Raw genomic sequence first — 72,089 nt, 5'->3', positions numbered from 1 at the left:
TCTATCTACCCTAATATCCCTCCTCTCTCTTCATCGACGAGCCACCTCTACTATTGGCAAGGTCTCTCCGAACTTTTAATCTCCCTCGTTTGTCGAGTCCATCTTCCTTGGGATCTTGACCACTTCTTTCCCTTCGTCTTTATCCCTTAAACAACACTCAACCATCCACCTCATCTCCATTATCTTCCATAACCCTAGCATCCACTTCACCGTCACCACCACCATCTTCCGCATTATATTTTGATTTTGTCCCAGTTGTAGTTCAAATCTACAAAGGAAGTAAATATAAAACACTTAGATCAGGGAGTTACGGATCGATCCCATTTAGTTTCATAATTTTTTAAATATGGTAGAATATTTGGCGAATTTTTTTCTCGGTTGGATGGACTGCTTCCTATAATAAATTCAGATCTTGAAGGAATCGTTCCATAACCTATCATTGGTATCAGAGTCCAGTTAACCTCGGACCTCCATTAATGGTAGAAACAAGGAAAATGACATCAACAAGGAGATCAATGGAGAATACACTGACAAGAGAAGACTCAATCCACGATAAGCCTATCCGTGAGGCTGATTTCCTTAGGGCGGCCACGGTAGGACCAAGTCAACCAACGTCCATGGGTGTGAACATAGGCTTAGCAGATGAATTTACGGGCATATTCCAAACATTGCTGCATAGGGTTGACGCAATGTAGAATGATCATAATGTTTTAAATAAATATGTCATGAACCGATCGACTTTGTTATCTCCTCGACAAAGATCGGTGCCTCAAGAAGGACCCAGCAGTGGGACCACACCAATCAATACCCCAGAGGTGATACGATTCGGACTTCACCGATGTCGTCTCGAGCATGGATTCATTTTAGGGGTATCCTTGTTTCTTGTTTTAATATTTAATTCTTAAAAAATAAGTTTTCTGTATGTCGTGTTCGAACATGGGTGGAGTGCGTTCGAACGTGGTTGTGAACGCTAGCATCACGTTCGCACATCGAGAGAGTGCAAATTGTGCATTTGAACACCGCGTTCGAACGCACTGCAAATGCTTGCATCGCATTCACAAATCCAAAGAAGTGGGAAATAGGTGCGTCCGAACGTGCTGCGAATGCCTGCATCGCGTTCGCAAATCCATAGAAGAGGGAAATAGGTGCGTTCGAATGCAATCAGGCACGTTTGAACGCGGTTGGCGAAAATGTACTGTTTAGGGTTATTTTTGAATTGTTTGGTTAGCCTCTAAAGGATGTGGATGGCAACTATGGAGTCATTATTGATGCATTGAGTATTTTGCCTTGTCTCCCTCGTCTTCTTCTCTCCCGTTCTCTTGATCCCCGATGACGCATCTTCTATCCTCCCTCGACCGGCCAATCACCCTAGTACCTTAGGGGTGGCTCACTCCTCCCCCTTCTTCCAATCTTTGCCCTAACATAATCCTTCCACCACCACTTACTTATTCACTGATGCCACCCCATTAACACCGGTCCACCACCATCCACCATCATCTAGGATCTCGTGCCTCCATCCATAGATCATAAAACAGACCCCCTGATATTTGTCCACTAATCGGATGACATCTCGAGATCCCTACATCTGATTAGCCTGAAACTTGATTTGTTGGAAATCTCTTTTCCCGGGCTCCAACATATCAAAATCTTAGGTCTATCCGATGGCGGCATCTTTCGATATCTATTTCTAAAGTTACGTGGCAAATTCTATCTAGATCTGGAAATCGGGAGAGATCGAACCTTAATCTAAAGGGGAGATCGTATTAGGCTGGTATCAAGCGGGGACTTCCACTCGCGGAACCGCCTGGCCAAATCAGAATACGAAAGAACCTAGTGTTCAAGCCATGTTGGGGTCTCTTTCCGAACAAATGGCCATCAACAACTTGATGATGGAGATGATGCAGAAATTACGGGCGACAAGGGAAGCCATGGCGAACGGGAACGCACCATCGACCCCACAACACGAGTCCACTCCCATGAACCCGCCGTAACTGGATCAGAATTTGCAACCACAAGAGCTGCTGGCCACCACCCTATGGGCAAAGACAAGCAAGGATGGTTCCACCAAGCCCAGTTGCAGGTGAGCCTATCCAACGAGCTAACCACTATGGAGATCACCTCGGAGATCTAGATCAACGGGCGTGGCAATACGAACCTGAACCACGGCGAGTTAATCAAAATCGAAGGAGGGATCATCAATCATTCATGGTGCATCCTCCTCCGGTTAGACAAGGACTTGAACATGATCCAGATCGAGACAACGACATCCGTGTGCAAATTGTGCGTTTCGAATTTCCCAAGTTCAAAGGTGGCGATCCGATTGATTGGTTGTATAGGGCGGAGCAATTCTTCGCATACCAAGGTACGGTGGAAGAATACAAGGTGATGCTTGCGAGCTTCCACCTTGAAGATGCGGCACTCCATTAGTTTTGAGCAGCTAATGCCAATGAGGCTATTGAAACTTGGGCTGACATTTGCGCTGATATCACACGGCGATTTGGAGCTTGGGGTATAAAGACTTTGCTACTCTCCTCTCAAAGATGGTGTAAAAGACCACGGTTGGGGCATACCAAGAAGAATTTGAGAGGATAAGTAGTCGATGTCATCCCCCATGGATGGATCAGCAACTTCGCAGCACCTTCATCTCCGGGCAGCGGGGAGACATATAAGCCGATATGAGGGCTTTAAGGCCTAGAACTTTTAAGGAGGCCTTCGAAGATGCGGTGCTCATGGAAGACAAACATAGGGCCATGAAGTTACACCTAAAACAGAGTTGGACGAGCCAGGGAAGTCGCAATTCGGTTCAACTAACCATAGTGGCAGGAAATGTTACTGGAGTATCAAGAACCGTTGTTGCAATGCTGCCTCCTCGAGCACTCTTGAAGCCATCCCAAGATGTGAAGTATGCACCTAGAGGTTTGGGACGAGTGCTCACACCTGCTCAAGTGGAGGAACGAAGGGCCAAAGGTCTATGCTTTCATTATGATGAGAAGTATGTACCCGAGCATCGCTGCGTTAAACCGATGGGATCGGTGATGCTAATCGACGGATTGGAGGATGCTAAGGATGAGATTGTAGATGAAGATGAGGGTGTGGTTGGGCAACAAGGAGGGGTAGCTGAGGAGTGACCTATGGAAAACATCATGGCCAAGATCTCCCTCCATGCCTATTCTGGGATAGCTGCTCCAAGGACTTTGAGGGTGAACGGTGTAATCAAGACATCTATAGTGAGAATCTTGATCAACCCCGAGTCTACCCACAACTTCATTAACAAGAGGCTTCGTAGGAAGATTGGGCTTGAGTCGAAACCCACAGAAGGGTTCGACGTGACAATTGGAGACGGCATCACATTGCGGGAAGATTTTATTTTTGGAGGTGTGAAGTTGAAGGTGCAAGGCCAATTCTTTACATTGGATCTTTATCCGTTAGCCTTGCAAGGTGCCAACATTATTTAGGGACTCAATGGCTTCGAAGCTTGGGGCCCATGACATTTGATTTTACAAGCCTCACATTGACATTTTGGAGGAATGACCAGAGAGTGCTACTGGATGGAAGCCAACTGCTGCTTGCACTTCCAAACATAGGGGACGCAAGGGAGCTCGCTTCTTTCTTGGCACCCACCTTTCCTTTCTTCTCAGATTTGCGGAGAGCCAGCGCAGAAGATAGTGATCTGGTTCGACTCATGGAGAAGCTGAGAGAGAACCCCACAAGCCACCTCGAGCATGAGGAGCGCAATGGGTTAGTACTAGAGTGCGGGCGGATCAAGGTACCTGGGAACGAAGAGCTATGGAGACTATTGATAGCACACTACCATGATACTCCTATAGCAAGTCATGAAGGGGTATTACGTACCTACAAACGGCTAGCCCAAAACTATACATATACAGCGATGAAGACGGACATGAAGAAGTATGTACGTGAATGTCAAATCTGCAAACGAGTCAAATCAGAGATTAGAAGATAGATGAGACCTTGCCAATGGTAGAGGTGACTGGTTGGTGAAGAGGGAGGGAGATTAGGGTAGAGGTCTCTAGAGAGAGGATAGAGGAGGATAGAAACCAATATTCATTCATAATAATGATTTTGGCTACCATCCACACCTTTATAGAGGCTAGCCAACAAGCTAAAATAACAATTATTTACCCTAATTCTAGTGGACTCCCGCCGATCATGTTCAAATGGGATCGATCGCGTTCGAACGGGATTGATCGCGTTCAAATACACAAAAGACATTCTCTTTGGATGCGAACTGATGTAGGTGTTCACACGTGGGCATTCAAACACGCTTGATCGCGTTTGAACGCATATTTCTGATACGATTCGAACTTCACCGATGTTGTCCCGAGCATGGATACACTTTAGGGGTGTCTTTTATTCTTGTTTTAGTGTTTAATTCATAGAAAAATAAGTTTTATATATGTTGCATTCGAACAAGGGTAGAGTGCATTCAAACGCACTTGTGAACGCTTGCATCAGTTTCGCAAATACAGATACAGAGAGTGGAAAATGTGCGTTTGAGCGCTGCATTCGAACGCACTTACGAATGCCTACATCACGTTTGTACATACAAATAATGCAAAATATGCGTTTGAACGCGATCAGGCGTGTTCGAACGTGGTCGACAAAAATCTACTGTTTTAGGGTTAATAATTGCCATTTTTGAATTGATTGGTTAGCCTCTAATGGTGTGGATGTAACAACCCAATCCAAAAAACAAAAAAAAAATTTCATGGGCACGACGTGACCGACCACACTATGGCCGGCCTCGTGCCCATGCCAGCTGCTCATGCAGCTTGGTGGGGCGCCACGCGCTTGCGACCGCTGCCGCAGCCAACCGGCTGCGGCCAGCTGGCCATGGTGGGCCCCGGCGGCGCCACTACTTCTCCTCTACTGCCTTCCCTCTCTCTCTTTAAATCTCTCTCTCTCTCTCTCTCTCGATGCTCTCTCTCGATGCTCTCTCTCTATCTCTCTCTCTCTCGCCGAGGCCGGTCGTCGCCGTCGCCACCTCCACGAGCGCCGGTGAGCTCCTCTCTCTCTCTCTCTCTCTCTTTCTCTCTCTCTCTCTCTCTTGCCCGAGGGTGGGCTCGTCGGAGCCGAGCCACCAGCGAGAGGCCGACCGCTGGCTGGCCAGCAGTGGCCGGTGCCCTCCCCGCCGGCCCGGGTCCGCAACCGCCTCCCTCACCTCCTCTCTTTCTTCTCTTTCTCTTCTGTTCTTCTTCTTCTTCTTCTTCCTCTTCTTCTTCTTCTTCTTTCTTTCCTTCTTTCTTTCCTTCTTTCTTTTTCTCCTTCTTCCTCAGCTCCTTCTCTTTCTTTCTGCACAGTGTTGGGCTCGGCCCAGCACTGTAGCAGATAGTGCTGGACCGAGCCCAGCACTGATGGCAGATGTGATTAATTTATTAATTAATTAGTTTATTTATGTTATTTATTTAGGTATTTTTCTTCTTAATTAATGCAAATAGATTATTTAGACATGAACTATTTTAATAATATAATATATCCTTCAATATAATTTTATTAATGATAATTTTTATAATTAATGATTAATTAGGTATAAATATATGTAATACTTATATTTATTTATTTATTTACATATCTATTAGATTAATAGATAGATTTGTAAATTATAATTATTAGATTTATATTCTAATATTCTTATGATCTACATTTTAAGTAATTCTATTAATTTATTATACATTATTATTTTGTAACAAATAAGATAATGACTACATAGTCCCTAATTAATCAAGATATAATTTAATTATAATTAGGTTTTTATCTATATTTATATTTTATTTATAATTAAAATCTAGCCAATCATAAAAATAAGTAGAAATTCTAAAATCTAATAAATTATCATATTTTACTCGAACGGATTATAATGGGATAAACAACTAACTTTATGTTACTTGAACATTTTCAGATCTCGAACCCCTTATTTGAGACCCCGTTGTCCTTGCTAGCGAGAAGTGTCACACGGTTGATGGGCGGATGTAAGGGATACGTGGTTTGTATCTTCTGATCAGTGTGAGTAGTCTTATCCCCTAGATCCCTTTCTCAAATTAGGTTAAATTATATATTATGTACATGCATGTTTTGGCCTCCAGCATGATTATATGACTTTATCTAGAGATGATTATAATCGAGCATATTTTTATCATGCATATAATTAGGCTGATCTTGGATATGAGTATGATGATGATAAATAGAGATGATGAGATATGATTATATTGTGGTGAGGTTATGTCCAGTTGATCTGTAGCGTGGGTATGCATATAATAGATTAGCATGAATATGCAGGTGTTGACTATATAGTTGGAGACTACATTGCATCATTTTTCTCTTGATTCCTATTTCACCTAAATTCTTGTTATGCATTGACTTGTTATCGTACTGGATATATACATATGATCTGTCATTTAAAAAGGAAAGCATGAAATGTGATTAATAGGATAGTTGATAGAAAGCGTGAGGATACCCGAGTGGGCGCGAGGGTTAGGACGCGCTTGGTGGATGATTGATCGCTCGACATGGTCGCGATTCTGTTGGCCTTACGTCCGAGGTAGTTAGTCTGTGTGCGCAGCAGACATTCAGACACATGCCGTTCGCCAGGACATATGTGGCGAGTTATCCTCACGAGATTTCTATCAGCTAGAAGGGTGCCCGGTCTAGATGGATGTTGATACCCTAGCGGATGGCAGGGTATGGTTATATTTGAGATACTCCTTGCGAATGGCAGAGTATGCTCTGAGCCTTCGGGCATGATGTTGAGACCGGGTACCGAGTGTTGACTGTGCACAGTGGTCTAGTATGATGATATTATACCGAGAGGTCGGTGATGATTATGATATTGAGAAATGCATATGGTTTCATTATTATCTGACATACATGATTATCGAGTGGTCAATATGCATCATATATGGTTGCATTTGATATCATAGCATGGTCATGGTCGGCATGCATCATGTGTCATATTTGAGAGAGAGTTATGATGATAGTATGACATGGAGATTTGTTTACTCATGGTCGAGGATTATATACTTTTATCAGTTATGATATGTTATCTACTTTTCATTTATATATTATTGAGGATACCTTCATATACTCATTCATGACATGATACTCTTTCTGATTCATATTATCTAGTACATGATTTACTCTCTGTTTGGCATCACTGATTCGGGGTAAGGTCTATTCACTGAGCCTTTTGCTCATGACTCTCTTTATTTCTTTTCTAACCCCTCAGATTTGTGGTACGTGATAGCGACCTGAGATATCTTGGGAAGATATTTTAGAGTGATGATGAGGTGAGCTAGTGACGTGAGACGGTATAGAAGATAGTTTAACCAGACATTGAGTTGTATCGTTGTTTGTTATATTTGTACCTTATTGTATCAAACGATGATTTGTATAATATAGGTCGAATCATAGTGTACTCTTGTATTAGTTATTTTAGTTGTATCTTGATGGTTTGTTGTGGCCTGTGTGGGTCCTGCCAGATTATGTAGCGGTCTAGTGTATATTATTGTGGACTTTGATATTCATATGTTAACAGGTTTATTTGGTTAAGAGTATGATTTATTTGGTGATGGATTATATGATCATGGATAGGTTAGCAGGTTTTATTTGATGATGTCATGATTATATCTGCACCGGAGAGTATCCGTGCGTGACGGGCCTCGCCCGACTTGTCGCGTGCGTCGCGCGTGCCATGCGGCCGCGTGGGCGTGCACGTGCCGTGCCGGGCGGGGGCGTTACAGTGGATGATAACCATGGAATCATTATTGAATGAATTGAGTTTTGCCCTAGTCTCCTTCATCTTCTTCTCTCTCGTTCTCTCGCTCCCTAGCGTCGCTGCTTCTAACCTCTCTCAACCGGCCACACACCCTAGATCTATAGGGGCGGCCCGCTCCTCCCCTTTCTTCCTATCTATCTATCACCTTGCCCTGACCCCTTCCATCATCCATAATCCTTCCATCTCCATTTACTCACCGGTGCCACCCCATTAATACCGATCCACCACCACCCATCATCTCCTAGGATCTCATTCCTCCATCCACGGATCCTTAGACGAACTCCGTGATGTTCGTCTACTTCACGGACGATACCTTGATATCCCACCATTCGATTTCTCTAAAACTTGATTTGTTGGAAAGCTCATTTCCAGGGCTACAACATATCAAAATTTCACATTGATCTAACAAATATATCTTTCGGGATCTATATTCAAATTTCTGTGTCAAATCCTGTCTAGATCTAAAAATCAGGATAGATCGAGCCTTGGCCTAAGGGGAGATCGTATCAATCTGGTATTAGAGCCACCGTTTCTCAAACACATGCTTTCTATGATGACAACCAGAGCCATGGCTGCACGATGAGATGAGGAAGACGAGATTTCCCCAATAGAGGAGGGGGAAATGGCTGCGGGGACTTCCACCCACGGAACTGCTTGACCAAATCTGAATGCGGAAGAGCCAAGTGTTCAAGCCATGATTGGGTCTCTTTTTGAACAGATGACATCAATAACCAGATGATGATGGAGATGATGCAGAAATTACGGGCAACAAGGGAAGCCATGGCGAATGGAAATGCACCATTAACCCCACGATGCGAGTCCACCCCCATGAATCCGCCGCCATCGGTTCATAATTTGCACCTACAAGAGCCTCTGCTGCCACCACCCTTTGGGCAGAGACAAGCAAGGATGATTTCACCAGGCCCAGTTGTAGGTGAGCCCATCCGACGAGCAAACCACTATGGAGATCATCTTGGAGATCTAGATCGGTAGGCGGGGCAATATGAACTGGAACCGTGTCAAGTTAACCAAAACCGAAGGAGGGATCATCAACCATTCATGGTGCATCCTCCTCCAATTAGACAAGGATTTGGATATGATCCGGATCGAGACAACAGTATCCGAAGGCAAATAGTGTGTCTCAAATTTCCCAAGTTCAAAGGTGGGGATCTAATCGATTAGTTGTATAAGGCGGAACGAAGAGCTAAAGGCATGTCATTGTGATGAGAAGTTTGTACCCGGATATCACTACACTAAACCTATGGGTTCGGTGATGCTAACAGGTAGAATGGAGGAGATAGAGGATGAGATTGCAACTGAAGATGAAGGTGTGGCTGGATAGCAAGGAGGAGTAGCTGAGGAGCAACCCATGGAGGACATGATAGCCGAAATCTCCCTCCACGCCTATTCAGGGACAGTCGCGCCAAAGATTTTACGGGTGAACAATGTAGTCAAGAAAACCATAGTGAGAATCTTAATCGACACCGAACCACCCACAACTTTATTGATAAGAGGCTTCTTAGGAAGATTGGCCTCGAGTGAGAACCCACAGACGGATTCGATGTTACGATTGGAGATGGCACCACCTTGCGAGCAGATTTCATTTGTGAAGGTGTGGAGTTCAAGGTGCAAGGCCAAATTTTCACATTGGATCTTTATCTGTTGGCCTTGCGAGGTGCCGACATTGTCTTGGGGACTCAATGGCTTCGAAGCTTGAAGCCCATGACATTTGACTTTTCAAACCTCACACTCACATTTCGGAGGAATGGTCGAAGAGTGCTGCTGGATGGAAACCAACCATGGCAAGGGTCAACGTTACAACCACTATTGGGACTTCCATGTGTAGGGGACCGAGTTCTACTCTTGCAAATAGCTGTTGCTAAACCAGAACATCCACTATCAAGGGAAATACCCACTGACATGCAAGAACTGTTGCAGGAATTCAAGGATCTCTTTGAGGAGCACCGAGGACTACCGCCGACCCGTCGGCATGACCATCGCATTCAGATCATTCTAGGGGCTGAACCAGCAAATGTTCGGTCATATCAGTACCCACATGTCCAGAAGGAGGAGATCAGCAAATTGGTGATGGAAATGCTAGAGCAAGGGATTATTCAACCAAGTAGAAGTGCCTACTCATTGCCAGTACTGCTGGTTCGAAAGAAACGCGGGAGTTGGCGATTTTGCATCGACTACCAAGCCTTGAATGCGATCACTGTCAAAGACCGATACCCAATACCGGTGATTGAGGAGTTGCTGGATGAACTTATAAGGTTGGCTTACTTCAGCAAACTTGACTAAGAGCGGGGTACGATCAAATCGATGTCAACCCAGAAGATGTGCACAAAACGGTGTTTCAAACTCACGATTACCACAATGAGTTTTAAGTCATGCCGTTTGGGCTCACCAATGCACTGGCTACCTTCCAAGGGCAGATGAATGACCTTTTTCGCCCGCTCTTGCTTCGATATGTGCTCGTCTTCTTTGACGATATTCTAGTGTATAGCAGGATCTGGAGCAAGCACTTGCGGCATGTGCGTGAGGTGTTGAATATCTTGCGACAAAACCAGTTAAAAGTCAAAACGAGCAAGTGCCTACGGGGTGAGCCATGAGTGGAGTACTTGGGTCATATAATCTTAGCGAAAGGAGTGGAAGCCGATCCAAGAAAGATCAAAAATATGGTGGACTGGCCGATTCCCACTAATCAGCGAGAATTGAGGGGATTCCTTGGGTTGACGGGGTACTGTCGACAATTTGTTGCCGATTATGGCAAGATTATTGCCTCGCTGACCTCTTTACTCAGAAAAAGAGAGTTTCAATGGACAGGCAAGGCGACGGAGGCTTTCAAAGCATTGAAGACAACCATGTCTACCGCACCGATTTTGGCACTACCGGATTTCAACAAGCCCTTCGTGGTGGAATGCGATGCTTCGGGTGAGGGCATTAGAGCTGTTTTGATTCAAGAGGGCAGGCCCATGGCATATATGAGCAAGGCATTGTCGAACCAATCGAGATAGCTATCCACCTACGAGCGTGAAATGCTAGCTCACGGTCGAGCGAGTTCGAATGCCCGCATTCGAAAGCCTGCATCGCGTTTGCACATACAGAGAACGTCTTTTGTGTATTCGAACACAATCGGGCGTTTTCAAATGCGATCGGCGAGAATTATCTAGAATTAGGGTTACTTATTGTTTTAGGACTTGTTGCTAGTCTCTATAAATATGTGAATGCCAGCCAAATTTATTATGCTATTGGATTATTGATTTCTTACCTCATATCTTCTCTCTAGACTCTCTCCCTCCTCCTTTTTCACCATTCTTTCACCTCTACCGTTGGCAAGATTTCTCCTGACTTCTAATCCCCTTTGACTGTTGAGCCACCCCTCTTCTTTGGGATCTCGACCACTTCGTTCCTTTCGTCTATATCCCTTAATCATATCTACCATCCATCTTCATCTCCATACCCATCCATAACCCTAACATCCACACCACCCGTCACCACCACCATCACCCACGTTATTCCATGTTTTTGTCCTAGTTGTAGTTCAAATCTGCACAGGGCATAAATGCAAAAGTTGTATATCAGAAGTTATGAATCTAATCCACTTAGTTTCGTAATTTATTGACAACGAGAGAATATTTGATGAATATTTTTCTATAGTTGCGCGGACTGATTCGTATAATACATTCAAATCTTGAAGGAATCTTTGCGTAGCTTATCTTTGATACCGAGTACCCTTCACTACCATTCAGATGACACCCTTCGAGGCAGTATATGTGATAGGCTACGGAGTGATTCCTTCAAGATTTTGATTTATTGTAGGAAGCAGTCCGCGCAACCGAGGGAAAATATTCACCAAATATTCTCCTGTAGTTATAAAATTACGAAACTAAGTGGAATCGATCCATAACCCCCTGATCTACATTTTTAGTTTTTACGCCCTTAGCAGATTCGAACTACAACTAGATAGAAAACATGATATAGTGCGGATGATGGTGGTGGTGACTGGTGGAGTGGATGTTAGGGTTATGGATGATAATAGAGATGAAGGTGGATGGTAGATGTTGTTTAAGGGATAAAGATGAAGGGGAAGAAGTGGTCGAGATCCAAAGGAAGAGGGAGGACACGATAGACGAGGGAGATTAGAAGTTATGAGAGACATTGGCAACGGTAAATGTGGTAGGTTAGTGAAGAGAGAGGAGGGAGATTAGGGTAGAAAGAAGATAGAGAGGCAAGAAACTAATATTCTAATAGCATAATAATTTTGGCTGCCATCCACACTTTTATATAAGCTAGCCAACAAGCCAACACCTAACTATCGATGTTGAACTTCTGCTCTCGATAGCTGTGATCATAAATTTGCTTCATGTGGTTTTGAGTAAGTTTAAGATGGGCATGCAATCTCCTCAATGTTGTGTTTTTATCCATCAAAGCTAAGTCCACCTTCGTCTGATCTGCAGATGTCACAAGGTCATAAGCACGTAATGTCGGAGTCGTGCGCCAGTACATCACCTCGTTTGGGGTCATGTCAATGTTGCTGTGGTAGGCGGTGTTGTAAGACCACTATGCCCACGGTAAGAACTCCAACCATCGTCTTGGCATCTTTCCAACAAAGCACCTCAAATACTGTTCAATGCATCGATTGACCACCTCGGTTTGGTTGTCCATCTGTAGATGGTAGGCCGAATTGAAGCTCAATCAAATCCCCTACAATCTAAAAATCTCCATCCAAAAGTCACTCATAAATACATGATCACGATATGAGACAATCATGTGTGGCATGCCATGTAACCGAGCAACATCTTTAACAAAAATTTTTGCTACCAACTGGCTAAAAATGGATGCAACAATGTAGAAAAGTGCGCATACTTGCTTATCCTGTCAACCACCACAAAAATAATGGAATAACCACGTAATAATGGAAGATATTCTATGAAATCTATAGAAATGTCTTCCCAAACACGGTCCGCTATCAGTAGAGGCTGTAGCAATTCGATCGGTTTCAATGTGGTTGCCTTAGCCCTTTGACAGGCTTCGCAAGTACGGACAAAACTCCCCACATCTCGCCTTAATCCTGGCCACGTGCAACTCTGAGATGTCCTCTTATAAGTCCTCAAGACACCCTCATGACCAGCCTTTGGAGTTTGGTGGAAGTACTCCAACAATTTCTACCGTAATCCATCATTTACGGGCACCTGAATGCATCCATGATCCAGCAGCAAACTACCTCGATTCTTTAACTCTAGATGATGCTCCGGATCATCCATCACCTCCTGTAACAATCTCAAAACATCTAGGTCTAATGTACATGCATACCTCAACTCATCAAGAAAAGGAAAAGTGGAAAAGGAATAGGTTGCAAGCTCGGCGGTATCAGGTTAGCATGATAGTGCATTCGCCGCTCTATTTTCCGTTCCTTTCATAATTATACCCCAATAATTTTGTGACCCATCTTTGCTGTGTCAGAGTGTGAATATGCTGTCCCATAAAGTATGGAAGGCTCCTTTGATGAATATGCTGTCCCATAAAGTACTTGGACAAGGAATATGCTGTCCCATAAAGTAGGTAATGAATCGCCTACCGATCAAATAAGACCTCCATTTTGTCGCCGCATGCAAAATTGTCAATATCCTCTCTCTCTTATAGGTCGATAATTGCTAGGATTTTTATGATAAGGCCTTGATAAGAAAGGCTACGGGACGTCCTCCTTGCATTAATACAGCTTCTATGCCAACTCCTAACGCATCACATTCCACAATGAACTCTTTGGTGAAGTTTGGTAGCACTAGAACGGGAGCCATCATCATTGCTGTTTTTAGTTTTTCAAAGGTTGTACTGGCTTCATCCATCCATCTAAAAGAGTCATTCTTCAACAAAGAAGTGAGAGAAGCAGCGATCTTGCCATACCCGGCGATACAGCGACGATAATATCCGGTCAACCCCAAGAATCCTCGCAATCCTATGGTGGTAGTAGGGATCAACCAAGCGATCATGCATGCTACCTTTTGAGGCTACACCTTCTGCTGAGATGATGTGGCCTAAATACTTCACTTGTGGTACTCCCCATAGGCACTTGGATTTCTTAATCTTCAGTTGGTTTTGCTTTAACAAATTCAACACATCCTCCAAATGCCGCCAATGCTCTATTTCAATCCTGCTATACACCAAAATGTCGTCAAAGAATAACAAGACATAACTTCACAGTAGAGGCCAACAAATATCATTCATGAGGCATTAAAAAGTAGCTGGAGCATTGGTGAGACCAAAGGGCATCATCCGAAACTCGTAGTGCCCATCCGGAGTCTAAAATGCAGTTTTGTGCACTTCCGCTGGGTGAACTCTAATTTGATGATATCTGGTCCTCAAGTCAAGCTTGCTGAATATAGTCACCCTTGCAAGCTTGTCCAATAGCTTTTCTATGATCGGAATGGGGTACCAGTTCTTGACAGTGGTAGCATTTAATGCCCGGTAGTCGACACGAAAATGCCATGTCCCGTCCTTCATTCGCACCAATAGTATGGACGATGAGTAAGAGCTATGACTTTGTTGTATGAGACCTTGATTCAACATCTCGGCTACCATTTTGGAAATAACTTCCTTTTGCACATGCAGATACCAATATGGCCTCATGTTCGCTGGTGCAACCCCGAGTATAATCTCTATGTGATGGTTCATCGTTTACCCTAGTGGCAACTCCTTTAGTTCCTCAAACAGTCCAACAAATTTATCTAATAAATTAGACAACTCAATAGTAGTATTTAGACTCATTTGAGGCTCATCTCCTATTGGTCCTAACTGAAGAAGATATGCCAAATCACTCGCACAAGGAAACCCCACCATCGATTGCATCGCAGGAATCGGTAGAGACCGAATGGCATCAAGCTGCACATCTTTGTTTCTTTGCTTAAATTTCATCCACATGCTTCGAAAATCAAATGTGACAAATCCCAAGCTTTGTAACCATTGAGTGCCTACGAGAATGTTCACTTCTCGCAATGTCAACGGATACAAGTCCACAATGACGTCGTATCCTTGCACCCATATACCAACCCGGCGACACAAGCTCTCTGCCCTAAGCTTCACGCCATCTCCAATAGCAACGTCAAACCTCGTGGTCGGTTCAATATCCAAGCCCAAACTCCTCACTAACCTCTCATCTAGAAAGTTGTGTATATTCTCAGAATTGTCTAAAAAGTCTGATACCAATGATAAGCTAAGGAACGATTCCTTCAAGATTTGGATTTATTGTAGGAAGTAGTTCGCGCAACCTAGGGAAAATATTTACCAAATATTCTCTAGTAGTCAGAAAATTACAAAACCAAGTGGAATTGATTCCGTAACTCCCCGATCTATGTTTTTCATACTCCTTTTGCATATTCAAACTATAATTGAGACAAAAACATGATATAGTGCGGATGATGGTAGTGGTGATGGGTGGAGTGGATGTTAGGGTTATGGATGATAATGGAGATAAATGTGGATAATAGATGTTGTTTAAGGGATAAAGATAAATGGGAAGAAGTGGTCGAGGTTCTAAGGAAGAGGGAGGACTCGACAGATAAGGGAGATTAAAAGTTAGGAGAGACATTACCAATGGTAGAAGTGGTAGGTTGGTGAAGAGGGAGGAGGGAGATTAGGGTAGAGAGAAGATACAGAGGCAAAAAATTAATATTCCAATAGCATAATAATTTTGGCTGTCATCCACACCTTTATAGAGGCTAGCCAATAAGCCAAAATAATAATTATTAACCCTAAGTTTAGTAGACTCCCACCAATCGCGTTCGAACGCACGAAAGGCGTTCTCTGTCGATGTGAACGTGATATAGACGTTTGAACGTGGCATTCGAACACACCCGACCGCGTTCGAACACGTATTTTGTGTTATCTATTTTTGCAAACCTGATGCAGGCATTCACAAAAGCGTTCGAATGCGCCCCCCAACTGTGTTCAAATGCGACCTACAGAAAATTTATTTCAATAAAAATAAATAACTAATGCAATAAGAAAATGCTATAACTAAGTGTATCAGTATGGTAGGCCACCCCCGACCTTACGGACCTATGACCCCGTGGCCTTTGTAGCACGGACAAAGATGGACCTAGAGTTGACTGATAGAGATGCTACCTTGGAGGGCTGAGGACCCACATGGCAGAGGAGCAAAAACGCATCAAGTAGGTCTATGATCGTAAGCATCGTGAGTAGGAGTTTGCGATCAGCAACCTAGTATTTGTGAGTGTTCAGCCATATCTATAGGTGACTCTGAGATCGGTGCACAACCAAAAACTAGTACACCGATACTTTGGGTCATTTCGAGTGCTTGAGCGACTTGGCCCGGTAGCATATAGATAACATTGCCCGAGGGATCCCGCGTCCATCTGGTGCGCCATGTTTCACTCCTAAAGGCTCGAGTTGGGATGGACCAGATTATGGATGGAGACATACCCGACTCGGTGGAGGAGGCACACCTAGTGGAGCTAGTGAGGGTTTTGGCTAGGAGGCGACAACGTGAGATGGGAGGCTATAGACAGATATTCTGGTGGAGTGGTTGGGTCGACACTCCGATGACGCTACGTGGGAGCTTGAGTCCGAGATAATTGAGCGCTTCCTTGACTTCACACCTTGAGGACAAGGTGGTGGAATTTTAAACCAGCTCAGAGTTGGGTGGTCGAGTTAGTCTAGTCGAGTTAGGTCGAGTTAGGGTTGGTCCAATCATTTGAGTCTAGTTTAGGGTTGCTTGGAGAGCAAGTAACCTAGTGTGGAGTAGCCACTATAAATGAGGTGTGGTGAGCACCCCAAGGGTCTAGTTTAGGGTTCCCTAATTTTCTAGAATCTTCCTTTTTCTCTCTCTCTCTACCCCCTCTTTCACTCTCTTGCTCTCTCTATCTCTCTCTCTCCTAAGATTCTCCCTTCAGCTGACGGCACTCCCGAGACTACTAACTAAACCCACACGCCCCTCTCACCTACTCCCCCACTACTCATCCCCTCAGCTCACGTGATCGATACCTTCCCCTCACTCACCCACACCACAACCCACCATCATCTTCCTCCCCAACCTCAGCACCAACCCCGCTACCAACTCCTTTGCATCAACCACCCTCTTCATTCCATACCACCACTGAGTTCTACCCTCATCCGCTCTTGCCATTACTCATCTTCACCCCATTGACACATCCAATCTAGTTTGGCGACGCACCTCTGACATTGACGGCCTTAATAGATTAGGAAAGCAAAACCCTTCTAGGATTAGGAAAATTAGATACTACTCAAACTATGAAAAACTATAGTCAAGAAAGTGAAAACCAATTAATAGTAGGGAAAATTAAAGTAAGAAAAAAATAGGAAAAGTAAACACAGAAAACACGATCATGGTTTTTTTGATGTGGAAATCTCTAAGATTGTCGAGAGGAAAAAAAAATCTCAAATCTACTCAAATCAAATCAATCTATATCATATCATTCATATAAATAGAAAGTATTTACAACCCTTTAGATAGTTTGTCGTCTAAATATTGACGTTTGTGTCTTTTACTCAAAATCCATCTTGATCAGCTACTTGATAATAAGATTGTCTTTACATTTAATTCATAGTACACCACTACAGATCACTTATGAAACTCTTTGCATTGGTTGTGGACGTCATTGACGACTCCATTGATCGCCTTCGTTGCTCAATGATTAATCTTTGATGTAGTTTAGCATTTGGCCTCACACTTGATAGGAGATTTTCTTCATGAGGATGAACTTGATCTTTATTGAGTTCTCTTAGATAGATAAAGTCTCTTCACTTCTGGTTTAGTTCTATTGATGTGTTACAAGTTATAGCCATTGTTACATTAGCACGCAAACTCAAGTTGAAACATTCAACTAAGAGATCCTTGGATGAGATGAGACTTTAGTCTGTCTCTAGATCCTCTAAATATGTGAGGGAGAACAATTGCAATTCATACTAAGCCCTCACATACTTGTGAAATAAGAATAGCCTTCTTTTAGAATAAACCTTATTATTCTGGTATAGTAACTAAACAATATCTTAGCTTATTTTGATATAATAATTCATCATTTTTTCTCATCTTATTCCATACAACTTTTAAAAGATTATTTAATAATAACTATGTTGCTCCTAGATTAGATATCACTTAATTATATATCACCTCAGTTATAGTTGAATTCCTTCTCTCTTCTCTCTCTCTCTTTTTTAAAAAAAAAAAGTCATGTCACATAAATATTCGTACTGCTATGCACTAAAAGACATTGCCACTAGATAGTCATGCACTACAATGCATTACACACTGCATAATTATTGCATAGCCATGTATTGTCACAAACTACAGCGCACTACAACACACTACATAACTACTGCATAGCCATACATTATCATGCACTATAACTCATTATCACGCATTGTAATGCATTGTCATATATTGCAATATATTATCACGCAATGTAATGCATTGTCATGTATTGCAACACATTGCCACTACATAGCCATTGTATTGCCATATATAGCTATACACTATATTATCGTACACTACTATGTATTACTATGCACTACTATGTATTACTATGCACTACCATACGCTCTATGCATTTGTAATTTGTATTTATTCTTAATGCCAATATATGGAACATTTAAGCCGGTGTTTGTAATAAAAAATAATATCATTTCAGAAAAATATATTTACTACTACTACTTTAACATGTACTTAGGGGTATTTTTGTCATTTGATTTAAAACATCATCGATTTCCACTATAATATTATTATTCTTTAATACTTTAATATCAACTTTATATCACATCAAATATAATTATTACTCCTCTTACTAGTATTAGACTAAATATTATAATAGCTTATACTTGCATTAGATCTCTTCATTTGGTTTTTAAAATTAGAATAGTTAAACTTATCCTACTCTTATTCCGCTGGTGAACACAAGCCAAGAGAATCATCAAAGAAAACTCCTGTCAAAAACAAGAACGATCACCTTCTTTTCCAGTCCGCGTACACTATCTGGATGCCAATGCTATCCAAATGCCTTAGCTTTTCAATTTAATTTCCTTTTAAGAAAACATGATTATTCTGTGCCGCTATCGAGACTCATCCGGATACCATAGTAAATGTTGAATTTTGCTTCTTCTCCCTTAAATATTCAATTTCTTGACACTCTTCCATAATTAATGTTTCTTGATCATCCATATTTTCCAAATTATATATCATAAAAACATTAGTGTTGTGTTCATAAGTTTACCATTACATTACAATATTTTGCACTACCAAGAGGAGCTGATGTCATCAAAAAAGTAAAGGTATTTTAGAATACAAAGCCTTGGATCACCTGCATCTAGGTTCATGTAATGATTTTGGCATTTAACCAAGATTCGCTACCCTTACCATTCTCACTTTCCGCTTCAAATCACTTCATCAACTTAAATAGAAAATAACATACAACGCTTTGCCAGTTGTTTACAAATATAAGCTCATTAATTTCCGCATTTTTTTTTCTCTATATCAGTTGTCTAACTATCTGCTTCTTTTAATATGGAATTGGTATATTACATTTCATGCGTACGTATATATATCTGCTGCAAAATAGAGGTGTATAGAGGTGTTAGTTCACCATCCCTCTGTTTGATGATCACCGAATTTGGAGAAATACGCTCTGAATCAGCAATCTTTTCTGACACCATGACGAACCATTTTGATGAACTATAACTGATTGGACAATAGGTCGCGGGGACCATCAAATGATTGGCTCTTCCTCAAGTTCCAATGAAGGCCTTCAAGGATGCTTCGAAGGAAGTCATTGGTCGAGTCCACCTGGCATGCTGTAGGCACAGGCCAAGGTGCAATGCTACAGATAAGAGCATCACCAGGTGCTAACTGTTTCCGGTCTTTGCCATCAAAAGATGCCCAGGCATGACCTCTGCTGTTGAAAGGTACTTGGACCCGCAGAGTGACATATTCTGGTAATATCAAAGGCCTGAATGACAATGAATGTGGGCAGATTGGTGTAAATAATATCCCGGGAACCTGCAGTTGAATATGTATAGTGATTAAATTCTGATTATATAATGCCAAGAGATAAATAGATTTAAACAAGAAAACTAGCCAGTAGCCGCTGTTTCTATATAGAAAATGCAAATTAAATCATCTCTTGCTTGAACTTTTACATAAAACTAATCTTCTTGTTGACTTCCTACATTTAGAAACAAAGTCGTGGTATAAAACTCTAAATCCGAAGATACTACTTTGGGTATGTAACTTATCAGCCTATCAGGTGCTCTTATCTTATCTAGAAGGCTTGTTAAAGTTCAAACATATATTAGAAGCACCTTTAGCTAAGATGTAGTGAAAAATTGCTCTGCATCGGTGATCATCTTTAAATTAGTCAGAATTTCATTTTGTGATTTTGGGTGGTTTTTTTGCACCAAACACTCACTTAGTTTCTATTTTTTACGAGCCAGTGCTGTTTTCACTTTCCTTTGCACTTGAATTTTTTTTTTCCTTTTCTTTCATAACAAGCTTCAGGAAATGTATCATCTACTGCACGAATTAGTTCATTTTGGCTATATAATTGCGATGAGATGACCTTCATGCCCCTAAATTATTCAAGTTAATATTATTTAGATTTAGAACATTTGAAACAATAGGCTGCTCATTCATCGAATTTTGTATTTGGATTATCCTAAAATAAAAGTAATAACCTAAAGATGTCAAATATTAAGGAACTTTCCTTTCCTAAAAAATAACAGTAGTTCAAAATTCGTAGCTAAATTACAAATGACATAACTAAAGTACGACGTACATTGATCAATAATAATTTTTATGCTCAATGTCGTCATTGAAGTAAGTTAGCAAAGTAATTTTGCCGTATATGTTCAATGTAATTACGAACATAAAATGTTAACTCATTTTAATAAATCATTATCTTCTTCGTTCAAAAAATTTGTATAGTTCGACAGAATAGTAGTGACAGATCTTACATCTCTACAATATTACTATCTTTAAAGATATCAACAAATATATCATGCTTGTCCAAAGGGAATAGATATTTCAAATCAACTTCAAACTCACTTAGAGAGATTCATATTAATTCGGAAAACTTCGACTTCATATCTAACAAACTATATTGTTTGCTTATATTTATCTAAACAATATTATCGCCCTCAAAGTGCAAAATTCTCTTTTTATCGTAAAAAATAGTATTACCATTATAGTGAAACAAAATACTCACATTACGGTCAGATAGATGTTCCATTCTTACAAATATAATGAATGAACAAGAGTGGGACAAGATGAGAAAAATAAATTCCCAAATGCCCAAATTAGAAGAAGAAGAAGAAGAAGAAGAAGAAGAAGAAGAAGAAGAAGAAGCTTAATTTGTTCCTACAACATCCAATCATATTACCTTTACATAAAAAATATTGTTTTCTTTGTTTGCAACATTTAACGAAACACTCGAGTATAGAAAGGTGTTGGAAGAAAAAGAAAAAAAAAACCTCAAGTACAGAGGAAACCAAAAACAGCCCTTCCTCACCAAAACAAAAACCAGGTGGGTTTTTGGTGCAAAAACTCTCTGTATATTGTAGAACACTCAAATATTACGTATATCTATATATTCATGTTTATGTTTATACTACAAAGTTTATGCAGTTTGAAAAAATATATAATGCTTTTTATGATAATCAGAGAATATTAAAAGCAAGTAAAGTGTCGAAACTCTTTTGAAAGTTTTAACATAAAGTTTCTAATCAAACTCATACATATAAATGCATAAACTTCTTTAGGTTTGTCGCTGATCTCATATAGGCTTGAAGCCCATTATGACGTAGCCTGGTTTGGTTTCTCGTTAGCTGTCAGCAGCAACAAATATGGAGATGATCACGAGTCAGGTCTATATAATTATATGATGGAATAGGAAAAAAAGAGAAAAAAGAGAAGGAGATTAGAAATATTTCAATTTAAATGAATTCATATTTCTGAAAATAATTAATATTTACTTTTATTGCAGAATATAAGATATAAATTAGAAGTATCTCAATTTAAATGAATTTTGGATGTCTGAAAATAATTAATGTTTGTTTTTATTACAGAAAATAAGATATAAATTGGAAATATTTCGATTTAAATGAATTTCAGATTTATGAAAATAATTCATATTTATTTTTCTAGAAAATAAGATATAAATTGGAAGTATTTCAATTTAAATGAATTTCGGATTTCTAAAAATAATTAATATTTATATTATTTCTAGAAAATAAGATATACATTGGACTTACTTCAATTTAAAGGAATTTTGGATTTGTAAAATTATTTATTATTATATTTTAATTTTAGAAAATAATAGAGGAAATCTAAATACATTTTATTTTCTGTAAATAAAATATAAGAGATCTTTATTTTTGAGAATATAATCACAAATAAAATATTATTTTTGAGATATGAAATTTTGCAAGATCAAATATTAGATTATTATTTATTCGTGTTTTCTAACTTATTAAGAATAATTTATATTATATATATATTGAGGAAATAATAGTATTTGGATTTATGGATTATTCGTACATATATTGTATTTGAAGAATTGAGAATTTTGATGATTGAGGAATTTGATACTTAAATATTCAGAATGAATGAATTAGTATAGTTAAATACTGATAAAAGTGAGATTTGAAACCCAATTTATTTTTAAGAAGATAAGTCTAGGGAAAAAATTCTTGGACTGTAATGTTACAACGTGCTACTAAGTGACTAGCAGAATTAAAGAAAAGATTCCTGAATTTTTGTACTGTTAACTCTAATCTTACTCAACGACTAGTGAAAAAGCTAGCAGAGCACTACAGAGTACTTACTATGACCTTAGATGGATTGACTATCTAGAAAAGTCTTAGGGCCATCCTGATGATGACTAGATAGTGCGATGTGACCATGAGTCAAATTACCTATTAATGAGACAATATAGCATTTTATCAAATTTGGCAGGTTTCCATGATAGTACACTTTCAACATAGATTGATTTTGTTTTATATGAATTTATTCAAATTGAGATATTATGAATGATTTATAATTCGATTTTTATGATAGTATATTTTCAACAGAGATTGATTCATTTCTTATTGATTTATTCAAATTGAGATATTATGAATGATTTATGATTCGATTTTCATGATAGTACACTTTTAGTAGATATTGATTTATTTAAATTGAGTTAATATGAATGATTTATGATTTTAATTTAGCATATATGGATTTGAAATTCAGTACAAGAGACAAAAAAATTATTTATTTTCCAAGTTGGCTTATATATATTATTATAATTCTTTTTTCTGCTACTATATGTATCATATGTTGATATTTTTTATTAAATATATTATTAATAGAGTGGGTTATTTGCTGGGCGTCTAGCTCATGAGGACTTATTATTTTGCAGGAATTTAAAAAGCCGCTTAATAAGAACTCTGAAGGTTGAGTATCATTTCCACTATGTCAATCAATTTTAGGATATGATTACTATTTGGGATTTATGTTTTCTTTAGGTTTTATCCTATAGATTTGCGGCCATCATGTTCCCGAATCAAGGCGTGACAACCCACATATACATACTGGGGCTTTAATAGATTAGTTGTTTTAATTATAGACTACATATTTACTAGCCATACAAAGCAAGTCCTTGTATAGAGAGGTATCCACATTCCTGGTAGAGTATAAAACCAACATACTCTAATAGCTTAAGTTTTTAAAAAAGTTAGCGAGTTAATATGGTATCAGACTAGAGATCTTGAGTTCAAATCCTACTAAGCATATCTATCATTTAAGTATAAATTCCTTACCCATTTAAGCCAAATATACTTCTTAAGCCTATCAAAATATCTTAAGCTCAGAGTGAGAGAAAATGTTATAATGTAAAAATAGAAAACCACTGTTCTCAAGCAATTTAAGCTAGAGCGGTTAGTTAGTTAAATATTTCTCTTCAAGATCTTTTATTTCTTTTAATTTTTCAACAAACATTGCATATGTTCTAAGTTAAATATAACAATTACTAACTATTCAACAACTATTTGCAGCATATGCATATACATATCCCCTATGCACTACGCAGTCCTTGACTGTCTATAGAGCAACCACAATTTAGAACATTAACCAAAACACTATCACACACAACTTGGTCCATATGCTTGGTACAAGATTTTGGATACTCTTTTGTCAACTTTTATGAAATGAAGCTATCATATGCACTAAACAGATTATCTAATGCTAATTTGTGCTTTATCTTTTGTTCAACCAGACTTTTCATGTCACCTAAATTTAAGATACTTCTATGAGATAACTTTCATAATTGAAAATCTACATGATCACCACTTTCATTTACTTAAGCTGTTATATCAAATTTTTCATAGATCATCAACCAAAAATTATTTTTTTGTAATTTGACTCTATAATTAGAAAGTTTACAAGAATTTGTATGAGATGAACCAATATATTAGATTTCTCAGATTATGAGATGACACTTATTTTAAGCTGACTTACATTATGCAAGTACAGCTTAGGAAAATTGAAAGAAGATCCGTTAATCATGTAACCGAACAAGATAACAAGTACACATAGTCCAGCCAGAATCTACATTAACTTTAAAGTGTCACACTAAAACCGAATAGACTACCAAAATCTATATAATAATAAATTCTCCATAAAGTTTCAAAAATGAAATGAAATCATCTAACTGCTTCCACAATTCAATAGTACACATTACACTAGGAAAAGTTAATCAAGCAAATTTTGAGGATAAAATAAAAGGTTATACAGTACCTGTGGATGGACCATGGATCCGCCAGCAGCTAATGAGTAAGCTGTGCTGCCAGAAGTAGTTGACAATATTAGTCCATCACCTTGTACAGTGGTAACAAAGGAACTGTCACAATAGCACTCCAGATATGTGAGGTAAGATGATATCCCACGGTCAATTGTAACTTCATTCAGGACTAAAATTGGCCCCTCAGTTTCCAAATCCTCCTTAGCTGTGTCACGGATTACATGGCACTGTAACCGATGGCGCAATGTGATGCTAAATGGTCCCTTCAGTACTGTGTCTAAATAATCTTGATAATGCTCACTTTCTAAGAGATGTTAAAGAACACAGCAGAAAGTGTGGCTAACTGTATTCTACACGAAATGACAAATCCAATTTGCATAATAAATTGCACACAAGCATGAGTTCCTCTAAGGACCTAAATATTATTAATTTCCAAGAGTTTGTACTCCTCCAAAGTTAAAGAAGCACTTTTGTGAGGCTTGATGACAAAGTGCATATAACATGATCAAGCTCAACGGATAATTTTTAATATTCAAAGCATGAAGAGACCATATGCAAGTTGCTTTTCCTGAATAAATCTAAACTTAGATTCCTATAAATTTCCAAACCTTCACATATATATAAATATTTATATCAGTAGTTGAGAAATCAATCATTGTCTCTCATTTAGCTAACTAGCTGAATGTCTGTCTCTTTATGCTTTGTTAATTAGCTAAGCATGTATTAACTATCTGCTTCACTCTAGACCATCAGTTACCACCACTTGGAAAGGAAAAAGAACCTCACATTTGAGGTAAATGAATATAGAAGGTCAATGGAAGGTGAAACTGGAAATATTATTTGACTCTGTAGCATGTATGTACCAGTTACATGAACAAAGCTACCTATGTAAAAACTAAAAGGGAACATTCATTCCTTCATCATCAAATTGCCATGACTAGATTTTGCATATGGTGTGCACAAGCTTACTGTGACCACCATTTTAGATCTTCCTATACTGTTGCAAGGTTTTAACTTTTAGGGAAGCCATCATTAACTGAATTTGCATTGGTGGGTAAATTGGAATTGTTATTAAATCTTATTCTAATGATGATCAATAAAATTTCTTATCATTTCCATGGAGCCCTCTCAAGTCTCAAGTCTAAGTGGTCACTATTCAACAATGAGAATATTGAATGGTTTTATTGTATGTAACTTGAAGATAAGAAAATATCACCCCTATTCATGAGATGTCCTTAAAAAGGAAAGAGGGCTATGGCAGGCAAGACCATACCATGCCATAATAGTCATTAATTCTGACTTTTAACAACAACAAACACAGCTTAAGTACCTGTTTGAATTTTATCTTTTTCCAAGGAAAAATCCTTTCCAGTTGAATTTGATCTTCTTGAAATTCAACTCGTAAAGAGAAAATAATTATTCTTTTAGGAATGGCACAACAATATCAAAGAATTGTTTTATTATTATTTGTACTCCTCTGTCTCAATACAAATGTGTGATCTTAAAATATCCTGAAGTTGATTGGTTCTTCTCTACTTGTTCCAATAGTATTGTTGATTTGTCTTTCTAGTGACACCAAACGAAATATCCAATATTGTCATCTCATCTACATCCATCTTCTAAACTGGTTGTTCCTAATTGCTCCACATAGAAGTACACTTGGTTCTCTAATTGGCCATAAACTTCTGCCATCATCTTAAGGTATATACACCAGCAGAAAACAGACAATATCCACTTCTCATCTGTGTCCATTCTTTCATATTCTCAGCTTAGTGAATAATCGATCCAAGAGGACTTTAAATGATGGTGTTGTATCTTATCTACTGTATTAAATAAACTTTTCATTCCAAAAAAGACTTCATTTTGTGTCATTTTACTTATTTGAAATCTTTATATTTTTGAGCTGTTCAAAGTTCTTAACTTCTAATTTAGGATTTTTCTTTTACTTCTTGTAAGTTCCTACAACAATTTAAGCATGGAAAATAGCTAATAAATCATGCACCAGACTATATTTGCAGATGTGCTTAGTTTATTATAAAAGAGTAGATTACTGTTAGGAATTCTTTTCCCCTTTCAAATGAACCAATAAACAGCCTAACAGATATATGATATTTCAACTATATGCAACTGAAACTTCTTTATACTTTGCAGAAGAAGCAGAAAGATCCACCTCCAATGGAAACTTGAACTTCTATCAAGAAAAAAGTATATCTGCAAATATAGTCTGTAAGATAAAGCACCTAAGCATAAAGAAACAGAGATAACTTGGGTCTATTAATCTGTAAGATAAAACACCCAAGCAGAAATATCCTTTCCTTGAGTGTGTCCAAGATTCCCCTTCATGGTTAGCGATAACATATTAATAGTTCTGACTAATAGAATGTCATATTCCTTCCAAACTCAAGACTTATGTATTTTAAAAGATGCAACATAGTGAACATTCCAAAGATAGCCATGCCGATACCCAGTTAGCACAAACCCGCTAACCATTGGCATACCTTTGACATATTTTTAATAAAAAAATTAAAGTACTTAGAGATACTTTTAGGTCTTCGACATGTCAATCTTTAATTTTTAACTTAAATATATGTACAAAAACCTACATTAGAGTCGTTTATCATAACATTACTTTTGTAATTGACATATTTTATTAAAGATATAGCAAAAGTCAAATAGAAACATTATTCAATACCTAATATAATTAAATACATTATTAAAACTAATATTAATAATTGAACACTCAACAATATGATTGAATGCTCTACAATATGATTGAACACATAATATCATTCAACACATTGATATTAGTTCAACAATTAAAACTAATACCTAGTAGTATGAAGAATGACAAAAAGAATCAAAGGCTTCATTTGCCAATAAAAAAATAACATGAGAATATTACCTCAAATATTGTCTATATTTTTTAAAACTCATCAAATAATAGTATTGTTTGTTATAATGTCTCAGATAGTCTTCATACAAATATAGATTTTGTAATTCTCCTATAATGTGATATGGGTATTGAACAAGCACATGATAAACATATGCATATTGTGGATATAAAGTATAATAAGGATATTGTGGCTCCGGTAGGTGTGATCGATATGACGATAATGATGATGATGATCTTATATTATTTTATGAGTGCACGCCCACTGATGTCTTGCTACATATAGATTCAAATCCTTCTTTTACCTGACTATAATCATGTTGATCTTGAAATTATCCCTTTCCTTTCTTCTGTCTCTGATAAATCCTACTTCATACCTGTCTAGGTCTGGCCCTATGGTATTGATCTTGAGTGGCATGTGTGAAGTTTTTCTTCTCTGTAAAAATAATGCTTCTTTGAGAAGGCTATGTAGCAGAGACACATGTCTTATTACTATTATTAGTCCTACATTGAGTCTTATCATTATCATCATCAATTTTATCTAAGTCTTCTAAGGGATTACCTGGATGTGACGATGGTCCAACTTGACTAGTATCCGCTCGTGAAGATCTAGCTTGACTGTTAGCTAGTCATCCATGTTCAATACTCAAATGACCACCACTAGGTTGGCCTCTGGAGGTTAGACTCCTTGTATTTAACTCTTTATGAGAGTTTTAGAGGTACTTAATGCCTCTAAACGTCAACGAATGATGAATGAAAATAGGAAAAAGAAAAAAAAAAAGATTAGATGATAACATATGAGTTAATTATTTGATTTGATTGAAAATTAGAGGAAAGACAAAAAAAAAAAGTTAGGCATGAGCTGCTATTCTAATAGGAATATTTTAAAAGAAAATGACTAAAGAATCTAAAGATAATTGATGAAAATAGAAAAAAGTTTAAAAAAATGGTTCCACATGACATATTATATTTGTTGCGTGTTGGGTCAACAAAATTCATTTTGAACCTCATGCGATCTGTGACAATCAGCACGGGTCACCATGCACTTGTGCTGATCGGCATGGGGGTGTGCCACTAGCACACCTCATGCTAGGTGCCATCATTGACAAAACCATCATTTGGACCTTCTAACTTGGGAGCAAGTTGGCCCTGGCCAACAGAATGTGATAGGAGACCCATGGCTAGCTGGATGATCCGGATCATATTATTACCCAATTTGAACCACACATACTCATCTATTTTAGCCTTGCAAGTTACAACTATATGCTGTACTGAAATTAGCTAGTGAATTGCTTTTGAAAGTGACATCACTCGTCAGCATTGCACATAAATGATCACGTATTTCTGCAAGAGTAATTGTGGATATTAGTAATCTAAAATCATTTGATGTCATAAGAAAATTGTAGTCATAAGCTCTTTTTATCAATGTTTTGAAAGGCGGCCACGGGTGGTCACCCCACCGCCTAGCACCTAGGCGGAAGGCGGGCGACAAGGCGGGTGACAAGGCGATTTAGCATTTTTAATATAAAAAAATAAAAATAAATAAATAAACATATATAATATACATTACATATAGTAATTACTGACAAACAAACTGATAGACTAATTACTAAGTGATTAACATTTAACAGATTAAAACATTTCAATGGATTAAGTGATAAATAGATAATTACTAATTTACAACTTTACAAGCATTTATTCTTCAACAGATAATTAATTTAGTCGACTTTTAACTTGTCATTTTGTCTAATTGCCTATCATAACTGATTAATTGGTTAAAACAAATTTAAAGAAAAGGACATTCGATTTGCTCAATTGAGAAAGTGAGACTGTGAAGGGGGGAGTGAGAAAAAGAGAGAGAAAGAGGACTGTGTGTGTGTGAGAGAGAGAGAGAGAGAAAGAGAGAGAGAGAGAGAGAGAGAGAGAGAGAGAGTGAGTGAGAGAGGGAAAGAGTGAAAGAGAGAGGGAAAGAGGATCGTACCTCTTTCGCTTCTCGCCGTCCATTCTCTCTCCCTGCCAACTCGTCCGCTTCTTGCTATTGCTGCACGATGCCACTAGCCACCGCTTTAGCTACCTTGGAGCTCATTGTTGGCGGTCGTGGACGGGAGAGCTAAAGAGGATCGGAGGTTTAGGCCCTTTAGGGTTTCTAATTTCTCTACCGAGACTCGGGAGAGGAGAGCAGCGAGAGAGAAAGAGAGAGAGAAGAGAGTTTTTATATTAAGGTTAATGAGTTAGTTATCTTAGTGGATAATAACCCGACCATATACCCATTTGTAACTCGATAAGGCTGGTTGGCGGGCCGAACCGCCATTCCGCCTTATCGGGTGAACGGCCCACCTAGCGCCTTTTGGCATTCAAGCGACTCGCCAGGGCGGCAGCTCGCCTTATGCGAGTGCCATACCGAATGGCGGGGCGGCCGGTGCACCGCCCCGCATTCAAAACACTGCTTTTTATTATGTGGCAAAGAGGAAGTATTTCTTCAAAAAGTTGCCACTTTCTTACTCTTATTTACCATCAACCAAAGACAGCCTAAGGCAAGTACATAGTCATAGACAAAATAAGACGAGCAACTGATGAAATAAAAGAAAATATTTGTATAGCATGAGCATATTTACATAAGATATGAAAATTCCTGAAAGAAGGAATAAGTGGTAAGAAAAAGTTTCTGTTTAGAGGATTGTAAACTTGGTAATAAATGATAGAGGAGCTGACACCTCCGCCAATGTGTTCCGGGAGTGCATGGTGTGCGCAACCTTATTCCCATTTCAAAAAAGGCTGCTTGCATAGCTCGAGCATGTGCCCCAACATGCATGATGAAAAGTCTTACCATCAACAAAGGAGGTCTCTTAATAGATCATTTAATAAGTGAATAAAGATTTAAAAGTATAAAATATGAATGGCACCAATAACTAAATTCAGAAAGAGAAAATGACTTAGAAGGATATGAAAAGGGGTCATGAAGCCCAGTGATCCTAGGGAGAATGGAACAAGAGGGGGCACTGGTCCTTTGAATAATGATGCTGCCTGTACAAAGAAGTTACTGCATCATCACAAATTAGAATTTAAATGCAACCAAGGAAAAAAAAAAAGCAGTCCTAACCTAAATTTAGTGACTGCGCAATACACTGATAGTAGTACATTATAATAACCAAGTAAATGGGCATAAAAATACATATGCGCATATGCTTTACAATTGCAACTATGTTGCAAACCATGCTTACCATCAGGATGTACATCATCATAATTTATGTTTTCATCCAACATATGAAGGGTTCAGCTAAACAAGTTTGAAGGTGAGAAGGCTCCATGATTTAACACTGAATCTAAGTAAAATCTTGTGAGGGCTTATCATGAAACCCATAGGCCAGATGAGGGGTAGAATCATCTACTCTTATTCAGTGCAACGCAGGTTTGCAATTAGGAAATTAGATTTTGGACATTGTTTTTTCCAAATGTAATTTAAGGTGAAAATTTGATTTAGTTCTAACTTATCTTATTTGGTCTATAAGTCCAAAAATCTAGGAGATTTGGTTGTTAATTTGTTAGGAGATGAGTTTGTCAGGATTTGGCTGATTCTGAAATTGAAAAGGGTCCCCATTAATACTTTTAATACATATGGTCCTGTTGGGAACACCCAACAAAGACATACTGCACCAGTATAGAGTGATTCTATCCATATGGAATGTTCTATAAGAGGGAGGAAAGACTAAAACTAACATGGGGAGAATTAGTAATAAATGATACGACAGCGCTTAATTTAGTAGAAAAGTATGCACTAAACAGAGATATAAGGAAAAAGGATTTATATAGCTGATAAAAAATAGTAAGCATAAGAGAAGTAATAATATTTACATGTTTATAACTTATGAACATTGAGGTAGTAAAACAGAGATGTTTTGAGCAAGCATATGGTCTGTACAATTATAAGCTAGAAAATTGGGACATCTTTCTAAAGAAATGATTTGGAGGGAAGTTGATTATGCATCAAATTAAGTCCTTGATCATAAAGAGTCATAAACTTACAACCTAAAGGAAATATTTTATTTTACGAACACATTCTTTCTGAGCATCATAAAATATATTCTCTCCATTTTTATTGGATTTTGATAGTCTAGTTTAGTTTGTAAGAGGGATGAAATTAAGAGCTTGAAAGCATATCAAACAAAACAAGTAGACAGTAGATCAGAAATAGGTTTCACAGATATTGGAGAAATGTGTGATCTTTCAAATGTTGTGAATGCACAAAAAATGCAAAATTTGATGAATGTTAAAAAATAAGTTTCTGAGTGCACTGAGACTATTATCTACACAGGTTTGGGGAGAGAAGATGTACACAGATTCATCATCATTTAAAGCTGGCCAATATACTAACTATAATAAAGGAAACTTTCTTTTTCTTTTTTTTTAGGACAAAAATGGTCCATAGACAATAAAAGAAACTTCTCAATCAGCAAAATAGTAGGTAGCTAACTGTATCAGCATATTCTTGGGGTGAGTATCTTAGATGCCTTCGGAATGTTTTTCATGGAAAAGAAAAGGCTACATTTAGTTTCTTAAAGGTGATTATTTTCATCATATCATGGAAGCAAAAAAATAAATTTATTTAACCTAGGCATTTTAACTCCATTATTATATACACAAAAAAATAGTGTGTATATATGCTATAGTATCACCAGAAATATTTGACATGAAGGTTGCACAAGGAAATTGAGCAAAAGAAAAAAAAACCACAGGTTAGTATTTTAAAAACATTTAGGATTTGAAGCTACATACCCACAGAACCGTGCCATCACCACCAAGAGTTACAACAAGATCAATCTTTGCGTGCAGGAGCTTTATTTCCTCATCTATAATGAATTGTTAGTTAGTCAGAGACATAAAATGGTTCTGCAAAAATGATTAAAATGCCAAAAGATCAATCAATTCATTAAACTCTAAAGTTTCCAATTATGAAAATAGAGATCAATTCATCAAACACTAGAGTTTCCAATTATGAAAATACAGAGAAAAAAGATGATGATGGCATATAAGGAGAAAAACAACATGTTGTAGAGTTACAACATTCATCAGCAGCATCTGGGTTAACCATTAATGTGAGATGTAGCCATGGGGCAGCACACCCTATTAAAGTCTAAGTATGAATTGAGTCTGAGTACAAATTAGCCTAAGTCTTTGATTGCAGGAATTTAGGTTGGCATGGTTCTGAAAATATAATCAGCAAATATTCTCAAAAAATAAAGAAACCAAAGCAATTGGATCAATAATGTTGTAATCTAAGTTTTTAGTAATCGGACATTGTTCAAATTTCAGATTCTATTTGGGCAAAATCATGATCTAATCTGCTAGAGATACAAAGACTAATTTAGATAAGCTAGTTAGTTTATTTCATGTTTGGTTATAGCTTTCTTAGGACTCTTTATTTATTCCCTATAGATAGGATCTTATGGCTTGTATTTTAAGCGCATCAAACTATAGAAATGAAAAAAAAAAATTTCTTCTATCTCTCTCTATCTATCTCTATGTTTTTTGGCTCTAACTTCTTTCGATGCCCCTCGTCTTTCTTTGTCTTAGCCATCTTTACCTTCCGTACGGTTCTCATTCTTGCCAGCTACTATTACCACTAGCCAATTATAGCCTTTATCCATCTACTGCATCCACATTCCTCTATTGCCATCTCTTGCTAAGACACTTCCACTACCCTAATTGACTATCCTTCCACCTCCAGCACCACTCCATGACCAACCTCCATCTCTAGTTGCATCTCATCTTTAACCCTCGTCATCTTTCATTATCATCTGTATTAGCCCTAGCTATCCATCTATTGTATCCAAATCTTAAAATCTTTACATCACTAAGCCAAGCTCTTCCACAGTCATACTTAGGCTCCAACCATTATCAATCGACCTTCTCTAATCCCTAGACAAACCATCTAAAGCCATACATGTAACTGAAGCCAGATTGGCCAATCCAGCAACTCTGCCCTATGTTAATGCGCACCCTGCAATCCAAATGCACATCGCCTTCAAAGACTGAGATCAGCTCGAGCGCCAGCCTGAGCAAGTGCGCACCTGCCAAGCTCAGTACACAATGATCCTCGATAGCAGCCAAAGAGCTCTTTTCGTTATCTTCGATTAAATTGGCTAAAATCCTCCACCGAGGCACATCAAATTGGTACTAGAGTTTGTTAGATGGCATCATTTTGGTATCAGAGCCAACATTCCTTAACATACCCACACCCATTCAATGTCTACAAGGAGGAATACGACGAATATGAGTTCTTCGATACCATATATCGAGCCATCAGTGTTAGTGATGTTTCACTCAGCCGTCGTTGTCTCCATGGAGAACACAAATATGCTCTACAATATGAGAAGCAATGACTAATCCGAACCTACAATTAGATCGCTGACTAGGACTACCATGATCATGCATATTTGCACCTCTTTTTGGCCACATCCACTGTTCTGGTATGATGACATGATCCCTCCACCTATGGGGCAGCCACTACGAGCGACATTGTCCATACCAAATCAAAGAGTAAGCAACACACCCGTAGGTGGATATCATGCACCTACAGCCACGATCTTATGCAAGCCTACGCATGATCAAAAGCTTGATAACACTAACCCATGACAGCCATACAAGAGGGCAGTGGAGCATCCCTATCATGGCCAAAAGGAGTTGGAATGAAGGGAATAATTATAGAGCATAGATCTAAGGTAGCATCATGAGGCTAGCAATCAGAGCGCCAATCAAGGTTACCAAGGCCATACATATCTACAGCCTATCGGACCTCCTCCATAGCCACACACACATGAAGAAGTGATGACCATCGCACCCATGGGAGCACCACCTCTACTTTGGCTCTTCTAATCATCACCAACCTTGGGTTTCAGCTTGCGCATGCATTTACCAATCAACTAGATCATTCCTCGTGTCTGAGCCTTGCCTAAGGCCACATTTGGGTCAAGCCTTGGTCCAACCTTTCTCAAAGCCTTCCGCATTGTGGTAGACAACATGACTACAGCTTGGAACACGCCAAAGTCGCAACCAGCCAGCCTACGACCCAGTTAGCCAGCTTGCATGCATGCCCTAAACTAGACTTGAACCTACCTTGGTTTGTACTTTGGTCTAGCTCTGGCCACCCTTCTCTAGGCTCTTCATGTACTAGACTTCACCAGGCCACGCTATAGCCTGCTCCACGAGTTGTGCACCATTGGAAATCATTTTTATACAAACTGAGTATGCCCACAGCCCATCGAGTTTAATAGCAGTGTCCGCGCTCTGCCTATCATCTCCCATGAGTCACTACTACTCTAGTTCTTCCTAGAGTTGCATCTACCCATAGGACAACCGCCGCATGTGTCGTTGCTGCTCACACATTATCCGAGAGCAAACAGTGCACCCACAAAGGAACACCACCTAACCCTTTTTGCCATTGAGAGCAATCGTCGTGTTCGAGCTCACTAACTTCTCTCAGCCAAGTCTACTACACCCCTCATAGGGTTGTCTTCATCACAATCGGCCATCTACAATATTGGGAAGCAGACCTACTGACCCAAGATGTGTGCACTAACTGGATCAGCCTAGCCGGTGCATATTTGGTAGTTTCGGTGCACATTCAATAGCCTCGGTGTGCCCTTCTTCCAATCCAAATCTAGGTGCCTCTTTTGGTGAGCCTAGCCTAGGTTAAGTGCATCTCTACATTGGGTTGTAAGAATTGATAACATAGAGTCCTAAATTGGGTGCACCTCTATCTCGGTATGTTCCAATCCTAGTTTGAGAGCTAAAGACAGCATGCACTCACCAAGTTCGTGTGCACACAAGCCATGCTTTTGTCTTGCCCTTGTCCTCGGTTAGCTGAGTTTAGTTCTTTCACCTAGGGCCTACAATCCACAGATCCCAAGTGACATTCTCATTGGAGGACTCCGCCACAACATCCTAGCCTGAATAAAGGTGGCTCATACATGTTTTCTTGCAAAAGTCTTCGACATAGTCAAGGTAATAAAAGGGAAGCTTCTAGAGCTATGACTAGCTTAGAAACAACATGGACAGCTATGGATGTGAGAGGCATCTCTTGGACATCTGCGACCACAACAAATGAACACAATTTGATTTTGCTGCACACAGTTATGGTGGACGCTTACGAGTGGGTTCGGCCACCCACTCATAGGTGGTTCGATCACCCGAGACTAGACTAGGCCACGTGTTAGCTAGCATGACTTGGATGACTGAGGCAACTTGTATGGCTAGGTTTCCTTGTGTTCTCACCTTAACGCCAAGTTGAACAAAAGCGTGATAGACTGTGACAATTCAAGTCTGAGTTGAGTTAGAATCTAAATTAGTTGAGTCCCTAAATTGCAGGAATCTATAATCTACACAATTCTGAAAAAATAATCAATACATTTTCTTATGACGTACCGAAAATATGAAACCAGAGAGAGTGGTTCAATATGTCGTGATCTACGTTTTTGGTATTTAGACTTTATTCAAATTCGGACTCTATCTGGGGCAAGACCGTAATCTAATCTGAGAGGGATATGGAGACTAGTTTAGATAAGTTTATTAATTTGTTTCTTATTTGATTTTAGATATCTTAGGATTCTTTATCTTATTTTAACTAAATAGGGCCTTACAATTTGTAGGTTAGATATGCATTGAATTAGAGAATGAAGTACTTTTTCTTCTATCTCTCTCTATCTCTCTATCTTTCTCTATTGCTCCTTAGCCGTCTTTTTCATCTCTGACTTTTGTCCTCTCATCTTTTTTTACCTTAACCCTATCTACCTCTTATATGGTTCTCATCCTTCCCCTCTACTGTTGTCGGTAGCCAATCATAACCTTCAGCAATATATAGCTTCTACAAGCCACCACCATCATCTCTTGCCAAGCCAACTCCACTACCAGACTTGACCATCCTACCACCTCCAGCACCATCCCATGACCAACCTCTATCTATGGCGGCATCATATCTCAAACCCTAGCTATCTTCCATCATCATCTACATTATCCAAACCCTATATCTTCCTATCAACAAGCCAAGCCCTTCCACAATCATAATTGCAATCCAATTGCTATCAATAGGCCTCCCTCAATCCCTAGATGCACCACCCAAAGCCTCATACACAACTGTAAGCTAAATCAATCAATCCACCACCTTAGCTCTGCGTCAGTGCACACCTCGCTATCCTTTAGAAACCGAGACTAGCCCGAGCCAGTGTGCACCAATACCCAACAGTAGCCAACGAGTCTTTTTGCTATTTTAGGTTAAATCAGGTGTGGCCTTCACTAGGGTGCATCAAATTAGTATCAGAGCTAGTTGGATTGCATGGCACCTTTATGGCAGATAATTTCAGCACATAGTGGAACAAGTTCAATATTGGCCAACATGGAGTTGGTCATGGATGACATACACTGGGACATGCCAATGTTGATATGCTAGTTACTACCCAATATTGTCATCTTTCCTATCTTCACATTTAGTATCAAGTGGCATGCATGCCGTACTTGATGCAGAATTCCCTATTTTGTTGCACCAAATGCACTTGGAATCTGTTTAGGACTCATTCATTTTGCTCCCTCACAGTCAGTCTCCTCCTCATTTCCTTCTCTTCTCTTCTTTCCTTCTCCAATTGGGATTAGGGATCACTGAAATCTCATGATGCCCTAATTACAATAAACTATAAAAACCTAAATCCCTTCTCTCTTCCGAACCCCAAGCCCCCTCTTCCCTCTTGTTTCTTCTTCTTTTCTTTCACATGGGAACCATGTTGTGGGATTGGACCATCGGAGCATCGTCGAACCGCTACTGAAGTAAAATCCCCTCTCCAAGCGAGCCGCAGGTGAGTGCTCTCCCACCCCTCAAAAGTTAATTAAAATTAAATAAGCTAAAAGAGAAATAACTAATTTGTGGGGTTGCGGCTTCGTTGGCGAATCGCACCAACTGACGGCTTCAGGTCGCTACTGCTCCGTCACCAGATCTTCACATCATTGGCCTAGTGCCATAGGTGTTCTTTGGAGCCCTCATGACTCTAGTCACTGTTGGCCATGGATGGAAGGTCTCCCATCGCCAATCACCATGGCCGATTTTCTCTCTCCTCTTTCAAGTCAAGGCCACGAGGAAGACATTAGCATAAATGGTGCACTGCAAACGACAATGATCGCCGACGATATCCTTTTCTCTCTCTCTCTCTCTCTCTCTCTCTCTCTCTCTCTCTCTTGTCGGTCCCTTCAAGTTGAAGAAGGCAGACTTGGGCAACCCACCAAGTCTCATCTTCATCTCTTAAGGGATTCAGGTTAGGTTTGGATTTTGACCAAGGGATCTGACCCGACTCATTTAACTTAATAAGATTTGGCCAACTATAGCCCAATCTATTATAATGATTGTTGGGTGGGCTGCGGGCCAACTACAGCCCAACCCAACCCTTAGGGCTTGAGTTAGCCATTTTAATAATCTAATTAGTTTTTAAATTCAAATCATGATATTGGTCAAATAAAAATTATGTTATTTATTATTAAAGGTGGTGAATTTAGCACGTGGAATAGAGATTTCCGTTGTTTTACTTAGATCAAGTGAATGGGTTCACTCACGTATTTATTCTATTTATTTGTCTTGTACTTCGTGTTTTTCAAATCAGATCTCGTATTGCTTTGTATGCAAATAAAACATCATATTTCTATTTGTAATTTAATTATTATATTTCTGTGTGCATTATTATGTTCTCTGTGCAAAATATAAGACTTTGTGCATTGCTATACTAGTGCATATAGCCATTTAAATGATCGTGAATATTAGTGGAAAAATATAATTAATATGTAATAAAACTTTGAGAACAAACACAGGCTAGATATTCTTCATGCACCTTCCTGTGGTGACTCAAGTTTACCTTGAAGCCTAGGGAATAGATTTATTTCTAATCAGCATATGATCCGTTTAGATGACTCTAGCGCGATTAGTACCTTGAAGTCCAGGAAACAAACCTATTTCTGATTAGCATATAATCTGTTTAGGTAACTCTAGCATGACTAGAGAACAGTCCAGAGGACAGACCTATTCCTAATTAGTATATGATCTATATAGGTAAATGCGGTTAGATAACAGTGTCAAGCTAGATTAGAAATTTTCTTGAGAGACTAATATTTCTCCTTGGTCATTTAAAAAGACATCGTAAATTATCGCATAGTGACACCTTCTAATAATTCTAACTGGATTTTCATTTATATTATTGGACTTGTATTTATTTAAAGTGGTGTTTATAGATTCAAATTTATTTAGCTTTTGAGTGGATTCTATTTACTAAGCTGTAGTTGTTGGCTCGTGGGTTTTCTCCTCTAACATTTCAAGTATTGATCAACGTGGCAACCGAGTGAGATGCACAGGGACCCCACCTCTAATTAGGATTTTGTTATTTTATCCATCGGTTGTATTAGATATTTTATTCTAAATCATCTGTTAATTTACTTTGACTGGAGACATATTAATGATAGTATTGGTATTTTATTTATTGTTGGATTATGTTTATTGGAGTTAGCTGTTCATAATTAAATTCTTGTCATTTTAGGACTAGAAAAATTCTAGTTAAAGTTTTGTGTATGTCAAACGTATTTAAGTACATGGCCGGTTATTTAGATTTTTGGTCGTGACAAAACTAACTCAACTACATTTTTCAATTGACAAGGTAGCTCAACAAGCACATCCACTGGAACCCATATTAATGTACAAGTATGCTTAACACTAGGTCTAAGAATTAGGAACAGTCACTTACGCACATTTCTTAAAGGTTACTTATGATATCCATGCTAAAAGGTAAGTTGCGTGATTGGCACTGAGTATGATAACAAAACTTGAGGTTTTGGTTAGAATCCAAAGCTATTCACAGGCTGATTTTTTCAAATAATCATACGCTCATAGCATTTCTTCCTCAATGTCAGTTCCGTCTTGCTGGTTAAGATCCTGGAAACTAACTAAACTTAATCATTAGTACTTAGTAACTCGTTGACGTGGTTTGCTGTTCATAACAACTTGTGTACAGTTTAAAGTAGATATGCATTGCCCATGGACAATTTTCAGCAACTGCTTCTTTGGAATAAGCTTCTTGTTGATTTAGCGTATCATCGGCTACTAAAAGTGTCTCATCTTCTTTACTAATGACGACAATTCTTCACAAACAATTTCTGAGCTTAAACATAGGAATAAAAACTTTGCAACTTAATTGGAACCTGATTGAAAATAGAACTACATGTTATGGTGTACCAATTTTATGCATGTCGTACAATATTTAATAACCTAGCAATAGCCATTTTGGATAAGCACAAGAAAGATGAGGATCTTACAAATATAGACTCCTAGCTCATGCCCTTTCATCTAGAGGATCTTCAAATATAATGACATTGGACAACCATACTTGTAGAGAATGTCCAAGACAAAGCAGGTAGTATGGAAAATAGTGACATAATGTAAAGAATCGGTAACAATTTATGTTTGCTAACTCATCAACTACTCTAAAAACTTTGGTTGTGTTTGATTATTACTTTTTATGTGATATAAAAAAGTGAAAAATATATTGGTTTTTGAGGTAAATAAATGATATATAAAATTAATGGACCAAAATAGCCTTTGACTTTAATGATAAAAGTGATAGATTTAAATCATGCAAGGATAAAACTGAAATCAATTTAAATTTATATTAGAATTTTTGTTTTATTTATTGGGGAGTGAACTTAATTAGGGATAAAAAAAAATTAAAAAGATGTTTTATTACTGAACTTGGTTAGAAGCCTCTAACTAAGTTCAAGGACCCTTCTGAACTCAAAGCAAACAAGGGTTAAGCTATCTGAGAAATGTACTTTTTACCTTTTATATACTAACACTCTTCCTTATTTTTGAGCTTCGGAATAGACCCAAGAGTTGGACTTGCTTTAATAGGTTGCTTTCTATTTTTATTCAACCAACAAAGTAAGCCTAACGAGATTCAAACACAATACCTACTTTGATACCATGTTAACTCACAAACTACACTAAAAGCCCAATCTATTAGAGAACAATAGTTTTTTTATCTTTTATATTCTAACAATATTAATAGCAATCATTAAAATGGTTTACAGTTTAAACAATTGATTAACAGCTTTAACAAAATCAATGATTAATCAGTTCCTTTGAGAACATTATCATTAATACTGAGGTTCCATAGAATTACTAACATACTGGTATTTCAGATGACAGAACTTCCAATAAATATTAATTACTTATGCTTTGTCACTTACCGTCTTCCCATGTCTGGACAAAGTCAAAGTAAGAAGCCTCAGACAGAAGTTCATTTCTCACTCGGGGCTCTACAAAGACATGTATTTTCTTATGCTCTTTTAGCCATCTGCAGAAAAAGGAAGGATGCAAATATAGCTAAACAGATTGATACAAGGTGATTATGAAAAGATTTTCTTTTATCAAGCCAATGTGCATTATTACATAAGTAAACTATAAGAATGGTCCAATGTTTCTACATTATACTTGCTCATATACATCACAGTCAGCCATACTCCAAAGCATCGCAGCTATCAGGAGAAACTACTAAATTACTAAGATTAAATAGGTTAAGAATAGAATAATCCTACCTTATTTCCAGAAGCTGCAGTAGAGATCCTTGAGTCTGAGACCAAGTTGATGATACCACTCAATAGCTTTTGTAAAGTTTCTGATTAAAGCAACAATGAAGAAACAGAAATGCTACTTCTAATCCATATTTAATTAAAAATGCTGTCCTGGAATTCTGCGGCAGACTTCTTTTAATGTCTTTGTACTTTTTCCCACATACATTAAAGTTGTTTAATCTCCTTTATCACATGATCTTGTAAGTGTTTTAGGCTTTTCTAATATTTGACCCTAAGAATCATGGTTTTGTCTCCTCTTGCAACAGAAGCAACATCAGTAGCAACTGAGTTCAGTAACAGCTTTTAGAACCACCGTTCCACTAACCAATAAAGAGCGATGCACAACCAGATATTCAATTGAGAATCCTTATCATGTCTTGGCCTCAATCACATTCAACTTTTCCCTTGCTACATTATTCATTTGTTCACTCACTAGTTTTACCATGATCGGTTTGCCATCATCCTTAAGATGGGAGAAGCCCATAAAAACTGAAAGTGATTGACCTTTTCTCAAAATTCAATATAAAAGTAAGAAATTCGATCATTCGGGCATCTCATTTCCCATAAATTGGAAGCTAACTTATATATGACAATAATCTAACTCTGAGATATAATTCTCAACATGTCGATTTGTTGTTCAGCCTAATTTTTAGTTTCTGCAGGTATTTCTATAAACCTAATTATACTGTTAGTTTGCCAGCTACATACAGACAAGAATGAATTCAGTTCCTACATCATTATACTATTAGCTCATCAATTGCTCCAAATGGGCAAAGACTATATTTTACATAGCGGAGAGGCAGGCCTAGCCGATTCAAACTCAAGACCTAATGTTAGGTATTATGTCAACTCACTGACAACTCTCAAAGCTTAAGCAGTTTAAAAAACAATGATTTTGTTCCTTTACACTCTAATGTAATCATATGGTATGTCTCAAACAAATATACTTAACATTAATCCTAACTAGACTTGACACAATAAAGACATGGAAAAACCAACTATCAACTCTCTAATCTGGAATGTGAGCAACTGTTATGCTTTGACATCATTGCCTCAAGTCAGGTTTTGTGATTTAAGTCATGAACTGTGCTGCAATACACAGTGATCACTAATTGAATCATTGCCTTCAGATGGGTCAATAAAAAAAATAAAAATAAAAAATAAGATTTCAGGCCCTATATTACCCAATATGCCCTTGAATCAATTATGCAACTAAAAAAGCGTATACTCCAGGACAACAGAAACAAAGTTGTAGGTAATAAACCTACAATAATTTTCAAGGTTATTGTTAATGTAATAAAACCACTAAGTCAAGGAAATATACATGCAGTAATTTACTACTTCTGCAGAACACTAGACCTTGCAAATAGGAAGTAGTTATCTATGATCTAACATCAGCTACACATGTTTGACATTTCAGGAATGAAATCATCATAACGTTGTTGCATAGAACATTCTGCCTCATTCCGAAGTTTGTTATCTAGAACACTCAGAACAAATTTGTGACAAACTTAATGTTCGTCGTGATAACCTAGAAAGTTACCCACATTCCCATCCTAGATAACATGGTTAATTTTATGACGAATAAACAAAAAATTGCACTTCGAAATTTCTCCTGCAATCAAATAGTTCCTGAAAAAAACCCTAGATGATAAATTTCCTTTTGTCTAGCACACCTGACCATTTCAGCGCAGAGAGCACGGACAGAGGTAGAATTTGGTTTAGTCAAAATAAGCACAGTTTGTGGTTGGGATTCCCATTTCAGCAAAATCTGAAAAATGCAAGTTGCCTAATATAAGCATGAAAGTAGAGAAACACAATGGCAGAAAAAGGCATGTTGCACAATTTCAAACTTCACATGGCTAAGAAAGTAGATCCAGAGGTTTTGATGGAAACATAATGAATGTCAAAGTTTGAATAGAATGAGAGGTCAGATTTTGGAGAAAAGTTACCTGCTTACTACTGCGCTCTGCAGTTGTGATGTTTCCCTTCTCAAAGGATACAACTTCATGCTTGTGCTGACCACTTTTGTCTCCATTGCATCCCCATGAAAGCCTAAATGATGCCTGGTAAAATGCCAAAAGTCATACCTTATGGTAATCAGGCAGCCACTCAGGGAAAGTCAAATAACCTTTCCTGAGTGCTTAATAATATGAATGTATGTTATTCTTTTTAATAAAAAGAACGCCAAGAGGGAATAATAAGTCTATCATGGTTTACCTTTCTTCCCACCATTTTACGAGCTGATTTGGAGACTATACCTCCATTCCGAAGAATCTCTTGTGAACAAATTCCATGATTTCCACAACATTCACTATGCTCCAAAGATGGGTTTCGTGCTAGTAACAAGTTCTCCATCTCCACCTTCAAATCTTTGGAACAAGCTTCAGACAGTTTTGCTACAGAATGCAAGGAAAACTTTTACAAGTCAGTCAGCTGTTCATAAATATAAAGAAGGGTTCATGCAATGAATTTCAATATCTCACCTTTCAAAGATGAGGTTCATAATCTGATTTTGCTTAAGGTATTAAAAAAGCTGTTCCAAGGAATTTTAATAGATCTTATCAAGTTATGACTTCTCTAGTACATTCACAATGTAAGCAATCCTATGCACTGTTTGACTTTGACTGGAAGTAAACTCAATAAAATTTTCTGAATTGATATATTTTCATGAAATCCAGAAATCATCTTTCATATAAATCACACCAGTCTGCCAAATTCTTCCATTCCCGGTGAAGTAAACTCAATAAAATTTTCTGAATTGATATATTTTCATGAAAGCCAGAAATCATCTTTCATATAAATCACACCAGTCTATCAAATTCTTCCATTCCCGGTAGCCACCTATTACAATCATGTCTATCGGGTTAAACAATAGAAAGAGAAATTCTTGCAAATGTTCACCTGCTCCTTTTGTCTAGTGAGTAGTGAACAAAAAGAAAAATAGCAAATAAATATTTGAGAGTGAATATGCAACTACCAAAGAAATACCAATAGAAATTTTTTGGCAAAGGCTAACCTTCATGTTTGTGTTGCAGGTTGTGTTCCCTCTCTAACTCGTACTTACGTTTCCATTCTGCTGCTTCAGCTTGAGCAGCAGCCTTTCCTTCAGCAACTCGCCTTAGCGCCTTTGCAACAGCTTACAATGCACATATATAGATTAGCAAACTATAGCCATTACTTTGAGAAAATGATAATTAAATAGAAGGAAAATAATGTAACATACAATAGGAAGTACTTACACAAGATTTGATAAATAAAATAGTATAGCTACATGATAAGAAATTCAAGGATTGTTGTGCCAGTGGCACGTGGCATCCCAACCTTAGCTCCGCATGCTACGTACTATTAGCATGTGCTATGTCAAATGGTCTTAACATGCCAAAAAACAATCTATTAACCTTTCTATGACTTTAAAATAGGTTTTAGGGGTAAATTAAAGTTACTCAATATTATATATCAGTGTATGTTGTAAAATTTTATGTAATGGCAAGTTCGTGTATACAAAACATTTTAAATAAATTATAATAATCTAGGTTTAATGTAAGATCATGACATGATCTTACATTAAAATGTGGAAGAGCAAATGAGGAAACAAGTCAAAAGAGCAAATGAGGAATCAAGTCAAAAGAGTGTATGGCAAAGAAGATTGAAGAGCAATGAGGAATCAAGTCAAAGGAGTTATTTTTCAGTTATGCAGGCTAGGTGCGCACTCCAAATATTGTGGTCGTACCCGAACAAAAAAATTACATGCATCTCCAATATGTAACTCGAGGCTAGGTGCCCACCCGATAGGCTGACAGCTTAAGCAAACTTCTAAATAGCATTCAAACTTGGTGTTTTCCTTTTATAGCATATTTCTTACCAATTGTGAGGAGAGCTATCTACATTTGTTCGTATGCTAGGCTATATCAAAGATTGATCATTAAGCACTAGAAGAGCTAAACTGAATCGTCTTCAATGATATCTACACTGACGCAAGGAGTTTGAAAGTTTGATCCATGTCAAGTTGAAGATAATCAATGAGGAAGTAACATATTTCACTAAGTTGTTCATTGACGTGGCAAGTTTGAGCAGGAGGACTTCAATCAGAGAGGCCTCTCGGAGGATACTGAGAGTGATTGTAAGTAAATTTTGTATTTATGTTTGAGCTTGAAATAGATTGATCCGAGAGGTTGATTTGGACCGTGGTTTTTTCCTCTCTAAATAAGAAAGGTTTTCCATGTTAAAATAATTGTGATCATTGTATTTGTCGTGTTTTACTTTTTCTATTCATTTTCGACTTTACAATTTCTACTCTTACATGGTTTTCACTTTCCGACTTGAGTTCAATTTATTTTCATAGTTTTATAATATTCTTTTTCCTTGTTATAGAAGCATTCATATTTCTTAATTGGACTAGGATTCAAGTTTCTTTTCATACTTGGTTTCAGTTTGCTAAATATGATTTGAAACTGTTTTTCTAAATTTTATAAAATTAGATCCTCCTACTTTATTCAGATTTATTCGGATTTGAACTTTGATTTTTGACTTGGTCTTTGACTTTGACTCAGGATTTGACTTTCTATCTCTTTCAACTATTGTCTAGGTTTTATATCTCCCCTAAAATTTCATTGTAGCATACGCAATTAGATTCTAATCTCATCATTTTCTCCAAGTTTTACTGGATCCTCTTTGCTTGGGAAAATAACTTGAGGAAAACCGAAATTTCCCTTGGATTTCTAAATTTCGAAGTATAATTTATATAGATCAAGTACCAAAATGTAAAGAGGTATCAAAAGATATGAAAGAGACGCTCTAATTAGGTTTCTTTAAAGTAAGACACTTAATTCTAGTGGCAAATGTCGATGAGTGGCAATGAAAGAGTATCAAATTATTACCCCATATATCAATGACGATAATTTAATGGCACGATATGTATCGATCCATGCCGATCATGCCGACTTGTAACAAACTATCCTTATAAAAATATAAATAAATAAATAAATCTGTTATGGGCACGACGTGGCCGACCACAGTGTGGCTGACCTCGTGCCCCTGCAAATGGGTGCGGCATGGGGGTGCCACACACCCCCTAGCGCCGCCGCAACCAACCGGCTACGGCCAACTAGCCGCGACGGGCTCCCAACGCCGTCGCAGCCACCACCAACCCCCCATCACCTCCTTGTCTCTTTTATTTCTCTCCCTTCTCTCTCTATTACGGCCTCTCTCTCTCACTATTACCACCGCCGAACTGTTGCCGTCGCCACGATGGCCAAGGTGAGCTTCTTTTCCTCTCTCCTCTCTTCCCCTTTCTTTCTTTATTTCTTCCTCTCTCTCTCTCTCTCTCTCTCTTTCTCTCTCTCTCTCTCACTCTCGGGTTCACTAGAACGGAGCCGTCGGCAAGAGGCCGGCCGCTGGCTAGCCAGCAGCGGCCAATATTATATGTGCATTGGAGTGTATCTATGCTGTGACGGGCCCCGTCAGATCTGTCGTGTACGCCACGCGTGTCGCGTAGGTGTGCACGTGCCCGTGCCAGGCGAGAGCGTTACATAACCGACACAGCAACCCATTGAAAGGGTGCCTTTCCGACTGATATGCAGCAATTGGATTTGAAGCAGGTTACTTATAATTTCACGATTAAGAAAATTACTTCTGAGTTCTAATTATCTACAAGCAAGATTCCAAGTTTCTAAATCAAGATCGGCCATCCCAAAAACTGATACTTATAAGCGGTATTGGTAGTATCGGCCTGTATTTAAAAATAATTTTTAAAATATCAAAAAACTATAAATTTTTTAGATAAAATAATAATAAGATATAAATATAAACTATTCATATATAAAGTCTGAAAACTATAAAAAAATATTTTTTTTCTCAATCTTTATACCCTTTCTTTCTACTACTTACACTCTCTCTCCCTATCTCACAGAAATAAAAAAAAAACTCTTACATTTTTCCTACCAACTATCTCATTAACTCTCTTATCAAACTCTCTCTCACTATCTCTCTTTCCCACTAACTCTCTCCCTTTCCCTTTTCGATTTCCTCTTCTCTCTCTCTCTCTCTCTCTATCCCTTCCTTTCCCACTCTCTCCCCCCCTCCCCAAAGCCGATGATTGTCCTATGTAGTATCGGTCTCCATCAACATCCAACAAAATCTTTCAACACAGATCCAGCTCCATCGGCCTACGACAACCTTAGATACACTATTTTCTTCTTTTGTTCTCTCTCTCCGACGAGCTCTCTTTCTCTCCCTCTGATACGATCTCCCCTTAGGCTAAGGCTCAATCTGTTTCAGATCTGAACAGGATCTGACACGAAACTTTAAAAATAGATCTCGAAATATGCAACCGTCGGATCGACATGAAATTTTGATATGTTGTAGCCTCGGAAAAAAGCTTTCCAACAAATCTAATTTCAGGGAAATCGGACAGTGGGATCTCGAGATATCGTTCGAGAAGTAGACGAACATCAAGGAGTCCATCTAAGGATCCGTGGATGGAGGCATGAGATCTTAGATAATAGCGGGTGGTGGTAGACTGGCGGTAATGAGGTGGCACTGGTGGATAAGTGGTGGTGAAAGAGTTATGGGTAATGGAAGAGGTTAGGGCAAGATGATAGATAGATTGGAAAAAGGGGGAGAAGTGGGCTGCCCTAAGGGACTAGGGTGAGTGGCCGATCGAGGGAGGTTAAAAGCAGCGATATCGGGGAGTGAGAGAATGAGAGAGAAGATGAAGAAGACTAAGGAAAAACTCAATTCATTCAATAATGATTCCATGGTTGCCATCCACAGCTTTAGAGGCTAACCAAACAATTCAAAAATAGTAATTATTAACCCTAAAACAGTAGAATTTTGTCGATCACGTTTGAACATGCCCGATCGCATTCGAACGCATATTTTGCATTCTCTGTTTGTGCAAACGTGATGCAGGCGTTCGTAAGCGTGTTTGAACGCACATTTTGCACTCTCTGTATTTGCAAATCGGATGCAGGCATTCGCAAGCGCGTTTGAACACACCCCACCCACTTTCGAATGCGACATACAGAAAACTTATTTTTCTATGAATTAAATACTAAAACAAGAATAAAAGACACCCCTAAAGTGTATCCATGCTCGAGACATCGATGAAGCCCCAATCGTATCACCCTCTCACTCTCCTCTCACTTTCTCCCTTTTTTTCTTACTCTCCTCCCTCTCTTTCTCCCTTTCTCTCTCCCAATTTTGGTCTGTTTCAGCTAATTTGGCCGATACCAAGCTGAAATCAATCAATGGACTACTTTTAGGCCTTAAATCACGATTGGCTATGGCCAATCTTGATCTGCTTTGGCCAATTCCACTCAGGATCTATAATCTACAAGTACAAGATTTTCATAAAATGAAACTACAGAACTTATAAAACTTTTGTTAGAATATAAAAATATAAAAACTACTATTATCAAAAAGCTTAAGCTTTAGAATAGCTGGTGAGTTAATATAGCATCAACGCAGACGTCCTGAATTCTAATTCCACCAGACCTATTTGCCACTTAAAATATAAAACCTCCACTCATTTAGGTCAAGTCCATTTCTAAAACTCATCAAAATGTCTCAAGCCCAAAAGTGAGGAGAAGTGTTAGAATGTATTATATAGAAACTACTATTCTCTAACAACTTAAGTATTTTGAGTAATTGAAAAGTTAATAACTTTAAAAGCATAAAAAGAAAGTAGAATCTAAGTGGAGTACAATATTTTCAATAGTAAAAATCTCATAGCAAAAGTATAGCATAAACTCTCTAATTTGTGGAGAAAGTATTTCAATTTAAAGTTATTACAATTACAGTACTATTTTAATTGTCAGGGAAAGAATGACAGCCAAGGCATAAAATATCTTATAGCAAGTATATCTGCACATGTACTTATCATATGTGAATTGTTTCATATCCATTGAGCTTTCAGAGAAACTTATTAGCAACAACACTTCAGAAGATGAGTGACTCATACTGAATATAAAATATATATCTTCTTACTTCTCATAGCCTCAGAAAATTCGAGAAGGTGATCATCTGTTGTTTTGATGGGTGTCTGAGGAAGAAGTCCATGGAATGCCATTTCCGATTCTAAGCAACTAGCGGGAACATGAAATCTGTTTTCAGCTGCATGTGAACGAGACACATCAAGCTTCAATTTATCAACAGAAATCTGCCATAAGAAGATTCCTCATTAAAAAACTTCCATAGTATGAATGAAGAATAAAGTAAAAGTAAACTCTTCAGAATCGTAGAACAGTGACTACTATTCCCACAGTTGCAAAATTATTCAATAATTGAGCGCAGGTTTAATTTAAAACAAATTGGTTACTTAGAAGAAAGTCATATAAACTTTTGATAGTTTCTCTAAGATCTGAGAAGAAGAGAGATGGATGAGTTTGAATTAAAGAGGAAACAGATTTTAGCACCTTTTTAGAACCTCCTTCCCCTTCTCCACTCTCTCTTCTTTTGTCTTGTATTTGTAATATTTTTATTGTAATTATGGAAAGCTACAGCTAAAATTTTTCACTTTCATGATTGGGCAGCTCTAGAACAAAGAGAAACTCACATGTACGGTAGACACATTTGCTTTTTGGTTCAGTTTTCATCTAAATGTATGAAAACAACTAGAGTTTAGTTGACGGATATAATGGATAGAGGATGCCACATTGAAAATAAGAACTTCTGGAGCGGCAGTAATATCCTTTTGAAAATCTGTATCATGTAAGGATCCGAGGAACTTCTACTTTTACCATCACTTGACATGCAAAGTCAAATTCTATTGGTTGTTTTCCTTTCCTGTATTGCCATCAGATAACATTAATTCCATATTAGAGGTTGAGAAATTCCAAAAAAAATCTAGATGAAGAGGTAGAGGACAATGTCTCAACCCTTTCGGGTAAATGTGGAAAATCCTATACTAGCACGGTCTGCTGCAGGGGAGCCGAGCAAAGCCTGTTTCAAGTTCTTGTGAGAGGATGGATTTGTCACACGCATGATCAGCATGCCATTATCAAATCTATAATATCTTTAAGTTCTTTCAGATTACTTCTTCATGAATGCTTTGTGATGAATACAATAAGAGGATAACAGGAAAAGCAAGTAAGCATTCAAGTTGACAAGATAAACATCTGACTTATGGATGACAGTAAATTTATGTCCTTTCCAGAAATTTAAAGCATGCACAGTTGAATTTCAAGCTCAAATTCAACTTCTATTAGTTGTTCCTGTTTCTATTCTGTATCATTTGAAACATGTAATTCTATGCTGGAAATTGATGACCTTGACACCTATATAAGCAAGGCCAAGAAGAAGGCTCAGGGCCACCATCTCACAATGTAGGAAATCTTATACTAGAATGGTTTGTCGCTAGCGGAACCTACCAAGGCCTGCTTCAAATCCATGTGAGGAAATGGCTTTGTCGCATGCTTGACTAGCTTCTCCAATTATATGAGTGTAGTCCTTCCATATGTGACACATTCTTATTCTGCGTAAATTAGATGAAAAAGGACAACACATGGACAGAACACATGAAACTTCAAACAATGAGATTTAGGGATTGCAAAATATACACAACCGTACCACAATTTCTGGAGAGGCTAAACTCATGGTGACATGCAGCCATGTCTTATCACCACACTAATTCATGCTCTCACAGTGTATGCTATAAATGCAAGGCTAAATTCACTAGGACTTGTTTATATTCCCTAAATAGAACTATTGTTAACTAATCCAAAATGAGAAATTCTCAAAGGCCAACTAGTTTTAGTAGTCAATTCACCATGATCAAGCCATGCAATTGATCTGCCATCAATAAAAACACCAATTTCCCACAGCAGACACCAACTAGAACTTCATCTGAGTCAAGAACAATCCCAGAGATCCAAAGCCTCCAGAAATCACAAAAACAGCCAACAACCAATTGCAGTCTAGCCAAAAACGGCAAAATTAAGCCACTAAAACCATCTTACAGATTTTTTGAAGAGAAAACGTCAATTGGGTGGGTCCTAATCCAAATGCAAAACAAGAATGAATAACGGGGAAACCTAAGCGATCGCACCTTCTTCTCCGCCTTATCTGACGACATGGCTAGGAGGGAGAGTGCTCGAGCGGATCCCAAGAGATCTCCTCGGCAACTCCTCAGATTTCGGCTCGGAATTGGACGGGGACTGGCATGCGAGTAGATAGAGGAGAGTAGATGGGTGGGAAGGGAAGGAACAACTACTTTGATTTGGTCATTTAATGCTACCGATTTTTTAATTCCGTCTCGGGAGTTATATAGAGATGAGATGCGTGGAGAGCCAGAGAGGTGGGAGAGTTTGGGGCGGGGACGGAGGAATAGGAGACGGGCCCACATGGATTACCGCGTGGCCTTGGATGCAGTTAGCCAGTTAGACGATCTAATGCCGCCCCCCCGTGGGCCGCCTCTGGTCAACGACAACGCCGCTGGTAACATACTACTTGGTCTCACCGTGTGATTCCATTTCTTTCCTTCCTTATTTGAGAATAGCTTTTTAATTGTTTTAATTTACATGGTTTACGTATGCTACTATCAGCGTGATCTCCTGAGAAAAAAAAAACGAAAAAAAATCAACGAACAACACACCCTGAACTAAATAGGATCACGATGGCTTTTTGTTAATTTATAGCAATAATACTCCTAGAATAGAAAATTATTATACTATCTAACCAAAAAATCCTTCACCTTTTCTTCTTCCTTTACATTCCTAAACTAAACTTAAACCCTTCTCCATCGACGACCTAGTCAAACCCCAACCTAAACCGTTTTTCTACAATGACTTTTATGGACAATAGCTTCAATAATTACTAGACCTATCCTACGCTAAATGCTAAATATCATTGTGGAATCAAAGTTTTTTTTTAAGACTTTATTTATTGAGAATAATCCTAAAATAAGATTCTTGGGTTATATCAATTTCAAAGTAAGTGGCTTAAGGTTTTTTACAAGACTAGATGCACTTACATTTTATTTCCTCTAAATTTATCTTAGTTTGCAGAATGATAACTTGTGAATTGTTTTGTTGGGTTGATAGTCTCAAAGTCAACAAATTTAGTAATAACAATACTAATAAGAAGAGAGAGAGAGAATGATCCGATGGAGTTATTTAAGTGCTTGCAATCAAAGAAACAAAGTATTTTTTAAAAAAATACTTATCAAATTTGGAGGAAGCTAATTATAACTAGGGGTGTAAATGAGTCGGTTCAGGCTCAAGCTCAGCTCGAAATACATTTCGAGCCTTATAATTCTATTTAAGCTTAGCTAAGCTCAACTCGAGCTGAGCTCAAACCGAGCCAGACCAAGCCTGAGTTGAGTTAGAACTTAAAATGAGCCTATTATCAAGCCTCAGACCTCATTCAAGTCAAGCCGGATCAAGCAAGACCGAGCCAGATTGAGCCCTTGGTCCATCACGTATAGTGCGCATGCTAGAAGTGCACGTAAGGGGCACAAGGTAGGTCGAGTGGGAGTACAAGGCCAAATTGGATGCCTTTTTGAGTCATGTCTTTGTAAAACCCAAAACCCAGAGAGAGAGAGAGAGAGAGAGAGAGAGAGAGAGAGAGAGAGAGAGAGAGAGAGAGAGAGAGAGAGAGAGAGAGAGAGAGAGAGAGAGAGAGAGAGAGAGAGAGAGAGAGAGAGAGAGAGAGAGAGAGAGAGAGAGAGAGAGAGATTGTGGGAGCAAGCGAGTCATTGCCTCACCTTCATCAGGAGGTAAACATACCGCCATGGTGGGCGGAGGTGGCAAATGCCATCACTCACACAGCCTTTCAGCTGCCTGTGGTGTTAATATACAGCCCCAAGAACAACAACAAAGTCTACCTTCTCTCAATTTCTTTTTAATACTCTCTTGCGAAAGTCTCCTCCTCCACCACTTAGGGTTTAGGGTTTAGGGCAGGTATTCACAATTTATTTCATTTATTGCTATATAATTATTATTTTGAGTTTGCTTATTTTGTACTTGTAATAATTGCTTTATCAATACTACGTATGAACATGATCATTGCAAATTGTATCAATATTTCACTAATAGAAAATCATTGCAAAATGTGCAATGTATCAATTGTGAATATCCTTAACCAAATCCATAAGACATTGTGTCACACACCTCAACATAGAGGTGCTAATGTCCAAAATATTATTTCACAATATCTAGATAAACATAACCAAATCTAAAATATATTATATCACACACCAACATAGAGGTATTAACATCCAAAACATTCCAATGTTTCATAAATCCAAATAACTAATCAAATGTTGCACAAACATTCCAACAAGATAAGAACAATATGTTTCTTTGCAACTGATTCTTGAGTTCCCAAATCTTTTTATCCTCCTTCTTTCCTTTAGGTAATATGCTTTTAAAGCCTTTTCAGCACTTATTAATTTCTTTACTATTGTCATTCTTCTGCAATCTTTTTCTCCTATAAGATTCTTGACCACAAATAACAGGGAGAGTAAAGTTAAATTCTTGATATGAAGACTAGAAGAGATAATTTATTAGATGGCATCACTTGTGATGTAGCTTCTATAAGTAAAGATTTGTCAGCTGATCGGCATGTCCTACAACTATAATCATGTTGTTTGCATATATTAGATTTTAGTGAGATTGTTTGTTTCCTAATGTGAAAGTTAACTTGGTAGGATCTTTAGCTTATCTTTAGCTCATGTACGCTTATATTGTATGATTAGGGATGAGATAAATCATAAAATTATGTCTTGATAAATGTGTCTTTTTGGTTGTACTAACTGACAAATTCGTATGCTTTTCTTTAATCTATAAAGTTGTTACAATTGTGAGAAACTAATTGAGTCCGAATGCTAATCAAACACCAACTACAATTTGTAGTAGATTGACGGAGCTAAACTAGAGGTTAGGGAGAGGCATCCAACCCAAGGAGAACTCAAGGAAGATAAAGCTTCAATATTCTTTCATATTTCTTAGTTTTCCTCACATAGCATATTGTTCATCAAGTGTTTCGGCATATGTTCAAATTCTAGTCCATAGCAGCAATTGATTATTAAATCTCAAAAAAGCTTAATTGAGCTATCTATATTGATATTTATTACTCGGGTGCTTACGAAAAGAAGCCTTCTACTTCACAAAAATTATTAATCACGTAAATCGTATTCAATAGATTACTTAAATACTCAGAATTTTGAGTATTAGAAGGAATTGTAAGTAAGTTTTATTTATATTACTTGATAAAAAGATTGATTAATTTTAGGCAGGTTCATGATTTTTTTCTCTAGGCTAAAGAGACTTTTCACGTTAAAATGTTGTGTCAATGTTTATCATACTTTACATTTCTCACGATTGGTTTTACTTTTTGTACTCAATTTCGGAATACTATTCTACATTGATTTCTTCTATACCTAATAGGACTCAGTTTTCCCAAACCTAAGCTATTTAGTTTCTTAACTTTTGACTTTGGTTTTAATTTTTACTCTCGTATCTTCTACATCTAGTCAAATTAGGAACCCCATCTCCCCCAAATCTTTTCATAAGTTTCTTAAAAGTCTATACGAGGCTCTATAGGCCAAGATAAAGGTAGATAGAAAAATTAGCTAGTTCTTATCAAAAATAGGGAAACAATTCCTTAATTCTTATAAAAGGAAAATAAAAGTTATACATTTTGTCTTTTTAAGATTATATAAATTAAATTCTCTACAAATTACAACCAACTGTCATTGCACTATTTTTCAAATACTGAAATAGCTAATGAATATATATAATTATTCCTATCCATCCATACAATATATAATAGTTGTCCATCATATGGGTTTTTTAAGTGAGAAGTATCTAATCTAATTATGGGTCTGCATTCATCTAAAAATCCTTTAATTATAAATTATACATAATAAAAGCCTCCTAAACATAGGTTGTGTATTTACAGTAGGCATATCTATTTGTAAAATGGTTGTGCTTTTAGGATTATGTGAAAAAATAAATCCCTAGACACACGTATGTATCTAATCTCTAGGCAATGATATTTCTCGTTCGCTTAAGTAAAAGTCAGAAGAAATATTAAAAACGAAAGTAGAGATGAACGCCAAGATTTTAACGTGGAAAACCCAAACGGGAAAAAAACCACGGATCCAAACTCGGATCAAAACCAATCACTATGACAGTAGCAGTTACAAGACTGACTCACAAAACAACTCGTCGATCCAAACGACTTTGTTCCTCTCAGTCTTGATCGCTAGAACCCACGATCACTGCTTCTTGTGATTGAAGTCCAATCTCAGTAGCCCTCGAGATTGATCTTTCGTCTAGATAGCCCTTAAGACGAAAGATTAAGATTTGTAGATGCGAAGGGCCTTGTTTGTTGAAGAACCGATGTAGCCTCCAAAAAGTCTCCTTGAATAATCTTCTTCAACCACCCTAGGTTAGGGCAACACTATCCTTATATATGATCTCCAAGATAGAGCCAAATCCAAGTCATATTCGTACTCACGAAAATCCAATAAATTGCAAACTTCATATGTGCGTTCGAACGCGGCCCGAGTGCGTTCGAACAGCCTAACTTAATCTCAGGTGCGTTCGAACGGGCCCAAGTGCGTTCGAACGCGACAGCTTGAATTCTTCAGGTTGCGTTCGAACGCGTTTGTGAACGCTGCTCTCGGTTTGTGTGAACGCAGTACCCGCATTCGAACGCGTTTGTGAACGCGGCTCTCTGTCTGTGTGAACGCAGTGCCCGCGTTCGAACGCGCTTGTGAACGCGGCTCTCTGTCTGTGTGAACGCAGTGCCCGCGTTCGAACGCGTTTGTGAACGCGAGGCTTTTCTCCAATGATCTTGCAATTCTTCACACCAGAGATATTCTAGACTTGTGTAAAGCTCAAATACATGAAAGAATACACTTAGAATATTTTGTACAAAATTACCAATAAATAAAAAACCTAACATTATGTTATTTTAGCATTTCACAATAATATCATAAGTTAGCATACTACACACGAATGACATCATTCTATCTTTTATATAGTTCTTTCTTTGTCCTCATTTAACATTTAGCCTCTTCTCACTATTTTATTCATAAAATTAACTTTTTAATCTAGATTGTCAATCAGTTGCTCTATATTTTATTATTTTGAAAGCCATATATTTATTGTTATAGCATTCCTATAGACTCTTTCACAACAATGAGATATTTTGGGACTTTTAATTTAGTAAGTATTGGTATCTACCAATGATGATACGTGACACTAAAATTTGCATCGTCTCTTACATGCTACAGTAACCAAAGAGGACCATTCTTTATAAATGTGTACTCATATCATTCTTTGATGTGGAATTCATTAATAAGTAGCATGAATTTTTGTATATTAAGAAAATCATACTAATAGCTAATTTAGACTTTTCTAAGTCCTTCTCACCCTTATTTTCTTCATAATCAGGTTGACCATTGTCACTCGATCCATTAATGCCTTTCTTTTCTTCATTACTCTAAGAATGGTCAAAAGCATCAAAATTCTAGTCTCTTTCTTTTGGTAGATAGGGGTAGTTTGGAAGAATATAAAAAATGCACCACTAACATCTAGCAATTCACTTTCACTTGATTAATCCTCTAATTGGATTTTTACTATCACTAGGCAGCTAATCAATACTATCCCAGCTCTTATCATGAGATTTATCATCATCCAAAAAATTAGTTAGAATCAACATTAACTTCTTCCTAATTAATATGTGTTGCTAGTTCAGAAGGTACATGTGTTGTCTTAGAAGGTTAATATATTAGCTTAGTGGTCGTCGCTAGGTCCTCTATATTTTTATTTTACCTCCTCAAACTCGTTGTGCATGCTAAACATGACTAGCACATTATTATTATTGACAATCTCCTTAAATCACTATTCAAGTAATGACCATACAATTTCTAACACAATAATTAACACCTCTATATAGGATATCAAGTCAATGACCACTATACTGCTTGCTATATCTCCTCTAACATAATTGACACCAAACTCTAAAACTAACTTTCCTTTATGATAATGACTAATTTGTGAAAGACAATAGACATTTGTTTTGAAATGAAATTAGTTAGTAAATATCATATGCACAAGTAGCAAAATGTAAAATACAAATTGTGGAAATATGAATTCACATGAATAATTTTTTAGGTAAATCTAGATAAACCAAAAACAAAAGGAGGACTATGCAAATAGGGGAATGCAAATAATATGGCAAACATACTTTTTCGAATTTCATGCAAGATATTGTAAACAAAGAAAAAGATTACAAAAATTAAATTGGGAGAAAGCCAAAGAAGCATTCTCACTAAAAAAGCATCAAACTTTGTACATCAAATTAAAATATCACTACTTCCAAAATAGGAACAAAAGAACTAGCGCAGAAGAATACATTCACTCCAACTATTTTATACTTAAAAATTAGGTTTATCAAAGTAAATCTTATCTAATATAGTAAAAGAAGAGATGATCCAACTTTAGCTTGACACTAAGCAATGAGACATAACTTTAGAGTAGATGAAAGCAAAATGAATTAGAGAGGAGATGAGATTAGGACAATTGAAAATGAGTAGATAGAGAGAAGATGAGATTAGGGAAAATGATATTGAAATGAAGAGAGGAGATGATTAGGGCTGACTGCCAAATGGAGAGAGGGAGGATATGGGAGAGAGAAAAATTGTTATCTTTGCTCAATCAAATCACATTCCATCCCATTAATAGTGAAGGATAAAATAAAATTTTCAATTGCCTATGATATCAGCCTCATAAAGAACAATAAAAAAAAATTACATATTTTCCATTAACATCGTCTGCTCTGCCTCACTCCCTATTAGTCTAGAGGTTTGGTTGCCATATTTTTTCTTCATGGAATCACTGCAATATTAGGTTATAATTCTGAGGGTGTAAGTATAATTAAACATATTTTACATTATTTAAACTTTAGATAAAATTATTTGTCATTACTAGACCCCTCTAAAATTTGATTGGATTGCAACTAGAACCATATATTTTTTTTCTCATAAAAGTGTTAGTAGTTTAAATAAAAAAAAACTTAATCCCTCCTTACTCTTTTCTATCACTAAGCCCTCTAATTTTTTTTGCCAATTTATATTTACTTAGAAAAATTAAGGTTTTTTAAGTATTCTATTATCACATTAATAATAATTACATGATATATTTAATTAGGGTCTTTTCTTATTGTATTAGTTGTTTATTTTTATTAAAATAAAATTCTTGTAGGTCGTATTCAAACGCCCTTGTGAACGCCTGCATCCGGTGCACAAAAATAGAGAACGCAAAATGTGCGTTCAAACGCGGTCGGGCGCATTCAAAAGCCTACATCGTGTTTGCACATACAGAGAACGTCTTTTGTGCGTTCGAAAGCAATCAGACGCATTCGAACGTGATCGGGTGTGTTCGAACGCGATCAGCGAGAATCTTCTAGAATTAGGGTTAATAATTGTATTTTGGCTTGTTGGCTAGTTTCTATAAAAGTGTGGATGCCAAAGTTATTATGCTATTGGATTATTGATTTCTTGCCTTCTATCTTCTCTCTATTCTCTCTATCCTAATCTCCCTCCTCCCTCTTCACCAAACTACCACCTCTATCGTTGGCAAGTTCTCTCCTAACTTCTAATCTCCTTCGTCTGTCGAGTCTTTCCTCTTTCTTGAGATCTCGACCACTTCTTCCCCTTCGTTTTTATCCCTTAAACAACATCACCCATTCACCCTCATCTCCATTATCATCCATAATCCTAACATCCATTCCACCCGTCACCATCACCATCATCCGCACTAAAGCATAATTTTATCCCTATTGTAGTATGAATCTGCGAAAGATGTAAATATAAAAAACATAGATCAGGGAGTTACGGATCGATTCCACTTGGTTTCATAATTTTCTAATTATGGAAAAATATTTGGTGAATATTTTTCCTTAATTGTGTGGACAACTATCTACAATAAATTCAGATCTTAAAGAAATCGTTTCGTAGACCTATCATTAGTATCAAAGCCTATCTTTTGGTACTATAGATCCTATCATTTAGTATCAGAGCCAAGCGAACCTTAGACCTCCATTAATGGTTAAAATAAGGAAGATGACGTCAACAAGAAGATCAATGAAGAGCATATCGACAAGGGAATACTTAATCCACGATAACCCTAACCATGAGGCCGATTTCTTTGGAGCAACCACAGTAGGACCAAGTCAACCAATATCCATGGGTGTAAATATGGGCATGGCGAATGAACTTAAGGGTATGTTCCAAACATTGCTGCATAGAGTTGATGTAATGCAGAACGATCATAATGTTTTAAAGGAATATGCCATAAACTAATCGGCTTCGTCATCTCCTCGATGACGATCGGTGCCTCAAGAAGGATCAGCGGTGGGACCACACCGAACCGATACCCCACAGGTGTGATCCTCTTTTACTTATGCCTACACATCATTCTCCACCTCCGTTACCAAACTCAAGACTGGCGGTGGTGGAACCCGAGAGGCAAGTGGCACTAGTGCGCTTCGTCGAAGAGGAGGATTGGCACTTTGAGGATGAGGTTGATCCCTTCGGAGATGGTGATGGACGTGCTCAAGGATTTAGAGAAGGAGATTAACATGCATAAAGGTTCAAACATGAACCTTGATCTTTCGCGAACCCAACAATGCTATTCGGGGGACTACACGCTTAAATTTTCTAAAATTCCAAGGCGGTGATCCAACGGATTGGATGTTTCAAGTTAAACAATATTTTAAGTATCAAGGGATAGCGAAGGACACAAAAATCTAGATGGCAAGCTTTCACCTCCAAGGAACGGCACTGCATTGGTATAAATCAGTTATTCATGGTGGAGGATTTGCTGATTAAGCTAATTTTTGTAGGAGGATTACACGCAGATTTGGGACAGCGGCATATGAAGATTTTATTGCTATATTAAGTAAGATGGTTCAGAGGACGATCGAATTGGAGTACCAAGCTGAATTTAAAATAGTTAGTAGTCGTTGTGAGCCACCTTGACCCGAACCGACATTGATGAGCACATTTATTTTAGGGCTGCGGGATGAGATACAAGCGAATGTTCGTGCTCTTTATTTTACCACTCTTAAGGAGGCCTTTGAGAAAGTCGTGAGGATAGAGCAAAAATATAAGGCTCTCAAGATGATAGCAAAAATAAGTTGGGGCAACCGAGATGAGCGGTTTGTGCCTAAAACATCGGTTAAAAATTTTACAGGTTCAAAGACAGCGACTGTGAGTACTAGACCACGATCACCTTTGAGACCTTCTTCCGATGTTAGAGGAGGCACAAGACCCCCCATTCAAACTCTCACGTCTGCCCAGGTGGAGGAGCAAATAGCGAAGGGCCTTTACTTTCGATGCGATAAATGTTTCACCCCCGGTCATCGGTGTTCCAAACCGATCAGAGTGTGATGCTCATCAATGGTCTCAAGGAGGATGATAAGGTTGTTGATGATGGAGAGTATTTAGTGAAGGTCCATGAGGAGGCCATTAAGGAGGGCGTAGAGGAAGATATTCAAGCTGAAATATCGAAGTATGCATATTCGAGTACTTCCGCGCCGAGGAAGTTACGGGTAGACGGACTCGTTAGAAAGTATTGTGTGCACATCGTCATCGATTCCGGAAGTACACACTACTTTCTAGATGAGAGGTTAGTGAGGAGATTGGGCTTGGATGTTGAACCAACCATGGGGTTTGATGTTGCTATTGGAGACGACACGAAGCTTAAGGCGGAGAGCTTGTGTCGTTGGGTTAGTGTACATGTGCAAGGACACGACATTATTATGGACTTGTATCCGTTGGTGCTGCGAGGAGTGAACATTGTCCTTGGCACCTAATGATTACAAAGCTTAGGACATGTCACTTTTGATTTACAGAATATGTAGATGAAATTTAAGCAAGAAAACAAAGATGTGCGGCTTGATGGCGTTCGATTTCCGTCGATTCCTGCAATATAGCCAATGGTTGGGTTATCATGTGCGAGTGATTTGGCCTATCTTTTTTAGTTAGGACCAGTAGAAGACGAGCCTCAGATGAGTCCATATACCACCATCGAGTTGTCTAATTTATTAAACAAATTTGCTGGACTATTTGAGAAACTAAAGTAGTTGCTACTAATGAGAACGGCGGACCATCGCATAGAGATTGTGCCCGAGGCTGCACTGACGAATGTGAGGCCATATCGATATCCACATGTGCAAAAGAAAGTTATCTCAAAGATGGTAGCCGAGATGTTGGAGCAAGGCATCATTCAACCAAGTCATAGCTCTTACTCCTTGCCCGTAATATTATTGTGAAAGAAGGATGGGACATGGCGTTTTTGTGTCGACTATTGGGACTAAACGCTATTACCATTAAGGACCAATATCCCATTCCGGTTATAGAGGAGTTGCTAGACGAGTTTGCAGGGGCAACTATATTTAGCAAGCTTGACTTGAGGGTCGGGTATCACCAAATTAGAGTTCACCCGACGAATGTGCACAAGACTACATTTCGGACTCCGGACGGGCATTACGAGTTCAAAGTGATGCCTTTTGATCTCACTAATGCTCCAGCTACGTTTCAAAGCCTCATGAATGATATATTTCGGCCTCTATTGTAAAGGTATGTTTTGATATTCTTTGACGACATTTTAGTGTATAGCAAGACTGAATTGGAGCATTGGCGGCATTTGGAGGATGTGCTAAATTTGTTGAAGTAAAACCAGCTAAAGATCAAGAAGTCCAAGTGCCTATCAGAAGTATTTCTGCCATATCATGATCAATTGGCCTATTCCTACCACCACCACCACAGGATTGTGAGGACTTTTGGGGTTGACAGGATATTATCGTCGCTTCATCGCCGGGTATGGCAAGATCGCTCACTCTTTTAGATGGACCAATGAAGAGCCTTTGAAAAACTAAAAGCAGCAATGATGACTTTGTCCATTTTAGCGCTATCGGATTTCACCAAAGAGTACATTGTGGAATGTGGTGCGTCAAGAGTTGGCATAGGAGCTGTACTAATGCACGGATGACATCCGATTGCCTTTCTTAGCAAATCTTTATCACAAAGATCTCAGCAATTATTGACTTACGAGAGAGAGATGTTGGCAATTCTGCATGCGGTGATAAAGTTGAGGCCTTATTTGATCGGTAGGCGATTCATTATCCGAATCGATCAAAAGAGCCTTTCATACTTTATGGGACAGCGTATACATACTCCAGCACAACAAAGATGGGTCATAAAATTGCTGGGGTATGATTATGAAATTCAATACAAAAAAGAAATAAAAAATAGGATGCATTAGCACGCCAATCCGATACCGCGGAGCTTGTAACATATTCTTCTCTCACTTTTCCTTTTCTTGATGAGTTGAGATATGCATATACATCTAACTCAGATATTTTAATATTGTTATAGGAGGTGATGGATGATCCGGAGTGCCATCTAGAGTTGGAGAACCGATGCGGTTTGCTGCTAGACCACGGATGCATTCGGGTGCTCACAAATGATAGGTTGTGGCAGAAATTATTGGAGCACTTCCACCGAACACTAGAGACTGGTCATAATGGTGTCTTGAGGACTTATAGGAGGATATCACAGAGTTGCACGTGGCTATGATTGAGGCGGGATGTGAGGAGTTTTGTCCATGCTTGCGAAGTCTATCAAAGGGCTAAGGCAACCACATTAAAATCGGTTGGATTACTTCAGTCATTACTTATATCGGATCGTGTTTGGGAAGACATTTCTATAGATTTCATAAATGGTCTTTCGTTGGTACATGGCTATTCAGTTATTTTTATGGTCATTGACAAGTTGAGCAAGTATGCGCACTTTTCGGTATTATCACATCTATTTTCAACCAAGTTAGTGGCTAAACATTTTATGAGAGATGTTGCTCAGTTACATGCCATGCCACTTACGATTGTCTCGGATTGTGATAATGTATTTATGAGCGACTTTTGGACTGAGTTTTTTAGGTTACAGGGGACTCGATTGAACTTCAGTTCGATCTATCATCCACAAACGGACAACCAAACCATGGTGGTCAATTGAGGCATTGAGCAGTACTTGAGGTGCTTTGTTGGAGAGATGCCGAGACGATGGTTAAAGTTTTTACCGTGGGCAGAATGGTCTTATAACACTGCCTACCATAGTAGCATTGACATGATTCCATTTGAGGTGGTGTATGGATGCATAGCTCCGACATTACGCACTTATGATCCAGTGACATCTGCATATCAAACGGAGGTGAACTTAGCTTTGATGGATAGAGACGCCACATTGAGGAGGTTGCATGCCCATCTTAAACTTGCTCAAAACTATATGAAGTAAGTTTATGATAGCAGTCATAGGGAGCAGGAGTTCGACATCGACAGTTGGGTGTTTGTGAGGGTGCAACCGTATCGACAGGTGACCTTGCGTCCGATACGAAACGAGAAATTAGCACATCACTACTTCGGTCTGTTTTGGGTGTTAGAGTGTATTGGTCCTGTTGCATATCGTTTGGAGCTGTCGAAGGGGTTGAGAGTGCATCCTATCTTCCATGTTTCATTGCTGAGGAAGTGGATTGGAGATCATGAGGTCGTTGGATCAGTTCTACCGGAGCCATTGGAGGAGACAGAGATTGTAGAGCCAGTTCATGTACTTGCTAGGCACTAACGATGACATGATACCAGATTAGAGATGAAGATTCTAATTGAGTGGCTTGGCAAGCCATTCGATGAGGCGACATGGGAGTTGGAGACTAATATTTTGGAGTGTTTCCCTGACTTTTCACCTTGAGGACAAAGTGGGGAAAGCATGGTAGGCCAATACATTTAGTTAGAGTTTTTTTTTATTACATTAATTATTTATTTTCATTAAAATAAAATTATTGTAGGTTGCGTTCGAATGCAGAAGAGGTTGCGTTCGAATGCCCTTACGAACGCCTACATCAGATTCGCAAAAACAGAGAACACAAAGTGTGCGTTCAAACACCTGCATCGCGTTCGCACATACAGAGAACACCTTTTGTGCGTTCAAACGCGATCGACGGGAATCTTCTAAATTTAGGGTTAATAATTGTATTTTGGCTTATTGTCTAGCCTCTATAAAGGTGTGGATGGCAGTCAAAATTATTATGATATTTGATTATTAATTTTTTGTCTCCTATGTTCTCTCTATTCTCTCTACCCTAATCTCCCTCATCCCTCTTCACCAACATACCATCTCTATCATTGGCAAGGTCTCTCCTAACTTCTAATCTCCCTCGTCTGTCGAGTCCTCCATTTTTTATGAGATCTCGACCATTTCTTCCCCTTCGTCTTTATCCCTTAAACAACATCACCCATCCACCCTCATCTCCATTATCATCCATAACCGTATCATCCACACTAAAGCGTAATTTTGTCCCTATTATAGTGCGAATCTGTGAAGAGCGTAATACAAAAAACATAGATCATGGAGTTATGGATCGATTCCACTTAGTTTTGTAATTGTCTAACAACGGGAGAATATTTTGTGAATATTTTTTCTGAGTTGCGCGGATTGCTTCTTATAATAAATTCAGATCTTGAAGGAATCGTTCCGTAGACCTATCATTGATATCAGAGCCTATTTTTTGATACCATAGATCTCATCATTACAGTTATAAATTTTTTAAAAGTTTTAAGTAGACATAGTGACACAAAAATATTTTACTGGGTAAAGTTATTATCAGTCAAACTACATGAGACTAAGTGTATTTCACCCTTTCTTTTATTTTTAACGATTATTCGTATTTTTTTAGCAAAAGCGTGGCTAATAGAAAGAAAATTTTGGTGTTTCCTTTTTTTCTTTGCATATATATACCACTTAAAAAGCCATCAACATTTTGTATTTACATATATATATATATATACAAACGCACACAAATACCATTCAACTAATATTTTTATAGTTATAAGTCAAAATCTAAAGCATTTAATAGGCCAAATGATAAAAGTTTCAATGAGTAAGAGGTAAGTATGCAAACAAAAATAATAAAATTTTCTTTTTCCTATTAAAAAGAATATATTTTTTTAGATGATTAGCTTTAAATTATATTTTTATTAAAAAAATAATTGCACTTAGACTCATGAACTATCGCTCATTTTAATACACACCACATGAACTTTTAGACCCAATCTCACGGTGTATTTGATGGTGGCGGTAGAGTCCTCATTAGCATCAGATTGAAAGAGAGTATTGTTTGCGAATTAAAGAATGTCAATATTTATCTCCTTCAACAGCCTTCCCTTTGGTGCGACCTTGCCCTTGCGTGTCCTTCAGAAAAGCTTCATGAACAACTTAGGACGACGATGAACAAAAAAGAGGGCATAAGTCTCCTTAACGAAAGCTGAAGGAGTTGGAGGGATATTGTTGACCAAGATAGCGAGCCACCTATGAGGACCCAAGTCATAACTATATCCACTCTATTTTTCCTACACTAAAATTACTTATAAAGGTAGTAGGAATTAGAAATTTCTTACTTAGTATATATTTATAAAGAGAAACAAGAACTCAATGATATTCTAAATAGATTCGAAGTCCGAATCTCTCAAATAACTTGAGCCTCTTTTAACTATTTGAGCACTATCTTATAGATCATTCAATAATTAATTATTTTAAAAGGCCCTTCATAGTGTGGAAGTGTGGACACTAAGACTTGCAATATTATATTTATATTTATCTAATCAAATACCTCAATTACATCACGTGCTTCGATAGCCACTTCTCAATGCTAGCGGTTTAATACTTGAATGCTTCCTTTCTTCTGCGAAAATAATTAAAAACTATAATGGGTCAAAAGAGCTTGCTTAAGCTAAACCATATATTAAGCAATTGAGCCGGCCATCATCCCCTTTATCTCATTTTTTATTATATTACATGACATGAAATCAACTATATGACTATGGACTGGACTACTTAGAAAATCAGCATCTTATTAATTATTTTTCTACCAACCGATCAACCCCTTTCCCTTGACATGCTGACCTTTTCGTTATCAAGAAAGGAAACAGAATAAAAACTGAAGGTCTACTTTGGAGGGAAGTTAATGACGTAACGATTTACTTATTAGCAGCAAATAAATTATTACGATTAGGTCACGTGAGTTGAGTTAATCGAATCAGTTGAGTCGAATCGAATCGAATCAAATTGAGTTAGTTAGTTAGATTTGTCTTATTATTTTAAATCTTCATCTAGAATTTTTACTCCTATGAATAGGAATGGATATGTGTTGATAATTATCATTGAATAAATATGAGTTTAGCCAAATATTTCTTATTGTATTTTCTTTTAATATAACTATTGGATTGCTTTTATCTTCCTAGGAGTAGATTGTAGCAGTAGAACCACCAAAGTTTTTAAATCCTAGTAATCATCTTCCTCTAACAGCCACCTTACTTTATGGCCTTCCACCACTACTCTTGGCCATCTGCCACCCTCCGATGCCCGCTGCAACATCAAATAATTACTATTCTACCCTACATTGACCTTCCTCTATTATTTTATTTGTAACTTTTCATCCTAATATTAAATTCATGTGAAACTAGAACATTGAAATTTTAACTCATGAGGCTAAGATTATATAAATTTTCATAATTTTATTACATGCAAATCGATCTAGATTTGGTTAGTAACATTGGTATCAGAGCTGACGTTCCTCAGTCGATGGTTAGCACGAGATCAAAGAAGATGAACGAGGAAGGAGTAACCGTGGAGGACTATGAACTCATCTATGTTCCAATGGGTGTCTCCCTAGCTCCACCCCCACTATCCGGAGCTGCTAGTGATGAGCCATCGATGTGGGAGAAGATAATATTTAAAAAAATTTCAAACGAGTTGAAGGAGATGCAAACCTCTCTTAACAACTTGATCCAAGCCTTGAGAGAGGTCATACTAGCCGCCTACCACTGCCTAGAGTTGCCAACAATGCCAGCCATGGTGAAGTAAGCCCTCCCACGACAAGAAAACCCAACTCGTGAGGGGAGAGGTTGATAGGTTTTATGGTACCAAATTGATAGGCTTTGATACCAATGATAGGCTACAGAACGATTCTTTTAAGATCTAAATTTATTATAGGAAGCAGTTCGCGCGACTGAGGATAAATATTGACCAAATATTCTTCTACAGTTAGAATATTACAAAACAAAGTGGAATCGATCCATAACTCCTTGATCTATGATTTTTGTATTTACGCCATTCACAGATTCACATTGAAATTGGGATGAAAATACGATATAGTGCGGATGATGGTGGTGGTGGCAGGTGGAGTGGATGTTAAGGTTATGGATGATAATGAAGATGAGGGTGGATGGTGGATATTGTTAAGGGATAAAGACGAAGGGGTGGTCGAGATTCTAAGGAAGAGGAATAACTCAACAGATAAGGGAGATTAGAAGTTAGGAGAGACCTTGCCAACAGTAGAGGTGGTAGGTTGGTGAAGAGGGAGAAAGGAGATGAAGGTAGAGAGAATAAAGAGAAGATAGGAGGCAAAAAACTAATAATCCAATAGCATAATGATTTTGGCTGCCATCCACATCTTTATAGAGGTTAGCCAACAAGCCAAAATAATAATTATTAACCCTAATTCTAGAAGATTCCCGCCGATTGCGTTCGAACGTGCCCAATCGCGTTCGAATGTACAAAAGACGTTCTCCGTCGATCCGAACGTTATGTAGGCGTTCGAACGTGCATTTTGTGTTCTCTGTTTTTGCGAACTTGATGCAGGCGTTCGCAAGGGCGTAACATAACCCCCCTTCCTCATTTGAACGCGACCTACAGAAACTTTATTTTAATAAAAATAAATAACTAATATAATAAGAAAAGACCCTAACTAAGTGTATCAGAGTTGTCGGCCCAAATTGTGGCCTTAGATCTTTCCACCACCAAGCTAAGCCCTTCCACAACCCTATGTTATGGATCATATTTGGATTGATCTAGATATAAGAAAATTATAAAAATTTAGCTGGTGGTGCCTTCATAAGATAGGGTTCTAATAAAAAGATATAATTAAAATAGTAGAGCAAGGTCAGAACGGGGTAAAACGGTATTCGATGTTGCAACAGTTATCAAAGAGTGGCAGACAGTCAAAGGTGGTGATAGATGGCCGTATAGTAGGGTGACTGCTAGAGGAAGGTGGTGGCTAAGGTTTGGATGCTTGGAAGGATTATACGGTTACGATATACTCTAATGAAGTTAAAGACGATCTAATGGCTACTATAAAAATGATAAATGTGATAATAAGAAAATAACTAAACTGAATTAATTCTCAATGCTTGGATACTTAAAGCTAGTCCCTCTATATATAAAGGTCAAGTACAATGAGTCATATTCGGACTTAGCTCTAAAGGTTTATACTACTCGAACTAAGACTTAACACAGAGGCTTACATGACTTAATTAAGCTTGAATGCTTATATGACTTAATTAAACTTACCTTAGTGGCTTACATGATTTGCTTTAAGGGCTTACATAAAAAATAAACATCAATCAATTAAAATATAAATAGATTCAATCCATTGAGCGCAATGTCCTTATGATTCGATCCGATTAGATCAGGATCATATAAATTTACCTCGCTTTTGACACCTTGTTTTCAAAGTGACTAATCTCTGACATCCTTGTACTCATAGAGCTGATCATACAGATCAGTGGACTTAGGTTCATCATCTTCGTGACCGCTTAAGAACATGACATGAATTGGTTGGTGCTTACATTTATGACCTAGAGTAAATAAGTCATCATAGTAAAAACGCAAACCTTTCCTTCGATGCTCCTCCAAGTCATTGGGTATAAAGCAGCGTAAGATAATTTGTCGGTTAGGCTGAGCCGTCAGCGCAGGCTGAGTCGGGGCAGATGCCGTCTCTAGTAGGCCGTGGGCTTGTGCCATCTCTAGTAGGCCGTGGGCTTGTGCCATCTTTCTTCTCTCCTCCTTGTGGATCTGGTTCAAGTAATTTAACTTGGACTCCATCCAAATAGCTAAGGAGAAGACCTCGTCAAAAGGTAGTAGGCCTCAAAGCCTTGACTTTAGCCTGAATGTCAGGCCTGAGCCCCTAATGAAGGTACTCTTTAGGACTAAATCAGACTAGTTAGTGACCCAGTTGTAAATCTGCTTGAACTCCTCTTAGTAAGCTTGAACTATTGTTAACTGAGTCAGCTTAGTCAACATGGCCTGAAAGTCCTCGTACTAGGTTAGATCAAACTGAGCACAAAACGCATCTGCAAAGTTCTACCAAGACTCGAATGTTTGAGTCCGCCTAGCCGATTGGTACAATCTAATCACCATGCCCTCTAAGTGGAATGAAGCTAGCTAAACCTTCTGATGGTCTAGCGTGCCATGGTACGTGAAAAACTGCTCCGCTAGATAGGTCCAGTCTACCGAATCTCCTCTAGAGAATTTTGAGAAATCAAGCTTGATAGTCCGAGCTTGGATCCCAAAATATGGCCTGTCATCGTGGGCCAAGTAACATCACGGTCGAGGCTAGTCATGTGGGAGATGGGCCCACGGGTTCGGCTCATGTCGCCAATGAGCTGCATGTGGGTTTGGCTCAATCTAATGATGCGGGCCCACTGGGTCATTCCACCATTCATCTTTGGGCTCGTATTCTACTCAAGGTTATATTCATGGGTTCCAAACTGGTTCGCATGAGGTGGTTGAACTAGTTTGTGAAAATATGGCCTACCTTGAAAATTGTGTACTTCATCATCTTCATGGACTTCCCTAGCCCTAACCCAAGGGCTAAAATTGAATTTTGGCCTAGAGGTGTTGTCATAGGCTGCTATAGCATTGGTGGTAGTCACCATCTAGCAGGTCCACGCGGCGACAGAATTACGACGAGTAGCGGTGGAAGGCCAAACTCGAGCTCGAGGTCAAGCTAGTGCAACAACGGCCATGGCGCGTTGCTAGCAGGTCCATCGGCTCTCGACGACAGTGGAAGAGACCCATGGCCCCACTGTAAGTCAGCGGCGGCAGTAGAAAGCCATGGTAGAGCCACTCCAATGTAGGGGTAGCTTCCCACGACGAAAAGCCACTGTCTTCGGCGGTTGCAGTGACCACCACTGGTTGGTAGTCGATGAGGAAGCCAGTCATGGTTATCGACGGTCGTGGAAGCGCTGGACTTACAGCCACCAGCCAAGGTTTGCTGTAGTGATAACTACTGTTGTTGGCGGCTTTCCTACAGTCGTTGGCAGTCTTCCGGTAGTCATTGGTGCGAACTTGTAACAACCTAATCTTAAAAAAAAACTTCATTGCATGGCACGATAGCCTCGTGCCATGCAATGGAAGATAAGGAGGGCGCCACGTGCCCCAAGCGTCGGCCCGGCCAACCTGGTCGGGCCAGTTGGCGCGGTGGGCCCTACCACCGCCGCCACTCTGCCTCCCTCCCCACCACCTCTCTCCCTTTTATTTCTCTTTCTATCTCTTTCTCTCTTTCAATCTCTCTCACACTTTTCTCTCTCTCTCTCTCTCTATCTACTACCGCCGCCACTCCGCCGACCTACCACTGCCATCGCCACCTCCACTAATGCCGATGAGCCTCTTTCCTCCTCCTCCTCCTCCTCCTTTCTCTCTCTCTCTCTCTCTTGGGTTTGTCAGAATAGAACCACTCGCGAGAGGCTAGCCGCTGGCTAACCAGCAACGGTCGAGCCCTTCCCCGCCGGCCTGGTCCCCTCCCTTCCTTTCTTTCTCTCCTCTTCTTCTTCTTCTTTCTCCTTTCTCATTCTTCTTTTCTTCCTTCCTTCTTCTTCCATTCTTCTTCTCTCTTAGCTCTTTCTTCTGCTTCTGCAACAGTGCTGGGCCGAGTCCAGCACTGGTGACATTATTTTATTATCTACTTTATTTTATGTTTGTTTATTTATTTAATTAGGTATTACTTCCTTAATTAATGCAGATAAATTATTTAGATATTAATTATATTCATAATAATATATATATTCTTCAACATGATGATTATTAATTTTAATTAGTATAATTAATTATTAATGAGGTTATAACTATTACACATAAATATATGTAATACTTATATTTATTTATTTATTTATATTAGATTTATGAATTATAAGTAATTTTAACAATTTATTGTATACTATTGTGTGTAGAATAAGATACTTAGTCTTGTTAATTTATTTATTTATTTATTATTTGGTGTAATTAAGTAAAAAACTATATATAATTTCTGATTAATCAAAATAGACTAAGAATTATAAAGTTATTGTAAAATAAATATTATCTATTCTTACATCTTATTTATAATTATTTAGCTTTTACTTTATAATTATATATTTAGAATATTATTAATAAAAAGAAACAAACCTTTCTCCTTATGTTATAGCTAGCATTTTATGATAATAATAAAATTATAGTATTTGAATCATATCTATAATATATACCTCATTATATAATCGAAAATAAAAGAGAAGTGATTCTAAACCTAATAAACAGTTATATTTTACTTGAATTAATTCTAATAAGATAAATGACTAACTTCATGGTACTTAAATATTTTCAGACCCCGAACTCTCTTATGTGAGACCCCGTGGACCTTGACGACGAGTTGATATTTGACTGACGGACATGAGAGATGCGTGGTTCGTGTCTTCTGATCAAACAGTGAGTAGTCTTATCCCCTAGATGCCTTTCTTAAATTATGATTTATTATATATTATGTACTTGCATGTTTTGGCCTCCAGCATTTTTATATGATTTTATCTAGAGATGATTTCAGTCAAGCATATTTTATCATGCATTCAATTAGGCTGATTTGAGATGTGAATATATTGGTGATATATAGGGATAATTGGAGATGATTATACTGTTATGATTTTATACCGAGATGATCTCTAGCATGAGTATGCATGTGATAGATGTATGATTCGAGATTGCATTGCATTATTTTCCTCTTGACTTCCTTACTATCTAAATTCCTGATATGCATGACTTGTTATGGTACTGGATATATATACGTGATCTATCATA

At 38.1% G+C, this 72,089-nt stretch overlaps 1 protein-coding gene across 3 annotated transcripts; it reads right to left on the bottom strand.

Moving 5' to 3' along the window:
• Positions 1–19,190: 19,190 nt before the first annotated feature.
• Positions 19,191–51,497, bottom strand: LOC140776672 (putative NAD kinase 3). Of its 3 annotated transcripts, none has more exons than XM_073120464.1 (12): positions 51,186–51,326; positions 50,509–50,612; positions 49,127–49,298; positions 44,157–44,276; positions 43,358–43,536; positions 43,090–43,203; positions 42,814–42,908; positions 40,754–40,860; positions 32,264–32,337; positions 30,436–30,514; positions 24,597–24,904; positions 19,191–19,820 (listed from the first exon to the last, which is right to left on the bottom strand). In XM_073120464.1, exons 2-12 carry the CDS (start codon positions 50,527–50,529, stop codon positions 19,497–19,499), a joined length of 1,593 nt encoding a protein of 530 aa, XP_072976565.1. In that variant the 5' UTR covers positions 50,530–50,612; positions 51,186–51,326; the 3' UTR covers positions 19,191–19,496. The 3 variants fall into 3 exon arrangements, with proteins under 3 accessions (XP_072976565.1, XP_072976564.1, XP_072976563.1); XM_073120463.1 differs by having other exon boundaries at positions 49,127–49,252; XM_073120462.1 differs by lacking the exon at positions 50,509–50,612 and having other exon boundaries at positions 51,186–51,497.
• Between the last annotated feature and the right edge of the window lie 20,592 nt (positions 51,498–72,089).

Source organism: Typha angustifolia, chromosome 14 (genome assembly GCF_048772165.1).
Source record: "Typha angustifolia cultivar Huaian chromosome 14, ASM4877216v1, whole genome shotgun sequence".
Classification (NCBI taxonomy): Eukaryota; Viridiplantae; Streptophyta; class Magnoliopsida; order Poales; family Typhaceae; genus Typha; species Typha angustifolia.
Note: the sequence above shows the minus strand (reverse complement) of the source record. Positions and strands in the feature narration are given on the sequence as shown.

Coding starts and splice junctions, on each gene's coding strand:
- LOC140776672 (XM_073120462.1), bottom strand. CDS start 51,482: ATGTGGGCCCGTCTCCTATTCCTCCGTCCCCGCCCCAAACTCTCCCAC. Junction 43,204..43,357: donor GTAAAATGGTGGGAAGAAAG/GTAAACCATGAT, acceptor GCATTTTACCAG/GCATCATTTAGGCTTTCATG. Junction 42,909..43,089: donor CAGAGCGCAGTAGTAAGCAG/GTAACTTTTCTC, acceptor TGCATTTTTCAG/ATTTTGCTGAAATGGGAATC.